The sequence below is a fragment of the Hevea brasiliensis genome, chromosome 10 (genome assembly GCF_030052815.1).
Source record: "Hevea brasiliensis isolate MT/VB/25A 57/8 chromosome 10, ASM3005281v1, whole genome shotgun sequence".
NCBI classification, from domain to species: Eukaryota; Viridiplantae; Streptophyta; class Magnoliopsida; order Malpighiales; family Euphorbiaceae; genus Hevea; species Hevea brasiliensis.
This window is the reverse complement of record NC_079502.1, coordinates 89,287,792-89,359,394: the sequence shown is the minus strand read 5'-3', so window position 1 is coordinate 89,359,394 and position 71,603 is coordinate 89,287,792. Positions and strand designations below refer to the sequence as shown.

The 71,603-nt window shown below is 31.6% G+C and overlaps 5 protein-coding genes, 1 non-coding gene and 1 pseudogene across 17 annotated transcripts; 6 read left to right on the top strand and 1 right to left on the bottom strand.

Moving 5' to 3' along the window:
• Positions 1-3,546: 3,546 nt before the first annotated feature.
• Positions 3,547-12,217, top strand: LOC110666648 (uncharacterized). Of its 6 annotated transcripts, none has more exons than XM_058154343.1 (13): positions 3,549-3,919; positions 3,987-4,065; positions 4,158-4,312; positions 5,253-5,354; positions 6,213-6,284; positions 6,377-6,486; positions 6,598-6,671; positions 8,456-8,574; positions 8,890-8,954; positions 9,366-9,378; positions 9,462-9,542; positions 11,626-11,734; positions 11,815-12,217. In XM_058154343.1, the coding sequence occupies exons 2-13, from the start codon at positions 4,047-4,049 to the stop codon at positions 11,910-11,912; spliced, it is 1,017 nt and encodes a 338-aa protein (XP_058010326.1). In that variant the 5' UTR covers positions 3,549-3,919; positions 3,987-4,046; the 3' UTR covers positions 11,913-12,217. The 6 variants fall into 6 exon arrangements, with proteins under 6 accessions (XP_058010328.1, XP_058010326.1, XP_058010327.1 ...); XM_058154344.1 differs by having other exon boundaries at positions 3,554-3,919; positions 6,590-6,671; positions 8,482-8,574; XM_058154346.1 differs by lacking the exons at positions 3,549-3,919; positions 3,987-4,065 and adding exons at positions 5,639-5,842; positions 5,935-6,048 and having other exon boundaries at positions 4,182-4,316.
• Positions 12,218-20,200: 7,983 nt separating this feature from the next.
• Positions 20,201-28,822, top strand: LOC110666647 (mediator of RNA polymerase II transcription subunit 18). 4 transcript variants are annotated; one of them, XM_058154342.1, is made up of 8 exons: positions 20,207-20,447; positions 23,560-23,691; positions 23,984-24,059; positions 25,618-25,717; positions 27,519-27,576; positions 27,668-28,030; positions 28,354-28,485; positions 28,602-28,822. In XM_058154342.1, the coding sequence occupies exons 3-7, from the start codon at positions 24,024-24,026 to the stop codon at positions 28,454-28,456; spliced, it is 660 nt and encodes a 219-aa protein (XP_058010325.1). In that variant the 5' UTR covers positions 20,207-20,447; positions 23,560-23,691; positions 23,984-24,023; the 3' UTR covers positions 28,457-28,485; positions 28,602-28,822. The 4 variants fall into 4 exon arrangements, with proteins under 4 accessions (XP_021682909.1, XP_058010325.1, XP_021682911.1 ...); XM_021827219.2 differs by lacking the exon at positions 23,560-23,691 and adding an exon at positions 20,529-20,626; XM_021827217.2 differs by lacking the exon at positions 23,560-23,691 and having other exon boundaries at positions 20,201-20,447.
• LOC131170132 (small nucleolar RNA Z103) lies at positions 24,494-24,585 on the top strand. The gene has a single exon (XR_009141074.1). It is a non-coding gene; the product is annotated as a small nucleolar RNA Z103 (small nucleolar RNA).
• A 5,475-nt stretch (positions 28,823-34,297) lies between the features above and the next one.
• Positions 34,298-39,188, top strand: LOC110666646 (haloacid dehalogenase-like hydrolase domain-containing protein At4g39970). 2 transcript variants are annotated; one of them, XR_002497184.2, is made up of 12 exons: positions 34,314-34,775; positions 34,863-34,956; positions 35,104-35,148; positions 35,243-35,293; positions 36,525-36,599; positions 36,700-36,733; positions 37,317-37,372; positions 37,542-37,601; positions 37,841-37,900; positions 38,010-38,056; positions 38,156-38,289; positions 38,456-39,188. XR_002497184.2 is itself a non-coding variant. In XM_021827216.2 (11 exons), exons 1-11 carry the CDS (start codon positions 34,426-34,428, stop codon positions 38,202-38,204), a joined length of 921 nt encoding a protein of 306 aa, XP_021682908.2. In that variant the 5' UTR covers positions 34,298-34,425; the 3' UTR covers positions 38,205-38,437. The 2 variants fall into 2 exon arrangements, 1 of the variants encoding a protein (XP_021682908.2); XM_021827216.2 differs by lacking the exon at positions 38,456-39,188 and having other exon boundaries at positions 34,298-34,775; positions 38,156-38,437.
• A 116-nt stretch (positions 39,189-39,304) lies between these two features.
• Positions 39,305-41,101, top strand: LOC110666644 (linamarin synthase 2). Its single transcript, XM_021827212.2, has 2 exons — positions 39,305-39,933; positions 40,054-41,101. Exons 1-2 carry the CDS (start codon positions 39,420-39,422, stop codon positions 41,001-41,003), a joined length of 1,464 nt encoding a protein of 487 aa, XP_021682904.2. The 5' UTR covers positions 39,305-39,419; the 3' UTR covers positions 41,004-41,101.
• A 751-nt stretch (positions 41,102-41,852) lies between these two features.
• Positions 41,853-44,469, bottom strand: LOC110666645 (cyanate hydratase). 3 transcript variants are annotated; one of them, XM_021827214.2, is made up of 4 exons: positions 44,107-44,466; positions 43,721-43,792; positions 42,894-43,002; positions 41,853-42,121 (listed from the first exon to the last, which is right to left on the bottom strand). In XM_021827214.2, exons 1-4 carry the CDS (start codon positions 44,418-44,420, stop codon positions 42,074-42,076), a joined length of 543 nt encoding a protein of 180 aa, XP_021682906.2. In that variant the 5' UTR covers positions 44,421-44,466; the 3' UTR covers positions 41,853-42,073. The 3 variants fall into 3 exon arrangements, with proteins under 3 accessions (XP_021682906.2, XP_021682905.2, XP_058010324.1); XM_021827213.2 differs by having other exon boundaries at positions 41,853-42,124; positions 44,107-44,464; XM_058154341.1 differs by lacking the exon at positions 43,721-43,792 and having other exon boundaries at positions 44,107-44,469.
• Positions 44,470-69,635: 25,166 nt separating this feature from the next.
• Positions 69,636-71,603, top strand: part of LOC110666643 (multiple organellar RNA editing factor 2, chloroplastic-like) — a 3,154-nt pseudogene continuing 1,186 nt past the window's right edge.

Here is a 71,603-nt window from a genome sequence, read left to right as displayed (position 1 = left end):
TTTTACTTTTTATTATTTTTTTTCTAAAACTCTCAAATCTATATTTATTTAGAACATATATATCCACATTTCTCTTTTTAGATTTATATATATTAGGAATAAATATGAATTTCTCTCCCCAATATTAAGATTCTGTTCTTTCCATTATGAGTTTTGTATTCTTACTTTAGTACAGTTTTTTTTTTCAGTCTTTAAATGGACTATTTGACAGTTCAAAATATAATATAAATCGTCGATTTCTATTGATAGGAGACTATAATCATCTATTAATGAAACTTAGAGTACAACCTATTTCTCCATTGAATTTGATAGTTTAATCTCTTTTGAGGCCACATACATAATAATTTCTTGAAAATATAGAATTGTAGAAGGCTTCTTTAGTTATCCAAAATGGAAAAGGACCGATTAATTGGATTTATTTTATGATTCTTATTAATGAATTGTTAAATTTTAGTTTATATATATATATGTTTTGATTTATATTGGAGATCCTTTGTGGAGTAGACTTTGTTTTTATTAATTGATTTAGAATTTAGTTAAGATATTGACATATAATATATATATATAATCTCACATTGATAAGAGTCCAGGGTCATATGACGCCAAATATACCCACTATTCTCCATACATATATTTTTAAGGATAAAACCGTCAAGGCAAAAGTGCTAAAGCGGATAATATCTTTAACGGTGAATGTTAGTTCTAGCAATCAGTTTGGTACTGGTTAAAGCCGACGATTCTGATTTAGAGAATGACGAATTGAGACTACACCTTTTAGGGTCGATTCCTAACAGTTCTGATTTCAGTTTAGGCTAAAACTAATTTTAATTTTGATTTGGATCAAGACCGGTTTAATTTCCAATTTGTGAACTGATGGCTTGATTCATCTCAATTTTAAACTGAATCGATTAAATTTTAGTTGTTTATTAAAATATAAAAATTTATTTTTAATTGTTAAAAGAAAAAAAAACTAAAATTTATCAATTTTTACAATTAAATTTTAAAATTTATATAATTATTAATTAAAACTTTAAATTTAATTAATGTCTCAAATTGATCTACTGCTAATAAATTATTAGTATTCTTAATAGGAATTTTATATCAGCTGTCATCTCATCATTGGAAAAACACACTAGAAATTATAAATTAGGGTTAATTGTCAAAAAAAACACCATGAAATTTATTAATTTTACAATTAAACCTTGAAGTTTACATAATTGCTAATTAAATCTTTACATTTGATTGATATCTCAAATTGACACAATCATCAATAAAATGTTGATAAGTGGTGCTTGGGAGGTAATTGTAATGGCTTCTCTTTTAATCATTTTGGCTGAGAGTTACAATTTATAAGTTTGTTAATAACTGATACTAATAGATAATTACTTGAGAGAAATAATTATTCTTTCTTTCAATGAATTGATTCACCTTATAATGGTCCGAAGAAGCTACTGATACTTTTGTTTTGATAAAGAAATACTTTTAGGGAGAAAGTTACATAATTAAAAGAGATAAACAATAAAATTACTTAGAAATAAATGCAGCTCAGTAAAAATATGATTAAAATAATACACTGATTAATAATTTATAGAACAAAAATAAAGGGTCGACAAAGACCTAAAAAATATAAAAGATTAAATAGTTTATTTAAAAAAAAAGTTGACTGTATAGAGGAGAAAATTTTGATTTTGTTATATTTTGCTATTTTTTAGGTTGTATTATCTTGTTGTCCACACACACACACATACACACACATATATAATAACAGTGAACAAGCTTTGTTAATGTTGGCTTGAATGTATAGATTAATTAGAATTGGATAAGGTAAATGTATATGCAGAATAAAATTTAACTTATAATTTCTAATTTGTTGAAATATATTAATAATTTATTAACGGTCTGATTAATTTGAGACATCAATCAAATGTGAAAGTTTAATTTATAATTATGTCAACTTTAAAATTTAATTATAAAAATTGACAAATTTAATTGTTTGTTTTGATAATTAACTATAATTTAGAGTTTTTGATGTGATTTCTCTAGAGTGATGATGTGGTAACCGATGTGAAACTCATAGTTTTGCTTTTTATGCGGACTAAATTTTTTACCTCAATTTTTTTAATGAAAATTTTATAATATTATAAAAACTTATTAATAAAAATAACAAAAAAAATAGAAATAAAATAAAAATACAACTTAAAAATATTAAATATTTTAAGATTAATTAAATTATACAATCATTTTCGTTATTTTAAAATATCAATTTTTTTATGTCAACTTAATATATTAAAGAGATAAAACATATTAAATATTATTTTTATTCAATTCTATTAATATTATTCTAAAAAGATAATAATAATTTAAACAGGATAAATATAAAGCAAAAGAAAAAAATTATATGTTTATAAATATATAAAATAAATATATGTTAATATGTATTAATAGTAGGGCCGAGCAAAATTCAGTTCAAACTGAAAAATCGAATCGAATCGAGTCAATTCAGTTCAATCAGTTTGATTTTAAAATTAAATCAGTCCCGTTCGGTTTTACATTATAAAAATTTTGGTTATTTCCGTTCGGTTCGGTTTTGAAGAGAAAAAATTCGGTTAAACCGAACCGAACCGAATAATAATTTATATAGTCAAATCAAACTAAATCGAACCGAATCGATTTTTGAATTGATTTATTTTTATGAAAAATTTATGAATTATATTTAATTTATATATATTAATTGTTTAATTTCATAGATTAATGGTTATTAGGTTCAAACCAAAGTTAAAATTAGACCAAATAACTTGAAAATTAAGTCTAAATTAAAAAATAATAAAAAATCAAACCAATCGGTTTAAACCAAACTGAACCGAAATAGAACGGTTCGGTTCGATTCAATTTTTTACCCATTTCAATTTGGTTCGATTTCTAAAATTTAAAGTTCGATTTTTATAATTTAATTCGGTTCGGTTCGAACCAAATGCTCACCCCTAATTAATAGTATCAAAGAGTTTATTGGCTATATGAAACAAACTATGTAAGATAAATTGCTTTATTCATTAGGGTTGTATTTTTTTAAGAAAAATCACTAAATAGATTTTAGCATGAAAAATGCTATATTTTTGTAAAAATTTAAAATATAAATTATTTTATTACCTTATTAGATTGGATATGCAAATTTTCCTTGAAATTTTATTATCTCATTAATTTTTTTAATCAAGTTAATATTCTTATTTTTAGTTTTCATTGAGAACCTAGTACTCGATTTACCTTTTTTTTATTTATGATTTTTTTAATTGACTTTAAGTCATTAGAATTTTTTTTTCTTTTTTTTTTATATATAAATAAATTAATTATATAAATTATAATATATTTTAATTTTAAGAAAGTGTGTTTTAAAAAAAAGGCTTAAAATGCCAAAAATAACGATTTTGGAATAATATTTTAAATATAACTTAAATAATTTAAAGGAAAAGAGAATAGTATTACAGTAAATTAAATTTTGTTAAAGAGATAAGAGAGGGAGAGAGAAATGATTAAACGACATGAGCTCTTGCGTTCCGGTTTCAAAGTTACACATTTCCACTTCTCTGTTCGCCTCAATTACCAAAGATTCAACTTTAGAGAGTGAGCTGAGGAAAGGAGCGGAGAGCGCCATGGAGGAGCTGAAGAAGCTGGAAGAAGAGCAGAGAATGTTAATATTCATGGAGTCCCACGGCGTCGTTTCCTCTTCTAATGACGACTCTAGCCGCTTCCTCGCTAATCTAATCCTCCTCTTGGTAACTACTCATTTCCCTCCTTGAAAAATCATTCCATTTCATCCACATTTTCCTTCGCTAACACTACCCTCCTCTTGCTTTAGATAAAGCCATGTGGCGATCTTGACGTGAACAAAAAGTGCAGTTTGATTTGTGAACAGATACCTACGGTGAGAGAGAATTTTTCGCTAATCGCTCTGTCAATTTCCCAGTTAACAAGGTCAATTGTTCTCGCAGATTTCTGATTCTTTTCTCGAGCAAGCTTCGCGCTTGTTTAATTCTCAAGATCCGTTGCAAATGGAAGACAAGGTTTCAGGTTCCTTTCTACTAGCCCTTTTGCTTGTTTTCTGCCAGTTCCTTTGGTGTTTGCAATAACTTTAGAATGATATTGAAATTTAATTCTCATAGGGTATCGAAAAAGTTGTGTTGGAAATTTTCTACCACCTGTTAGTGATTGCAAAGGCGATAGAAAAGATAATGGATTGAAGCAAGAGAATTTTGAAGATATGGCTGTTGTTGGCTTGGATGCAATGCAACGAGCGAATTCTACTCTTGAGGATTTTGTAAGTGAGTTAATTGATCATTTATTAAGAAAAAAAAAAAATTGAATAGAAATAGCATGGAGGTAAAAATAACAAAGTAATCTTATATTGCGTTTGGATTCTAGGATTTGGGTTTGAAATGTGGATTACAAATATTGGATTTGGAATTTGAAATTTGAAATTCATAAATCAATTTTTTTTTTGTTTGGCTAATAAAAAGAACTTCCATGGAAGTGACTAGTAATACATTTGATTGTAGAGTTATGGATTTGAAATAACTAGGTAGAAGTAGTTATTTTAAATCTTTAGTTTTTAGTTTTTAAGTGTGTTTGGATCAAATCCAAATTCATTTTCATTTAGAATATTCAAACATTGTATAAATCCTCAGTTTCAAATCCCTCAATCCAAACATAGCATTAAATCCCTCAATCCAAACATAGCATTAAATTTTATGCCAGTCTCTAAAGGAAGATATATTTTCTGTGAATGAAAACTTTAAATCCAAAGCACTAGATCCACATTTCAATGTGCTGATTGATTCATTGAGATGAAATTTTAGTTGAACAGCAGATTTTTGGATGGCACATGTAGGATGATTATGTGAATTCTGAATTGCATAAGATAAAAAAAAAAAAAAGGAAAATTAAGTTGCATCGTTCATCAAATAATTGAAAAGAAAAAGAAATAAGAGAAAAGAATTTGTTGAGCCTTATAATAATTGATTGGGAATTACTTTAAGAGACAGCCAATCAGCCTCCTTCTTTCCAATAATGGTTGCTTAAAATAATGGCAAATTAGTATCTCAATAAATGGTCGCATTCAATAATGTTCTCGATTGTATTGTATTAAAATTTGAACGTATGTATAAAATGCTATGTTAGACAAATTGGAGATGATGAAAATTTTTTCATTGAACAATTTTGACTTGTGATTTTTTTTTTTTTCTTTTATAAATTAACAGTGCAGGTCTTATTTTATGTTTCATGGAATGGACATAAATGCGCCACAATCAATATTCAAATATTTACCTGTGCTTTCATTCACAGAATGTTACATTTATCAGGTGACTAGCTGGAGACTGTCAATCTTCTGTTATCTTCTTCTAAATAAAGGAAAAAAAGAAAAGAGAATATATTATGATCTTTTTTATCAAACTGCTGGTGTCACTTCTGAGATTATTACACCAAAATTTATGTTAGGGTCTTCTTCTCATGAGACATATTGATAGAGTAAAGAGCTTGGAAGAATGAGTATTTGATTTTTATTAACCGTTCAGATACTGTTTACAAAGAAATGAATCTTCTACTTTCTCAAGAACACTCAATCTTACCAATCTTCCTCTAACAGGAATGGGAAAAAAAAACCTGGAAATAAGAAAGTAAGAAAGATAAGAGACAATCCTCTCAGATTACGGGAAAGCAATTAAACCCTGCCCCAAGCAATGCTGCTGAAATCATTCACAAATTTCATGCCTTCCTCCTCCGCTCCCTGCTATTTATAAGTTTATCGCACATGCTTCCTCTGCTCATGCTTCACCATTTGGATCTCCAGGTGGCAATTCCTCCAAGATTCCCACTGACAAACTTGATCTCTTGGTGGCAATTCTTCCTAGATTCCCTCTGACAAACTTGATTATTTTCTAGAGCCTCCTGTCAACTCCCTGCCAACAGAATGCTTTGCGCTTCCAATTCTCCTTTTGGTCTTTGTCTTTTTCATTCGAGCCACTCTTCTCAGCGTGGTCCATATCACATATGGAAGTAAGCAATGAATTTTCCTTTGAAGAGTCATGAATTGTAAGCATGGTTAAATGTTAGTGCAATGGGATAATGCAACATAGGGACCATGAACTTTCATTTTCTGTTGCAATGTCTGTCATGATTGCACTTTTTCTTCTCTCACAGGTATTGTTTTGTTAATGCAGATGGATATTTTGAATGAAAAGATAGTGAATTTGCCAACCAACAAAGTTGCATTTCTAGAAAGAGGATATGAGGTTGAAATACTGTATAACTTTTGGGACACTTGCTGCTTAACATCTTTTGGCTGCTATATTGATTTCTACTTGGCTACATCATTGCACTCTAGATGCCGGAAGGAAATGAAAGCTGGATTGCTAAGCATATAGACGTGTTCAGAACTGATCCATTCAGATCACTAGCAGATCAACTTGAACGTCATGGCCTTCTGACGGAGAGGTACAACTTTCCATTTTTTACTGCCCTTGTCTTCTGGATCAAAGAGGGGATTTTTGATGTTTGAAATAAGGCTTTTTTCTTTGCTTTTTCATATTGGATTAAGGATTATAGAAGAATTCAGATGTGGAGAAGAGTATTGGGCTTTGGAAAGAAAGCTTTGTTCTGCACTTATGAACCAACAAGAGGTACGGAAATTAGCAAGTTTCTTTTTCTTAGATTAATCATGTCCAAATCAGCTTTTCTTTTTCTCCCTTATATATATATATATATATATATATAATTTTAATCTATCATTGTCATTTGCAAAAGCAACTGTTATATTGCCTTTTTTCGTGGTAGTTCAAGGATTCAATAAAGATATTAGTTATCATATAACTTAGAGAAATGTGAATAGTGATATAAACTCAGCTGATTAAATGAGAAAGACGTCATGGAATGGACCAATGAATATGTAGAGAATATAGTAGTTATCTGTGGAATCAAAAGGTGTATTTGGAGGCCTTAATACAAAAATATCTTTTGAAATTCAATGAGTTTGTACTACAATTCAATGGAATATAATATTTACAGAAGGAAAATGCATAAATTTTAATAAAATCTAGAATTACCTTTGTCATTTATGCCATGTCCATGAATCAATGGACAATGGCTCCAGCTACTAATATTTACATGTATTTTATAATAAACCATGTTTTAAAAACTGACCCAACTATCAAACAAAGAAGGGACGGGATTCAAAGGCTGGAGGTTCATTTGGGGTTGAACTGGGGATAAATGTTATTATAATTTTATATGTATTATAAATAGCAAAGCATTTAAGTTGATACATAAATAACAAAAGAAAAGGTTGAATATAATAGTCTCTTTCTTTATCCAAATAGAAATGTATGAGAAATGAGAATTCTCATTAATGTGTAGGATTGTATATAATATTGTGCACTTTTACACACAAGGGTGTGTACACATTATTGCTAAGAAACTTGTCAAGACTGTAAAATTCAAATTTTTGCAATCTGGATAAAACATATATAAAAATAAAACCAAAATATGCTAAGAAATTTTTATTCATATTTTTACAATGTTTATGTTTTGGAATCTTTAAAAGAAAACAGTTCTAGTTTATTTTATATGTGTTTGTATTTCATGTAAAACAAGGAAACATATATGTTAATAATTTAGATGTGGCTTGGTGGTTTCCTGCCTATTTTGACATTCCAAACATCATGAAGCCAAACTTTTTTACCAGAAAAAGAGTTTCATAACATATTTCAGAAATAACCAAGCTGGTGCCAAATATTTTATGAGCAGAACTGAGAAGCCACAAGGAAATTGGGAAACTAAGTTAAGAGTTTAAGAACAGAGTTATGAAAACTGCAGGAAAATTGCTGATTTGAAGTGAAAATCTATTAAGCTTCCATAAAAGAAGTGGCGGTATAAATTTTGCTTAAGTTTAGTATTTAAGTTTGGTTTTGATATTTAGTGCCTGCATAAACATTCCATTTTTTTTCCTTGTTTGCTTTTTATCAATAAATGGGAACTTTATGCCAATTACATTTCAGTAAGAAATGGTAGAGAACAAATAAATCCAATCATTATTTGGTTGCTATCCCCAACCAGCAAAAAAAAACCTTATAGGCGAGTTGGTATCATCATTTAGTTGCATATTGTTTTCTGGTTCACTTGACAACTTGAACAAAATGCCTACTCACCATACAGTAATTTGGTCACAAAGCTCCTCTTTCTCTCCATGTCTACTTGAAAAAACAGAAAAGAAAAGAAAAGAAAAGAGGAAGAATATTGAATGTGATTTATAAGTTGATCCCTTTCTGAGCAATTAAGGATTTTTTAAGCATATTCTTATGTTCCACGCTCTACGAAGCAAATAGGAGTTTAATAATGCTAAATTTGTTTTGTTCTGAATTTTTTTTGGATTGGATTGGCAGTGAAATCTAGGCTTGCTTCTGCTTAGGTTTTGATCATAAACTTGTCTCTCAGATCTCTACTGAAGATGTAATGAAGGCAATCCATCTGAAATCCTTTGATTATCGAGTATTGAATCTTCTTCTGTACCAGTTAAGAGGAGAAAAGGTGCTTCCATTTTAGTGAGTTTAGATATTTGACATTTATATTGCTTTTTTCATGAACTACATAATTGCTTCTTCTCCTGGGATGTAACTTGAAAATACTTTCATTCACTCTTTTGTGCTATGATCAGTAAAGGAAATGCAATGTTGCTGGTTTTTATGTCAAATTCTACTCATTGACATCAGAGTCATCATTTCTGTGTCTTCTGAAGTCCATAAAACAATTTTATGTCACAGCTTGTCATTTACTGCAAATTTTTCCTGAATATGAATTAATATGGTTAGTACTTTCCCCGTTTTCTTTGAAGCTGTTTTGAAGGTGAATGACTTGCATATGGAATTCCTATCGATCTCAGAATTTCTAGTGGAAGTATCTGATGACCTGTAAGTGCTTTTCTTTTGTGTTTTTTGAGCAATTTATTCTCATTCCGTGTGGAAAATTTAAGGGTTTTTTTTTTTTTGGTTGTCTCTCTTTCCAGTTATGCAAGATAAGTAATTTTGCCCCAAAAAAAAGGGTATTAAAATGTACATTGTATCCCTTTTTTTGCAAAAGTACATTAGCTACGTATACTGTATGCCTTTGTAATTTCAAAAGACCTCTGCTTAAGTTCTGGAACCTCTGTCATGTGCTGTCCCTTGCTTGAGTGGTAAAAAATGCAGTTATTGTTTAATCTGTTTGAGCTATTTTTCATTTTTTTTGTTGTCATTGGGTTCTCTAATGATTTCATTATTGAATGTTATTATGTTCCAAGCATTATCAGTTCAACTAATGCTGAGTTGATGCTAACGTTGTAGGTTTGACTATGAGGTGAGTGACTTTTACCTATGAATTATCTGGTTCCATTTAATTTGTCTTTGTCTCATTGCTAAAAACTGTAATAAATTGTCTAGGATGATGTGCTAGAGAATAATTTCAACATCTTGCGCATGTTTGTCAGAATATATGGACCTTCAACAGCCCCAGTTATGCTGGTGAGTAGTCAAAGCAGTTCCTTAAACATTTTTTAATGGATAAATTTCACCCACCATTCCTCAACTTAGGGTGTTGTAACAATATTGTCTCTAAACGTCAATTAGTATAACAAAACTCCTTAGACTTTGATTTGAGCATCACTGTAGTCCTTGCTTGAATCGGTTATTTGTCCAGCAAAATACTGATTTGGACATCCACATCAGCATATTTTATAACAGTTTAATATTTTTAATTTTTATAAATTTAATTCTCTCCTCTCCCACATTTCTCTCTCTATGTCTTCCTGCCATCTCCTCCTCTCTCTCTCTCTCTCTCTCTCTCTCTCTCTCTCTCTTGTCCCCCCATCCTATCTTCATCTTCTTCCCCAATTTTGTTTTTCAAAGAAGTGATGATAAATTCTTTTCTTTTTTGCAACCCATGTAGACCCTCTAATATCTCACCTCTAATAATAATCGGCCATTGAAGAGATCAGTGAGATGCTGTTCTGGCATGCCAATGTCCACTGGGCTTTATATGAATCTAGGGAGTTTCTTCACTTGTGTACAGACCTGTGCCTAAACAAGACCTATTTAAAATCTGGTAGGCGGTGACGGTGGTGGCAGCAGTGGTTGTGCAACGATAGTGGTGAATGGTAGTAGGGAAGGATTTGGGGGGTTCACTACAGAGTTTACGGTGGTGAGAAAACTGGGCTTCCTTTTTTAGGGAATAATTTTGGGCATTGTATTGAGAAAGAGGGAGAAGTGGATAAAGGTGAAAAAAAAAAAAAAATATATATATATATATATATATATAATAAAGGAATTAAGAATGTTTTGATAGAGGGAAAAAATAAAAGGAAAATGAGACTCTAACGTGGGAGAGAGGGAGAGTGAAACCATAGGAATTAGAACTTGCAATAACCGAAAATTTAAAGCAAGAAAGGGAACAGAAAAGGAAAATCCTTGAAATAATTGCTTATTTCTCTCTATTTTGTTGCTTGTTAATCTTATTTTTTTGTGGAAGTCTAGGATAAAATGATGAAATATGAAATTGATATCCTTTTGCTGGGAAATTTTTGAAACCATCGGAGTGCAAATCGGGGCAAAATTTTTCATATATTTTTTTTGAAGGCCAGAGAAAAGGATGTAGGAAGGGGAAGAAGAGCGAGGATACAGGGAGAAGGAGGAAATAGCAGGAGAGAGATGGGAAAGAAGAAAAGTGAGAGGAGAGAGTGAATAAATTAATGAAAATTAAAAAAAAAAACTATAAAATATGCTGAGGTGGATTTCCATGTCTCTGTCTCACCAGAAAAGTAATTGGCGTCAAGCAAGAAGGATTTTAGTGATAATCAAATTGAAGTCCAAGGAGTTTTGTGATAAAAATATGTTTAGACAGTGGGTGAAATTTATGCTATTTTTAATAGAGAATTATATCTCCGTTTGGAACATAAATTTTGCCTAGAGGATTTTATCGCAGTTTGGAACATGAGTTTTGCTGTCATATGACTATCTTTCAAATGCCAATGTGAACAAGTCTTGTAGTAGGGCTGTCCTCACTTTTTATTTGTCTTAGAAAGAGTTCTGCTTTTGCAAGTTTGTATTGAGGCAAATACTTACCGGATAGATACTAGGCTCTGAAGTCTGAACTCATTTTGGAATATGATAAGCCTTGGCAAAGCCATAACATGTCATTGTTATGGCTCAACTTTTTTGGAACTAATGATGGACGAATAATCAATATCTGTTTTCCTAATTTTTGGAAATCATTCAATGTCTATTCAGTTTCACAATGAATTAATTGTGATTGGATTTGTTTAATGTCTGGTTTGAAGTTTGAACCAGAATATCTTTGGGGCCTGAGCTGAGGCCAAATGATAGAGCCTAGCTCATTAACTAGTGCCCGCAGCTGAATAGCATATGTAAATCTCAAGTTCAACCCACTTTGGAGGTAGGTCTAGGTTGGTTCGGATGCGAAGGCAGAACCTCTTACAAGTCTTTTTTCACAGATTGATTCAGACAGGTTGCTAAACTAGCTGTAATGAAACATGAACTCGATTGCCCAGAAATATTCTGTAGAAATAGATTTTCTGTTTGTCCTTTTCAGGCAAAGTACATTGCCGAGGCTGAAGAGAAGTATGACTCTTTGCTGAAAACTTTGGATCCACAACTGTGCTCAAGTTACCAGAGGAGATGCGAGGAAGCTACTAAAGAAGGTAAATTCTTTTTATCAAAGTTTGCATCATAATTTGGACTAATTCTCAGGTTTGATTTGTTTAATGTACTTAAAAAATAGGTGGGAATATCTCTGGACATCCTCTTGGAACATGGAGTATACCACCTCTGATAATAGATGAAGAATTGCATCGATCAAACTATTTAAATTCTAAATGAATAATGGCCACCTCCAGGTTGAGATCAAACCCTAAGCCTTTTTGAAATACAAAATCCAAACCTACTTTACTAATCAGCGAGCATGGGCCCCAGCCCCCACTTAATGGTGTTCCAACTCAAATTCACTGATGTTTTTGAACCAAACATAAAAGGGTTGTGCAGAAACTTTTGTACTTTTCATACGCTTTGTTGCTGAATTTTCTGGCATATCACATGCTTTTTGTGGAATATATTCTTTGTTATTTTCCCCCTTTTTATATTTTCCCCTCATGAAATCTAGCGTAGCTAAAAATTTGGAGGTTATATATTTTTCTGTTGGTGAGCTTGTCCCTATTTTGAGATCTGGTCAGTGCCAGTGGTCAGCTTAGGAAGGATGATAATGGTTATCCAAGATAAGTACTTTATTCAAACTTGTTTCAGATCATATTAAAATTTATTCTTCATTATTTGAGCTTGTTTCAAATGTGATTATTATTATTCGAAAAATATTTGAATCCACTTGATTTTATATATTTTAATTAATAGTCTATATAATAATTATTTTTAATAATAATTTATATTTTAAAAAATTAATAATTTCATAAAATATTTAATTTTTATTTTATTTAAAATAAGATGTATAAATATTTATAAATATAGTTATGAAAATATATATTTTATATTTAATTAAATATTTATATAAACAGAGAGTAATTGATATTTAATATGTAAAATTCAAACTTGATACGAATATTATTCTTTAAACTCAGAATCTATTTCAAATTCAATTATATATTATTCAAATATGTCATATTAAGATTTAATCGGATTGAGTATCTGTAAAAACCTGATCCGAGTTAGCCATTTCTATATTATGGAGAGGTTATACAATGCTTTTAATATATATATATATATCTCTTACAAACCTTAAATTTATTCTTATCAAATTTTATTTTTCAAGAAATATTGTATAAATTTCTCTCATTGGATATGGACTTGTTTGATTTAATTAATTACTGGACATTGTTGATAAGTGATTGATAGTTGTTGATGGTAATTAATAATTGATAGTTGTTGATGGTAATTAATAATTGATAGACAATTATAATTGATATATTTTAAATGCATGTTTAAACTATATTTGGTTATTATGAACATATTTAAAATGAGTAATAAGGATATGTATAATACAATTATTAATATATATATATATATATATATATATATATATATTTATCATATATGAACGAATATTAAATTAATTTAATTATTATTTATAATATTTTTATATTTACCTTTTATTTCTTATGAATTTAAATTATTTATCGATATAAAAAATAATTTAAAGGCAAAAATTGTGTAATTAATAAATTTAAAAAGAGTGATGTAGTCTAAATAAAAAATAAATTCAAACAATTACTGGTTGATGAGAAACAATTAAAAAATAAAATTAATACAAACTGCAGTTGATAATTATAATGTTAATGAGTTTATCAAATAGGTTGATTTACTTATTTATTTTGATGTGTTTACCAAACAAGTTAATTTGTTTATTTAGATGTCTTTCAATTGACCGTTATAATAAACAAGGTAATATAAGTGGTTCTTTGGATAGCATATGGTAGTTAAACAACAAACCTATTTGATAACTCTATCCAAACTATAGTTAGGTCGATTTATCAATTATTAACTATGATTTGTGTCAGTTCTATTTTTAGATATTAATTTATTTACTTTTATTTTTTATTTAAAATATATTATATTTTTAAAATTTATTAATTATAAAATTTTGTTTTTAAACCTTGTTTATTTCACGAAAAATATTTTTAAAAAAAATATTTTTCACATTTTTTAGCGTTTGGAACCTTTAGAAAATGGATTAATGAAAAATATTTTTCTGATAAAAAAAAATTAAGCTATTTTTAAATAAAATGACTTATTATTTTCAAAATAGGAAGTCATTTTCTATTTTTTAAATTTTGATAATCTTATTTAATTGTGAAAATATTTGTACATACATGACAAATAATGATAAATATTTTCATGGAAAATATTTTTTTAGAAAACATTTTTCATAGAAAATAAAATTATTTTCTATGAAATAAATGGAGTCTAAATTAATTTTTCAACTCAACTCAACTCAACTCAACTAAGCTTTTATCCCAAAAATTTAGGGTCGGCTATATGGATTCGCTTTCTCCACTCTGAATGAGTTTGGGTTAAATCCTCAGAAATATGTAACGCTTCTATGTCATATTGTACTACTCTCCTCCAAGTCAATTTAGGTCTACCATTTTTTTTCTTTCTATCCTCTAACCTAATGTGCTCTATTTGTCTAACTGGAGCCTCCGTATGTCTACGCTTCACATGACCAAACCAGCTCAATCTCCCTTCTCTCAACTTATCTTCAATTGGCACCACTCCTACGTTTTCTCTAATACTCTCATTACGGACTTTATCTAGTCTAGTATGGCCACTCATCCACCTTAACATTCTCATCTCTGCAACTCTTATCTTAGATGCATATGACTCTTTCAGTGCCCAATACTCACTACCATATAACATAGCCGGTCGTATGGCTGTACGGTAAAATTTTCCTTTCAATTTATTGGGAATCTTACGATCACATAAAACTCCCGTGGCACGTCTTCACTTCAACCATCCGGCTTTAATCCTATGACTAACATCCTCCTCACATCCCCCATCTACTTGAAGGACTGAGCCTAGATATTTAAAGTGATTACTTTGGGGCAGTATCACTCCATTCAAACTAACTCCTTACCTATCACCAGTTTGGCCTTCACTGAACTTGCAATGCATGTATTCTGTCTTTGTTCTACTTAACTTAAAACCCTTTGACTCTAAAGTACTTCTCCAAAGTTCTAGCTTTCTATTGACTCCTTCTCGTGTCTCATCTATCAGAACAATATCATCCGCAAACATCATGCATCAAGGAATACTCTCTTGTATATGTTTCGTCAGTTCATCTAAAACTAATGTAAAAAGGTAAGGGCTTATGGCTGATCCTTGATGTAATCCAATTGAGATCGGATAATCTCTTGTGTCCCCTCCCACTGTGCGCACAATGGTAGTTGCTCCTTCATATATATCTTTCAATACTTGTATGTACATAATAGATACTCTCTTTTGTTCTAACACATTCCATAAGACCTCTCTTGGAACACTATCATAAGGCTTCTCCAAATCAATAAAAACCATGTGTAGATCTTTCTTCACATCTCTATATTTCTCCATCAAGCTTCTAATGAGAAAGATCGCTTCCATAGTTGAACGACCGGGCATAAAACCAAATTGATTGAGAGAGATAGAAGTATCATGACGTAGTCGATGCTCCACAACTCTCTCCCACAACTACATAGTATGGCTCATGAGTTTAATTCCCCTATAGTTTGAGCAACTCTGTATGTTTCACTTATTTTTAAAAATAGGTATTAAAATAATCTTTCTCCATTCATCAGGCATTTTCTTTGAGTTTAGAATCTTATTAAATAATTTAGTTAACCATGCCACTCCCATATCTCCCAAATACTTCCACACTTCAATTGGCATTTCATCGGGTCCACAGGCTTTACCCACTTTCATTCTCTTAAGTGCTTCTTTTACTTCTAAAGATCTAATCCTTCTAGTATAATTCACATTCTTTTTTATTGTTCTATAATCTATATTCACGCTATTACCATTTTGACTATTATTAAAGAGATCATTAAAATAATTTCTCCATCTTTCTTTAATGTCCTCATCTTTCGCCAACATTTTTCCTTCTTTATTCTTAATGCACCTAACTTGATTGAGATCTTGACATTTCCTTTCTCTCCTCCTTGCTAATCTATAAATATCTTTCTCTCCTTTTTTAGTTCCAAGTTTCTCATATAACTTTTCAAAGGCCTGTGCTCTTGCTTGACTAATTGCCTTTTTTGCCTCTTTCTTTGCTATCTTGTACTGTTCATATGCCTCATTATTATTACATTTAGGTAATTTCTTATACCATTCCCTTTTTCTCTTCACTGCCTTTTGTACTTCCTCATTCCACCACAATCTCTCTTTTGAGGGTTGTCCATGTTCTTTAGACTCTCCAAGTACTTTTCTAGCTACTTCTCCTAATCTTTGATGCCACCTGTATCCACATATCATTGGCCTCCATATCCAGCTTCCATACTTCGGACTCGAGAAGCTCATTTTTGAACTTCACTTGCTTTACTCCTTTGAACTCCCACCATTTTGTTCGAGCTACACTATTTTTTCTGACCTTACTTAAATTGTTCCTAAACTTGACATCCAATACCACCAAGTGATGTTGACTTGTTAAAGCCTCTCCTGGAATGACCTTGCAATCCTTGCATAGAGGTCTATTTGTCTTCCTAGTTAAGAGGAAATCGATTTGGCTTCTATGTTGTCCACTTTTGAAAGTCACTAAATGTGACTCTCTTTTTATAAAGTAGGTATTTGCTAGTATTAAGTCGTATGCCATAGCAAAATCTATGATGCTTTTTCCCTTCTCATTTCGACTGCCAAAACCAAAATCTCAATGAACATTCTCATAACCTTGTTTATCACTTCCTACATGCCCATTCAAATCTCCACCAATGAAAACATTCTCTTCATTTGGTATGCTTTGCATTAAATCATCCATATCTTCCCAAAACCTTTGTTTACTCTCACTGTCTAGTCCTATTTGTGAGGCATAAGCACTAACTATATTTATTGTTTCTCCTTCTAGTACTAACTTTACTAGTATAATTCTATCTCCTATTCTTTTTATATATTATATAATAAATTAATAATTATATATCTATTTTAATAATAAAATAAATAATATATTATATATTCTTATTAATTATTTTAACTATTAACAGTAATGTAACGTTTCCCACAATGATGTTCATCGCATTCTCTTTTCTTGTCAATTTTAAACGCTAAACTCACAACACATGATAAAAGACCCATGACTGAGATAAGAGATAGGACAGCAAAACTTCAGTTTTTAATTAATCTAAATAAATAAATGATGAGTTTTGATCTATTCAAAATGATTTTTCAAATTACATAGTTTTTTACTTTTGAGCTGTAATGTCTCAGAACGAAATTTTATGATATATATATATATATATATATATATATATATATATATATGGTAAAACAATTGAATTGAATCCATTATGATTATAGCTCGTTAAAAGAATCTGCAACCTTCTATTGGATCTCAATAGCAGCTGATGCTGATCATTCATGTTGAGAAGAAAATACATAAGTTCTTTTACAGGATTAGAATAAATTGTATAAAGTTTAAATCAGTACAAATAATGTTGATAAATTCACATCTCTAAAGAATCCATGATTCGAAAGAAAAAGAATCATTTTGATCTTTTTAGATTTTTGTTAAGGATTGTAAAAATGGCCACCACAGTGACACTTCCAACCCAGTGGCTTATAATTTGAGTACCTATTATTACCTGAAGGTGAAGGATATGGGTCCAAGAACTCCAAGCTTTTGGCCAAACCCGGTTGGACTCTGCTGTGACTCGGCATTGTAGGCACTTGAACTGCCATGCATGGGTGGCATCCATTGCACTTGTTGTAGCAACTCGGTGGTGTAGAACCCAGCCTTGTTTTCTCCTCAAATAACAAACCCTAACTCGAAGTAAACATCACCCATACAAACATATCAGAGATAGAGAACCAGAACTAGAGATGGATAGAGAGAGCTTAAGGCTTACCCGAGGGCTTTGGTGTTGATGAAATGAAGAGGCTGGAGGAGGAAGAAGAAGAAGAAGGCATAATAAAGCTGCAATAACTATGCTAGTGGTGCTGAGAAAACAATGGTGATGAGTACTCATCATGGTCATAAAATAAGCCATTCATGTCCCATTTTTAAGTTAGAAAACAAACTATATAGTTCAACAAATTGCAAAAATGGTAGAAACCCACTTGTCAATGCTTATAAGCTCTCCCAGGAAGAACCCATGTGCGAAATCAAGCATTTAAGGCGATAGAGATAGAGATAGCGTTTGGGTAATGGACTTGAGAGTCAAGGTTACAGAGACAGAGAAGTGAAAGGAACAATTCAAAGCAGGAAAACAAATTGGAGAATCCACATCAGAGGGCAACAAGAGCTCAATACTGTCAGTTCATATTAAATAAGATTCTTGGTTATGGTGAGTAAAGCTGGGACTCAGTGGGTGCATGTAATAAAGAAAGCGAAAGGATTGTGCTGTGAACTGTGAAAAAAACAGAAGGTCGCTTTTTCTTTCAGACCTCCAGTTTGACTGCGATGCCCACTCAATAAGCGAGAATTTTATATATTTTTAAGTGCATTGACCGGGAATTCCTCTCCATTTGAATCTTCCCACGTTCAATCTGCAAAGTGAGACCCTCTCTTCTGATTGTCATTGCATTGTCCACGTTGCACCTGCAAAGTGAGACCCTCTTCAGATTTCACTGCACAGATTGAACACTTATTAATCCATCAAATGTAATGCACATCCACTGCAATGTCAGAGTGCTTGAGTTAATATAAATTTTACAAATTAAATCGAATCTATAAATTTTTGTAAAAATAAATTAAAATTGAACTAATTAAATTTGAATTTCTTTTTAATGTTTAAATTTAATATTATTACAAAATTTTAATTAATTATTTGAATCAAAATAATTTATTTATTCTCATATTATAAACAAACCAATTATTATTATTATGATAAACTTCGAATTATTATTTATCATAAAAGATTTATTTAATGTTTTTTTATATTAGATTTACTATTTAAAATTTTAGTGAAATTTGAAGAGTTTTTTTTTTTTTTAATTTGAGTGGAAAAACATTTATCAATAAGATAGAGTACTATTTTTTATATTAGAATATAACTTCTATTGTGGAAAGGTTAAAGGCGATGAGGAGTGACTTTTGCTCATTAAAAAAAGTGACATTTATTTATTCCAGTCCCATGGAGAGACAGAAATTTCGACTAGAGATTTGCAGTCCTATAGAGAAAAAGTGACTTCCATCTAAGGTGAATAAGAGTATAGTCCAAGTAAAATATGCAATTATTCATCGTAGTTAAAGACATCTTTTTTTTAGTGTATGATATATTATTAATAAATAAAATAATAAATATATTATGTTATATTTAGAATTGACTAACTAGTATATTTACTACAAGTAGTTTGATGTAAAAGTTTTGTTAGTTGTAATTGGGTTGATGGGTAATATAGTTTTGAGTTTATAATTGATTTTTATTTATTAATAGCAAAAGATCGCATGCTATGAATATAACTTGTAAAGAGGATGAATCACATAAATATTGATATTTTGTATATATTTTTTTTTAGTTTACACACTTTTGCTATACACAGTACTATTTATTTAAAATAAAATTTAAGTATAATAATTAATAAATGTTTAAAAATAAAAATTAAAAAATTTAAATATCTATTAAAGTAGTGTTATCAATTTAAAATATAAATAAAATAACTATATTTTTTTATATTATAAATACTATAATATTAAAATAAAAAATGTATAATTAATTGATCAAATCTAATTAACCGTTTCATATCTATTTAATTCAGTTAGATTATTATAATTTTTTATTTATTAAAATTAAAATAAAATTAAAAAAATAAAAATATTTATTCCACTATTTTATTTATTATTAAATAAATAAAATTTAAAATTTTAATGGTAAATAGGTATCAATTAATTTCACTGCAAAAAAAATTAAGAATGGGAGAGAGAGAAAAAGAAAAGGGAAAGGGATAAGATGATATTTTTATTGAAAAAAGAGGTAAAATAGTTAATTTTCATATATAACCTTTTATAGCATGTGAGAGTTTTTTTTTTTTTTTTTTTAAATAAAATTAAAGTTGAAAATTTTTACTTTTCTAATCCTTTTGTTTGAAATGTAAAATTTTATAGGAATTTAATTTAATTGAATTTTTTTATTAATTTTTATATTTAAGATTAAAAAAATTTTTATTTAAAAAAATAAAATTTAATTAAATTTTTTTAATAAATAATTTGTTCTAAATAAAATAGAGCAAACAAGTGCATATGGGAGAAAGAAAAGGAAATACCCCTTTCGCATTTTGGTCCAGTGTCATTGAATTTGGACCAAACTGGTGGGTCGACTCGAAAAATTAGTGAATCAAACCTAAAACTGATCCAATGTCATATTTTAACGGAAGATAACCGGAATGAACTGCCTTTGGCCCGCTCGACCCGCTCGAACCGCAATTAACCGGTTCTTTTATGAGGGCGAAAACGGCGTTCAACTGCGGTGTTTTGGTCTCCTGTTTATGAGCTGGTTTCAGAATCCAGAGGGCAGAAATTTCCGTGGAAAAGTCCAGGATATAAATCCCTAACCCATTTCTTCCTTAAATTTGTTGTTGGCAGAGACTCTCCTTCTCGTAGATCATTGACTGTCGAAGCCAAGATTCGGGGTGTTCACTGTGGATTATCGACTGCCAGAAGCTCCATTATCGAAGCAAAGAACTTGATTTCACAGAAGCCAAAGCAGAAGTTCGATTGGTCTTCTCCTGGTATTTCTAATATATTTCTTTCGTCCTTTTTCCATTATCAAATCCTTTTTCCTCATCATAATATTTTTACGAAATCTGAAGAATATAGTGCTCTGTCCAACTCAACTCAACTAAGCCTTTATCGTCGGCTAATATAGTGCTCTGTCCATTGCACCAAATTTGAAGAATCAATTTCGTCGGTAGGTAATGGAGACAGTTCTTTTAATTAAATCACAAACGCATAATTAAGCTTGGCATTAGGTGCTTGTCCTAAAGCTAACACAATTTGAAATGACCAAAAGAAGAGCATATTAAACACTAAATCCTTTTTCATAATAATAAAGCAATGGATTCATATTGTATATGAACCTAATAGGTTTATGTTGTACATTGTTATTTTAGTCATATCAAACTAAAGTAAGCATGTAAAGGAGGTCAATTTTTTTTTGCTAATTTGAATTTTTTACATGCTTTAGATGGTGATATTTGAACTGAACTTGGGTTTTGATATTGGAACTTAGTTATAGTTTAATTTGACTTGTACTTCTATTTAAATACTTTTAATTTTAATTTGGATTATGTTTATAAACCTCTAGCTAAATCGCAATTTATTTGTAATTATTTTAAATTAGTAATATTTAATTAATATACATCTAATTAATATTATCTGACTCGACAGGCCGATTGAACTAGTGACCCATCCACCTAGTCCCTCCTCGGGATCGATGTCTGGTCCAAGTTTAATTACATTGCCTTGGTTGATTTGCCAAACCAAAGTCCCTAAAATTGAAACTTAATTACATTTGCAATGCTCTTGAAGAAAGCTCGCAACTTGTAGCTTGTAGCTTGGATTCTCAAGTAATGCTTTAAATTTACTCGATCCTTAGCACTTGCATTCTCTTTTTGGTTGATAAATGCAAACCTTAATATCACTACTATGGATTTGGGCTTATTGTATATATTACTCAACTCAACTCAACTAAGCCTTTATCCCAAAAATTTGGGATCGGCTATATGGATTTTTTTTTTTTTCGATTTTTTTTTTGGGTTAAATCCTAAATGTGTAATCTTCTAAGTCATGTTGTTGTACTCTCTCTCAAGTCAGTCATTTTCTACCTTTTTTTTTTTCTTCTCTCTAACCTAATGTGCTCTACTTGTCCTCTCGGAGGCGTCGTATGTCTACGCTTCACATGACCAAACCACCTCAATCTCCCTTCTCTCAACTTATTTTCAATTGCTTTTCTCCTACCTTTTCTCTAATACTTCATTACGGACTTTATCTAGTCTAGTATGGCCAATCATCCACCTTAACATTCATCTCTCAACTCTTCTTAGATGCATACCGACTCTTTCAAGGCCCAACACTCACTACCATATAACATAGCTTGGTTATGTGTCATGATAAAAAATTTTTCTTTTAATTTGTTGGGAATCTTACGATCACATAAAACTCCGTGCACGTCTCCACTTCAACCATCGCTTTAATCCTATGACTAACATCCTCCTCACATCCCCATCTACTTGAAGGAGTGAGCCTAGATATTTAAAGTGATTACTTTGGGACAGTACCACTGACTACCTATCAGCCTTTGGCCATTCATACTTCCCTATCACCGCTTGGCCTTCACCGAACTTGCAATGCATGTTTCTTGTCTTCGCTCTACTTAACTTAAAACCTTTGACTCTAGAGTACTTCTCCAAAGTTCTAGCTTCCTATTGACTCCTTCTTGTGTCTCATCTATCAGAACAATATCATCCGCAAACATCATGCACCAAGGAATACTCTCTTGTATATGTTTCGTCAGTTCATCTAAAACTAATGTGAAAAGGTAAGGGCTTATGGCTGATCCTTGGTGTAATCCAATTGAGATCGGAAAATCTCGTGTCCCCTCCCACTATGCGCACAATAGTAGTTGCTCCTTCATACATATCTTTCAATACTTGTATGTACCTAATAGATACCCTCTTTTGTTCTAACACATTCCATAAGACCTCTCTTGGAACACTATCATAAGCCTTCTCCAAATCAATAAAAACCATGTGTAGATCTTTCTTCCCATCTCTATATTTCTCCATCAAGCTTCTAATGAGAAAGATCGCTTCCATAGTTGAGCCCAGGGCATGAAACCAACTCGGCATGAAACCAAATTGATTGAGAGAGATAGAAGTATCATGACGTAGTCGATGCTCCACAACTCTCTCCCACAACTTCATAGTATGGCTCATGAGTTTAATCCCCCTATAGTTTGAGCAACTCTGTATGTCTCCCTTATTTTTAAAAATAGGTACTAAAATACTCTTCCTCCATTTATCAGGCATTTTCTTTGAGTTTAGAATCTTATTAAATAATTTAGTTAACCATGCCACTCCCATATTTCCCAAATACTTCCACACTTCAATTGGTATTTCATCGGGTCCACAGGCTTTACCCACTTTCATTCTCTTAAGTGCTTCCTTTACTTCTAAAGATCTAATCCTTCTAGTATAATTTACATTCTTTTCTATTGTTCTATGATCTATATTCACGAGCTTATTGTATATATTATAGTTATTAAAAACTTAAGTCGTGCTAAGGGGTCTTAGAGCTTTGGCGCAAGGCGCAAGCGGGCACTTGAGCGAGGTGAGTCGTAAAAAAAAATATATATATAAAGTCAAATAAATATGAATATTTCATCAAACTTCAAATAATAATAATAATAATAATAATAATACGTATTCAACTACTAATATATTAAAACTTGAATAGTCTTTTAATGTCTCAAAACTAAAGTCAAGCAATTATAAAATAATCACTCTTCAATCTTTATGAAGAGTAGCATCATAATCTTCATTATCTTCTTCTACACCTTCATCCTCTTAATACTCAGTTTTAAAATTAATATCTTCATCATCTTCCTCATCTTTAAGAACTAAAGGGGTATTATTTAGTTCTTAAGTTAGTGGATAATGTTTTTCCTTTTTCTTTTGGCATAGATCTTAAAATAGGTATAGATGCAATTTTTTTTTGAAAAGATAATAAGAGTAGTAGTGTTGAAAATGGAAATATGGAAGGTTTGCAATCCTGGGTGTGGTGGTTTGATGAGATTTTGACGACTAGTTATCACCAGTGATACTAATTTCGAAAACTTCCTAGAGCGTCAATGTAGGATTCTGGTCGATCAACAAATTTTGAGTTGAGTGGAAGTGCTAACCAAATGCGGAAATAAAGAGGCGTGTCTTTCTAGAGCCTTGCGCTTGAAATAAGGCTCACGCCTAGTCGCATAAGGTAAGGATCTGGAGAATGTTGCTTGCCTTGCTCTTGTAGAAGTGATAGGGTTAGAGCCTAGTGAGTGGTGTGTGTGTGTGTACACGCACACATTGGAAAGAATCTTTGTGATGATGAAAATAAGTAGATGACGAGTCTGATCTCTAAAGTCTGATCCTTCTTTTCTCCTTGATGATGCATTCTAGGAATTTTTCTGACAGTACCCCTTTTTCTTTGATTTTTTTTTTTGAGAATTTTAATCTGTGCTAATTTGATTATGAAGTATATTTATTGAAACTTGTTTATCATACAGGAATGCTTGGAAAATTGGGCATGAGATAGAGTGAACTGCAATGGAGTGCGTGGTACAGGGGATTATTGAGACACAGGTTGGTTATATGTTGATGAAGGGGAACCCATTTTTTCCTAGTTTCACTTGCTGTGGAAATTCATATTTTTGGCTTTCAATGGGTTTTTAATGTATCTGAGAATTGTAGCAATATCGTGACTGATTTGAATTTGTTAGTTTGTAAGAATGTGGCGAAGTTTTCAATGAGAAATCAAGTTGGTTATATGTCTTGCTTCAGGCATGTTCATTCTTTGTGCATCTATGTATATTCATGCATTTGTGTAATCTTTTACACATGGGCAGGTTTTGTTTGAACAATATATTTCCCTCAGTTTTCTCTTTGGCTCATTTATTAATTTACCATTTTTACTCTATTGGTTCTGCTCCCAATTTTTTTCCGTTTTAAACTTGTGATTATTCTGTCATCATAAAGTGAGGGTTGCTGATTTACAGTAATGATGTGGATTGGATTTGTTGCAGATAATGATTATTTCCCCAAATGATTGATACTAAATTAATTGAGCTGTCTTTCTTTTCTAAGAATTCAAGCCAGGAATCTGATCCATTATTCTTTACTAATATGTGTTTATCAATTTTCTTATGTGTTTTTCTCAAAATTTTGATTTGAAAGGTTGCATCTGCTAAACATAACTTTATCTTTGTTTAACTATTTTGACTTCAGAATTGTCGTACACTTTTCATAGGCCGAAATGCATAGCCTTTGGTAGTTGCTATTGCTGAAGAGTTCTGCATATTTGGCTTGCCCTGGCTAAGATTACTAGCTACTGTATTTTGAGTCTTTGATGTCATTTTGCTATTATGTCAGAATTGATTGAGGTCATTTGAACTTGTAGATTTAGTATATGCTTATTGTTGCCCCTTGCAAAAATGTAAATGTAGAAGCTGACTATCTAGTTTCTGCTCAGTGCAGCATGTTTGGTATAGTTTAGTAATGGGTAGTTTTCTTTCATTTCAATTCTAACCTTTTGTACTTAGTCGTTTTCTTTAGATTTATTGTATAAATAAGATTTCCATTTGCTGAGAATGCATTTCTTAATACAAGTGAATCATGTTCAGCAATCAAAGCATTACTCTTATCTCTCTTCAAAGAGAAATTTGAATGTGTGCATTGGTATGGTAGCTTACTTTTCCATTGCATTCTTCCTGGATTATTTAATACTTTTATTGTGATTTGAAGGCTTTTGTTTTTATGGGTTAAAGAAAGAGAGGGATTGGGGGACTATTAGGTTATAGGTGAATGTTATTGAGATATGACAATTTGAAAGATGGATTATTTCCTTGGTTTTTCTCTTAAATTCTTTTTCTCTGAGTTGGTGATCATCATCTTCTTGATTTCTGGTTTGTAGCTCATCAGCTAAAACAGCTTGGTTGCCTTACTGTATTGTGGTTGATGTATTATGTGTGTTTTAGACTTTTAGCTGCATGACATCATGACATGAACATTCATGCGTTGCTGTGAAATAGTTGATAATTATATTCATTTCTTGTCTTCTACTGAAATAAAGAACTTAAAAGAAGCATTTTTGATATAATTTTTTCATGTTATTTTACCTATTTAATATGTGTTATTCTTGCAGCATGTTGAGGCCCTTGAGATTCTTCTTCAGGGTCTTTGTGGTGTTCATAGAGAAGATTTCAGGATCCATGAATTATGTCTGAAAAGTGGTCCAAACCTTGGTAAGTAGACAAACTGTTGGCACAGTATTATCGTACAAGTTTTTGTAGTTTAAATTCATGCCAAGCTGATATTCTTGTCTCATTTTTATCGACCTGTGTCAAAATGATTGTGACATTACTTCTATTGTTATGATACACCTATTTGGATCATATTGGTTATGTGCTCTTTATTTTTGTGACTTTTTTTTCCTTAATTGGAATATAACAAAAGCAGAACAAAAACTACCTGCTAAATCCCACCCTAATCCTGTTAATATCAATAAAAACATGTATAGACTCTGGTGGAGTTTCAAACAAAACCAATCCATGAGCAAAAGTATGACCAAATGAACCATATGGTCAATACATTGGTAAAATTCATTCTTTTGCCTTTGTCTCAATCCTGCCCTTTGTCCCTCTTTATCTCTCCCTTCTTAGCTTCTAGCGAACAGAATGTCTTGAATCTGTTTACTGTTCATGCATCTGACTGTTATACTTAGTGTTACAGTACAAAGATATAGTGAAAGGGAAAATCGCCAAAAAAAACTCAAACCTTTACCAATTTTTGCAATTCTACCCTCTCTCTCTCTCTCTCTCTCCCCTTTTTTTTTTAAACAGTTGCACCCTAACCTCCGGGGAATGAATTATTTGCACCCTGCCATTAACTGCCATTAATGGGGCCGTTAACGGCAGGGTGCAATTAATTCAATGTCAAAAGGTTAGGTGTAATTGTTGAAAAAAAGGATGGTTGTAAAAATTATGAAAGGTTTTCTCTTCTTTCCTAAATAACAAAAAAAATGTATATCCCTCTTTATTTTTCTCAAGTTATTTTCCCTCTTATTTTGTAAGTATAGGACTGGTAAAATTTAAATTATGCAAAAAACATATGCTTGCCTTTGTATCAAATGGGCAATGGCCCTAAAATAATTAAGACTTTTATTTTATTTTATTTCAATTCTAATGTCAATAATTTTTTATATTATTAATGTTTTCAAAATATTTCTTATTAGTGAAATATAATAATTTTTATCAATTTTAATTTAATTTTTTGATATTTATTTTATAATTTCCCATTAAAAGAAATTATTTTCATATTATTTATTTACCATTAATAAGTGTCACATCCATCATTATAATAAGACATTAGTTTTTATTATTATGTTAACAAGTTTTCATTTAGATACGTCATGGTATTTACAATATTTAATTATCATTATATTTTGTATTAAATAAAATTTTCAAGAAAGAAATCTGTTAAATTTCAATTAATTCTAGTCTCAACCTGTATGAAATTATATAATAGGAAATTTTTAAATTTTTTTAAAATAATTTTTCAATTTCAATTTTTTTTTTACAATTGCACACTATCATTTTTTTTTAACAATTGCACCCTGACCTTTTTTGTTTCTATGACTGTACCTTATCCCTTTTTTTTTTTTTTTTATAACAATTTCACCCTGACCTTTTGGGAACGAATTAATTACGCCCTGCCATTAACTTGCTTAACATGGAAGTTAACAACAGGGTGCAATTAATTTGGTCTCCATAGGTTGGGGTGAAATTGTTAAAAAAAAAAAAGGATAGGTAGAATTGTAAAAACTGGCAAAGGTTTGGGTTTTTTTTGGCGATTTTCCCATTGTAAAAGCTATATTAGTAATGGTATCTCATTTTCCCAGTTCTCTACAACATTATATGGGCATGTCATATTTTTCTATATTATTATTAATTTTTGTACAATCAACAAAAGCTCCAGTGATGTAATTGTTTTATGTGCATTGGAATCTGTCTGGCTGATATGGAATTACATGCTTTTCTTTCCCAGGACTTGTTAATTCAGAGGTTCGACTTTTGTTCGATCTTTACCAGGCTGAACCTACTTGGTAAGATAAGGTGTTGGTCTTGTCATGCTTTGAATTTTGTATATCCATGTGTTACTTTTCTATGTACTCATGGAAACCTTTTGTCCTGTAGGACTGTTAAACATGTTGGAGGTGCAATGAGAGGTGCTGGTGCTGAGCAAATCTCAGTCCTGGTGAGGACTATGGTGGAAAGCAAAGCAAGCAAGAATGTGCTTCGCTTATTTTATGCGCTTGGCTATAAATTGGATCATGAGTTGCTTAGAGTGGGATTTGCCTTCCATTTCCAAAGGGGTGCTCGGATAACTGTGTCTGTGTCATCTGTTAATAAGATGCTAAAACTACATGCAACAGATGGTGATGAGGCTGTGCCAGTTACCCCTGGCATACAACTGGTTGAAGTAACAGCCCCTGCAACACCTGAAAATTATTCTGAAGTTGTTGCTGCAGTATCCTCCTTTTGTGAATATCTTGCACCGTAAGCTTCATTCTTCATTCTCTTGGCCTTGCATACACAGTTGCAAATTGCATAACTGACCATACAAACTTCACTATACTCCAATGGTGGACTGTTCGGTGCATGCTTAAACTTGCCAGACCATTACTCTTTTGAGCCGACTATTCAATTTATGGATATTGGAGGGTTCAAATTGCTGCTAGGAGAAAAGGAGAAATGCTGTTCCCTTGAACATAAATTCAAAATGATGAAATTAAATTGCTAGAAGACAATAAGAGTTGTACTCTTACAAATGTTGATAATTAGGTATCTGATTAGTTGAAGTTTGTGGCATTATGTTGCAGGCTCCTGCATTTGTCAAAACCAGGTGTTTCAACAGGAGTTGTTCCTACTGCTGCTGCTGCTGCTGCATCTCTTATGTCTGATGGCGGGGGCACAACCTTGTAGGAGCAATTGAGAGTTCCTTGTCGTTAAAGGTACGAAGATGTCTTTAAGAATTCATACTAGTTTAGGTGCCTGTGCAATGGCATGATGGCCCTTCATCCTTTGTTTGCTTCTTGTGGGTGGATGAATTTAAATTTAGGAACTGCAGGTGATCACCAAGAAAATTGCTCATGGAGGTGTCTCCAATGCATTTTTGCTTGATGGAGGCAAGGCATGAGAGATGGTGTGGCCTCATTTTGAGTTTGTGGTGTAAAATTTGTATTTTATATCCTTTTTTATGCACTAGTTTAAAGATGAGCTTTGAATTGCCAGAATTATTACCATGGAGAATGAACAAAAGATTGAACTAAATAATTTTTATTGTCTTAATTTTGGAAGTTACAAGGTAGCCTATTTATATAATAATTCTAAAATAAGAATATTCTAAATTAAGAAATAAAAATATATAAAAATGTAAATATCTATTCTATAATCTTAATTACAACCTTAATTAGGAACTCTAATTATAGCCCTAGCAGGGGAAAAAAAAAATCTAAATAGGATGAATGTTCTTGAATATATATTTCACATGTCCATCTTGTAAATAAAGTCATGGAATTATTTGCTATTAGTTTCTTTAGTGAAAAATATTAGCTAACTGATTTTTAGAATTCTCATGAGTGATATATTTAGATTTTTATAATTTATTTTATCCTTAATGAAATGTCAATCGATTCTAGTATGCTTTGTTTGATCATGCTGAATTAGATTGTGAGTGATACTAATGGCAATCTTATTATCACAATATAAGAATTTTTTTTCTCTTGATATGATAACTTTTTAATCTTGCATCAATTTTTGAATGCACAAAAATTTACAAGCACTTTGAGCCAGGGCTCTGTATTTAGTCTCTGCATTTACTATTACAATTTGTTTTTTTTCTTTTCCAAATGACTAGATTTCCATCAACAGATGTACAATAACCTAATGAAAACCCCTGATCATGAAGGGATCTAGCTAATCTGTATATTTGTAACCTTATATTTTTAAGTGACTATGTTTAGAAAACATCTATCCTTTTCCAACACAAGATTTCAAATACCTTAAAACATGAAGGACAGCATTTAAATGTGAATTTCGAAGATCATGCATAAAAGACTAATCATACTTACTGCATAGGTTATCTAGTCTAGTGTGAGAACAGTAAATTAACCTTCCAACAATCTTTGACAGGGGCCGATATCTGCATGTTTCCCAATGCCATCTTGTAATTTATGATTGGCCTCCATTGGAGATTTAGCTGGTTTACATGTCAACATACTTGTTTCCTTAAAAAGATTTAAGACAGTTTCATTGAGAGAAATATTTCCTTATTAGATCTAGTAACTTTTATCCCAATAAAATATCGGAGCTTACCAAGGTCTTTGATTTCAAATTCTTGAGCCACATATCTTTTCAACTTATTTATTTCCTTAGTTAAACAATGAGTATTATGAGCTTACAAGCATAGTGCTTGATAAATAAAGTATGATTAGCATTGCTTTGTTAATAACCAAAGGAAATTATGGCCTTACTAAACCTATTAAACCATGCTTTAAGTGACTACTCAAGTTACATAATGCCTTCTCTTAACTACAAAATTTTCCTTGAGTTCTCTCATTAGCAAAGCTTGGAAGAATAGTTCTCTCATTAGCAAAGCTTGGAAGAATTTCCATATAAACTTCTAGATTTCCATGCAAGAATGCATTCTTGACATCAAATTGTAAATCCCAACTAAGATTAGATGCATATAACAGGAGAATTCTAGTAGAGTTCATCTTTGTTACGGGAAAAATGTCTTCTGGTAGTCCACACCATAGGTATGTGTGAACTCGTTTGACACCAATCGGCCTTCATATGTTTCAATAGACCCATCCACTTTTTGCTTTATAGCAAATACCCATTTGCATTATATTGATTTTCTCCCAATAGAAGAGTAACAAGCTCACAAGTTTCATTTTTTTATAAAGGCCCTCAGCTTCTTTTTAGTTTGGATTATCAATAGCTTCCTGCCAGTCTTGTGGAACGGAAACAGAAGATAAATAAGCTTTATAGAAAGGAGACAATGAATCATATGAAACAAAGTTAGAGATGGAATGTTTGCTGCAAGTTCTAACTTCTTTCCGAATAGTAATATGAACATAAATATTATTTGTAAGAGGAGTAGAACTAAAAGAAATAGAATTAGAAATAGAGCATAAAGGATACTTATTACTTTGCTCAATCAAGATTGAGTTCAGATTTAATGGTATTATCCATTGCATTATCTTTACGCTAAGTACCTTTTTAAATTTGGCCTTTCTAGTCTCCCAATTTAATGAATTGAGATCAACCTCTAGCTCATTTTTCTTTCGATGTTTCTCACCATCATCAACCTTATTTTCACTCTCCTCCCTCTCACTAGGAATTAGACTAAAATCATGAATTGTTGCAAAGTTTGATGGTGTCACCTCTTCTACACGTTTCTTTCCCTGAAGAGGTGACATGGATGGAGAAAAATGGGGCTCTAGTTCTCAAAATGTAACATTCATACTCACAAAAAGTTTTCTAGAATGTGAATAACGCTCATAGCCCTTTTGAGTTGCAAAGTTCCATCAAGCAAACATTTAAATTTTCCTTCTATGGATAAAACATGCATATCCAAATACTTTAGGTGAAACAATATAAGAATTAGTACATTATATGATCTCCAAAGGGCTTTTAAAGTTTAAAGTTTTTAAAGGCAATGGTAATCTGCGGCTCTGTCAATTTTGAGCAAAGAATCAATTTGCCCCTTGAACTTCAATTTGAACTAATTGCCACTTCATTTCAAAAGTTTACACCAATTGAAAACAAATTGAGGCAGTTAGCACACCAGCGTGCAACACACGCAAGGAGCAAAATTGGTGTTTTGTTTAAATTGAAGTGGCAAATAAGTATTTTGTTCAAATTGAAGTGGCAAATTGACTCAAACTGAAATTTTGGGTGCAAATTGAATTTTTGTGCAAAGTTCCAGGGGTTATGGATGCATTTAGCCCCTTAATAGGCTTTTGGAAAATTCATGTTGAACATGAAGGATTAGGTAATTTCTAGAAAATGTCAAATTTTCCTTTCAAGACTCCATTTTGAGAAGTTGTATTCACATAAACAATTTGATGCAAAATCCCATAAAAAATTTAGAGTCAAGAAAGGCACTTTCCATATACTTGGTGCAATTATCAATTCTTAAAATTCACACTTTAATATTGAACTAGGTATATATCATTTTATAAAATAACTTAAAACAGTGAAAACTTCATTTTTTGCATGCATTAGATACACCTAATTAAGTCATCCTACAACAACAATCAATAAAAGAAAGCTAGACAATGATATGTGCCTCATACATCAGAATGAATAGTCATGAGAGGACCAAAACTTTTATTATTCATAGAAGGATAAAAAAATTCTAGTATGGTTTGCAAACTCACAAGTATAAAATTCTATAGAATCCAATTTGTACTGCTTAATTAAATTAGGATACAATCTTTCTAAAAAGATGGGTGGCTTAATCATTTATGCCACTGAATTAATTATTCATTACCAAACATAGAGTCAGTCTCCTAACAAAGCTCTATTTTTAGATGGGGATAGAGAGGTACAACCTTTCTTCTAGCAAATATATGACCATAGCCAATTGTTTTCCATGTGCTCAGATCCTAAAAAATATAATGGGAAGGATACACTTCAACTTTAAAATTATAATCTTTTATGAGTACACTAACAAGTAAAATATAATCTAGAAAAACAGGAATATGAATTGTTGATAGCAAATTTATTGAACGAGCACAATTGATAGAACCTTTTCATTAACTTTATCTTTGCTTTAGCAAGTATAATATATTAGAAAACAATTAGATAAGCCAATCACATGTTTCGTTGCTCCAAAATCTATGATCTAGGAATTATTATGGGGAGAAGAAATGGCTGTTTATACTTGAGTTAGCAAAATTGGAGGAACCCATGGTTGAAGAAGAATCAAGCTGGGACATAAGTTGTCTTAAGGTTTGCAACTCCTCATTGGAAAGTCCTCTTCTATCAATGCGTTCTCTTCCCTTTACAGTCTTTGACACATGTGTTTGTGATCTTGGAGAGCCTATTAGCTTACCACCACAACCCTAGTTGGTCGACTATGAAGTTTCTAGCTGCTCTCTTTAGCATGACGTATGAGTTCTTACCATAAGCCACTCAATTCAGCAAAATATTGCAATATAGTCATCTCAACTTTCTTCGTTTCATGGACCTTCTCTCGAAGCTCGTATATTTAAGCAGCATTGCCAAGCTGAAAAATTTTTGAGCAGCAAGATTTCAATTTTTCTGAGCCCTATATATTAAGCAAAAGATATCCTCAAGCAATTTGAAATTGCTTTGAGTTGATCAATTACAACATAGATAATTTTCAGGTTTCCATTGGCTAAAAGTTGAATCAGCAGGGTTTATCCCCTGAGATATCACTCTTAAAACCTCTAAGCTTGAATGAACAATAAATAAGATCTCAACCGAGCATGGTAATTAGCTCCATCGAGTTTCAGAATACTAATTTCAAGAAAATGGTTGTCACCTGAGTTTCCCATTCTAATTTCTCCAATCTAAATGCTTGACTTTGAATATTCTCTTTTTCGAAATGTTCAGCCATAAATAGTACCTGTGAACCATATCCACGTCCTAATAAATCAAGGGCTCTAATATCATGTTGACAAATAAGATGGGATTTAACTAAATAATTTCTATTGACAAGAGAATGAATTAAATAATTTTTATTGTCTTAATTTTTAAAGTTACAAGACAATCAATTTATACAATAATTTTAAAATAAAAATATTCTAAATTATAATTTTAAAATAAAAATATTCTAAATTAAAAATTAAAGTATATAAAAAATATAAATACTTAATTGTACAATTTAATGAAAAATTCTAATAATAGCTTTAATTAAAAAGTATACAATAAAAAAGTTGTAAATAAGAATATTATCAATTCATTACCTTTTGCATTTTTCAATCAAGTTTTTCAACTTTGGTTTTCATAGTGGTTAAGATACGTGAGATTTGACATTTATTTTTTAGGGTATTTTTTTATTTAATTATTGAGCGCTGCGCTGCGGATAGCAATGGATAGACTACTCATAAAAATCGGCTACCCACAAAAATTAACCTATCCGAACTCAATTAATATTATCAAAATTCGAATTCGTCCCAAATTCAATTAAAATTTATTCTCAACTATCCGAATCTATTCAAAACCTGATTATATAATACTCAAACTAGTCTTATTAGGATTCGATCGAATCAGATATCCATAAAAATTCGATTCAATGTCATCCCTAGATACAGCTAATAGTGAACGTTAATAGTTGATTATAACTAATATGTTATATGTGGTTGGTAAAACTATATGTAATTATTTTCATTAATATATAAAATTACTAATAAAGATTTATATCTTATTATTTATTTTATTATTTTAATAGATATATAATTCTTAATTTATTATACATATATAACAATTAAAAATATAATTTTTTAAAAATATATTTTTTCATGTGTTTACATATTTTTTTGTTATCATATATGAATGAATATTATACCCAATTTAATTATTATTGATAATATTTTTATATTTATTAATATTTTATAATTTTAAATAATTTATTAATATAAAAAATTAATTTAATGACATCCAAATCTAATAATTAATAATTTTTAAAAATAATATAATTTAAATAAAAAAATAAAATCAAATAAGTTAAATAAATATAAATATATAATTTTAAATAATAGTTTGTGCCAAAAAGTAAAAATCCATTGTAAGGCAGAGCGAGTGGCGAGAGCCACACGAACAAAACCCGCCAAATTTCACATCGCAAAAAGGGAAACTCCGAAACGCTCACAGGTTCACATTTCGCAAACAACTGATAAAATCCCCAAAGCCAAGTCATGGCGTCTATGCTCTCATCTCACTCCAATCTCTCTCTGTCTTCTTCTCCTCCTCCATTTTCGCTTTCTCGCAATCTCAACTTCCTCTCTAAATCCCATTCTTTCTGGTTCAGAACCAGAAAGCAAAGGCTGCAATCTCCATCTGTCTTCGCTTCTTCTGCCTCTCTTGAAGCTCTAGTATTCGACTGCGATGGAGTCATTTTGGAATCAGAGCACCTCCACCGCCAAGCTTACAACGATGCTTTTGCTCATTTCAATGTCTGTTGCTCTTCCCGGCCTCTCAATTGGGATCTTGAGTTCTACGATCAGCTCCAGAATCAAATCGGAGGCGGCAAACCCAAAATGAGATGGTCTTTTGCCTCTCTTTCTCTCTAATTCTCTGCTGTTTTATTTTATTTTTCTCTTTTTCTGATTTTTTGTAGTTAATTGATGTATAGGTACTTTAAGGAGCATGGTTGGCCTTCTTCCACTATCTTTGAGACGCCTCCGGAGCATGATGAGAGCCGCGCCAAGTTAATCGATACTCTTCAGGTTTATGTCTTCTGATTTCTTTTCTGGTGAGGGTGGAGAGCTGAGGACTAAATTAAGGAACTTTTGGTGTTGAGTTTAGGATTACTGAATTGTTCTTGTTGTGCAGCTTTTAAATCTGTAAATTCTTTTCCATTTTTGTTGTTGTAGGACTGGAAAACTGAAAGGTACAAAGAAATAATCAAATCTGGAACTGTAAGGACTAAGGAGGCATTTATATTTGTACACTCTGATTTTCATGACTGACTAGTTTCTAGGAATGTTTATTGGTTGATAACTTTTTTATCAGGTGCAACCTCGACCTGGAGTCTTGCGATTGATGGATGAGGTCAAGGCTGCTGTAAGATAATAATTTACCAATTTTGAAAAATAAAACTAATTTTGTCATTGTACATTGTCCATTATATTTGCTAGTGTTTGGTTATTATCTCTTATCACTTTTTTTGAATTTATATATATATATATATATATATATATATATATATATATATATATATATATTATATGTTGGGGGAGGGGGAATGGAACCTAGGTCTCCCAGGTTCAACATATATGCAGTTATTATTAGGCTGTGCCTACCACTGCATATCTCATCACTTGATTTAATGATTGAGCCAAAATTTTTTTGAAGGGGGCCATACAACTCACACAGGCATTGACACACACACACACACACACACACACACACGTGTGTATGTTAATTTTTATATATTTAAATACATTTGTAGAATATTAGTGTAATATTAATCATATACAATAAAATGAAAAGCATGAATTTTTTTATCATATTATTAATTGCAATAAATTTATTTATCTAACCTTATATCAATATATGTGTAAAAGTATCTATTTTTATATCATGTAATCTTTGGTATGATTTTTTTTTTAAATAACATTAATTTTAAAGAATAATTTATTGAGCTAATTCAACTAAATTTCTTATTAATCGAAATATAGTTTATTAATTTGATATTAAATTTGACATTAATAATATCAAATCAACAATTAATGATGTGTGAAAGTTGTTAAAATATCCTTTAAAAGTTTCAAAATTTTATATTTATAACTTTTCCGAACTTTTTAGTGCACTCCTAAAAAATTTTTTACATTAAGAGAAAAGTAAACTGTTAGTTAATACAAAATAATAAAAATTTATACAATTAGACATCAAAATGAAATATAATTTATTAAATCCAACACAAAAAATAATATAAAAAAATAAAAATAAAAGAAACTATCTTCATTTAGGAGTTAGGCTCATTAAACTAAATATTAATTAAGTGAATTTTTTGGCATAAAAGTCAAAAGCTATAATTTAATTTATTAAGCACTACACAAGTGCAAAATTTTTGAAATTAGGGGGCATGGCCACCCCCAGCCTTTTCCTCCCTCTTACTGACTTGATTTTAACTACTGATATTATGGGTTCTGAGAACATCTCTTTGCATTTTGTGATTATTGGCTTTTCTTTTTCCTTGCATTTTCCTGTTATACTATGGTTATTGGAAACTTCTTCTTTGATGGTCTCATATGCTTATGATTGTCATTGGGTTGTCAACTTGCTATTGTAGGGAAAAAAGCTAGCGGTTTGCTCTGCTGCAACTAAAAGTTCAGTCATACTCTGTCTTGAGAACCTTATAGGACTTGTAGGTCCATTGTCTATAACCATAGAATTATAACAATTATCCTCATTTTTATGTTTTACAACATCTGTTGATTTCTTCTTTTGTTTTTTCCTTGTTATAGGAGCGGTTTCAAGGTCTTGACTGCTTCCTTGCAGGTATGTTGATGGCTTTTAAAATGTAGTATGAATAGTAATTTTTGGTTATAGTATATATAATATGCTACTACATGATGGCACCATTTTGGCTTTGTGTTTATTCTCATCTGATCGTGGATTTGCATATGAACATGCGTTTATGCATTTCAGAGACATTAAAATGTTAATTTACGTTCATCTTAAAATTGATGCTTGAGGAGAATTTGTTCTAATTTTTTACTTTAAACTTCAGTAAAGATTCCATCCATTTTTATTTGGGTTATATGCCCATTGCCTGGTCCATTCTGGTCAAATAGGCTTCTGTTATGAACTCTCTGCATTTTTATTATGGCTTCGTTTGGAATAAATCATTTGCAAGAAAAAAATTCAAATGAATTCTCACACAATCATGTTTGATTTCTATTGCTTTGAAAGTGAAATTGTTTTTAAGTTAAAAGGAATTGCATTCTTTCATTGCAAACACGAAAATTGACCAAAAAGCAATATACTAAATTAAATTCTTGTAAAATTCTAGATTCCAAAGAAGGGGTATGAGTTCTTTTTCTTTTTTAATGACTTTGACAGTTATGCTTTTCATTTGCAGGTGATGATGTTAAGGAAAAGAAGCCTGATCCATCGATTTATCTGACAGCTGTTAAGGTAGTTAACATGATAAAATGAAATGATAATTTAGACATGTGAAGCACGAGACAGAGGAAAACAAAAGGAAGAAATGAAGAAGTTTATCTTATGACTGTATACATAAGCACAAGTTCTTTATGTTTTTGGAATTATCAGGATCTGATCCATAAAATTTTATTCCATGCAGAGGCTAGGTGTGTCTAAGAGAGATTGTTTAGTGGTGGAGGATAGTGTCATTGGTCTACAGGTAGATATCATGTTTCTTGACAGTCAGAGAACTATATTTTTTATTTTTATCTTCGAAGAAATCATATTCTGTTCCTCAATGGTCAAAATTCTAGTAACAGTCACTCATTCTAAAGATAGACATGTTTCATTTTAAGTCCATTCCACATTTAGAGATTAAAGATTTGTTCAAAGAAGTGAATAATGAATTATCAAGTTCTTAAAAGAGAAGGAAGAAAAACCAAACATTCTTGTATGCAGGCAGCAAAAAGTGCTGGGATGTCATGTGTGATTACTTATACATCTTCAACAGCTGACCAAGTCAGTACTTTCAATCTTTAGCTATCCTAAACAAGACATTTTCTGCACATTATAGAACCTGATAGCCAGATATATTAATTCATCTAATGTTAACTTCTAATCAATTCAGGATTTTAAAGATGCCATTGCAATTTACCCTGATCTAAGTAATGCGAGGTGAGCTGTCTATTTTATTTTTTGGTGTTATATACACATAATTCCACCCTTTATTTCTGCAGCTGATATTCATTCATCTTGTTCTTACCATTCATACAGATTAAAAGACTTAGAGTTATTGCTTCAAAGTGTTGTCGCTGCCAGCTAGGAAATTCAGCATATTGCTTGGAATTAATATCTTCATTTTTGCAGCTTTATGAAATTGTCCTTTGCCATAAAACATTCATTTGAAGGTATCATATTCAAAATTTCCTTTCAAAGAATTCTTCTTTGTTTATCCCTGAGAAAAATTAAATTATAATCAAGAAAACATTCATGAATCCTATATTTTTTTGGTTTTTATCTGTAAGATGTTACTCTTATAGGGCTCATACTTTCTTACTCTCTCTGTTTGTATAGTTTACATCCATAATCACAAGTTGTATGTTCTAGTGCCAGAAGCTTGACTTCTATACCTGATCTTCACTTGCAACAGTTATAACATAACAAAGAGGTAGGATATTTCATTTGTTTTGGAAATTTGATTAATGTTTAGCACACCCATAACCGTGTATTAATGTTTATGTAACTTAATCATTTATCAAATAAAAAAATATTTTTTTTTCCTTAAGTGACAATTGTCATAGCACTTGACATATACTACCTAACATATAGGTTTGTGCCAGCGTAGTGTTAAAATAACCGCTGGATTTATCCAGACTTCTAGGATGGTTGTACCTTTCCACTACATGAAAACGCCACTGGCTAGGGATAAACTGAGTTTTATGCGCATAATTATTTATTCAAGCCTATTGCATGATGAGCTGAGCACATCCCATACGTGGCCTTGACTGAATTTAGGAAATCCAATTCAATTTGAAGATCTCTTTCAATAGCTTAGTGTGACAAAAGAACAACAAAGTGGCGAGCAAGTGAAGATAGAAGAAATAAGTAAATTCTAATCATTCACTGTGTTTATAAATTATTGATCAACAACGGTAAAGGGCGGAGCTATGGCTCCACCAGTAAAGCCAATTGACTGCAATGAAATACCAATAGATTATTGATAAATAATTTTTTTTTATAAGCATGTAATGAATGATATAATTAAATATTATATATTTCTTTCAAAACAAAATTTAATAAATTGAAATTTTGGCATATTTTATTAATATATATTTATTTATTTTCTAATGAAATAATATTTTTTAAAATATTTTTTAAAAAAAAATATTTTATAAATACATGAAAATAAAATTATTTACCCACTTATAAAAAATTATGGCTTTGCGACTGACAACAGTCATGAGGGTCCACATCACACATCCTAGTATAGGAGCCACAAAAGCTTGGAAAGCTTTCAGAGTCATCTCTTAGCTAAAAAATGGGTTCAGCTGGAGGCCGTAAACCCCATGCTGTATGCATACCATATCCATCTCAAGGCCATGTTACTCCGGTGATGCAACTAGCCAAGCTTCTGCACTCAACAGGCTTCCACATAACCTTTGTTAACACCGAGTTCAACCATCGACGACTAATTCAGTCTAGAGGACCAGACTCCGTTAAGGGCCTGCCGGATTTCCGATTTGAGACTATAACAGATGGGATGCCACCATCTGATCATCTTGATGCGACGCAGGATGTTCCATCCTTGTGTGATTCAACCAGGAAGTACTGTTTGGCTCCATTTAGAGAGCTACTAAACAAGTTAAATTCATCATCCTCTGGGGTGCCCCCTGTTTCCTGCATAATTTCAGATGGAGTCATGAGCTTTGGTATAAAGGCTGCAGAAGAATTAAGCATACCCCAGGTTCAATTATGGACTGCCTCAGCTTGTAGCTTCATGTGTTATTTGCACTTCAGTGAACTCAAACGAAGAGGCATCGTCCCACACACAGGTACATGTACTTTCTTGATCTTTCTTGAGTTAATTCTAAACAATAGCATCAGTCAATCTTTGGATCTCTCACATCCCAAGTACTGCGATGAATGAAACTTTTGTTCTTTCATTGTTTCAGTGAAAAATTTCCTAAATGACAGCATAAGCGAAAACCCAATTGATTGGATCCCTGGAATGACTAACATCCGTCTAAAGGATATGCCAACTTTTGTCAGAACTACCAATGATGAAATAATGTTTGATTTCATGGGATCAGAAGCAGAGAACTGCTTGAACTCTTCTGCAATTGTCTTCAACACCTTCGACGAGTTCGATCATGAAGTTTTAGAAGCAATAATTGCTTGTAAGTTTCCTCGCATTTACACAATAGGTCCACTATCTTTGCTTGAAAGACAAATGCCTGAAAGTGAATTTAAGTCAATTGCTTCAAGTTTATGGAAAGAAGATTCAAACTGCCTTGAATGGCTAGATAAAAGAAAACATAACTCTGTTGTATATGTAAATTATGGTAGCGTAGCAATGATAACAGAGAGACACTTGAAAGAGCTTGCATGGGGACTTGCAAATAGTAAACACCCATTTCTATGGATAATTAGACAAGATGTAGTAATGGGTGATTCTGCAATTTTGCCTGAAGAATTTCTTGAGCACATCAATGATAGAGGACTGCTAGCAAGTTGGTGTCCACAAGATCAAGTGCTTGCACATCCTGCAGTTGGTGTTTTCCTAACGCATTGCGGATGGAATTCTATGATGGAAACTGTTAGTCACGGCGTGCCAATAGTCTGTTGGCCTTTCTTCGCCGATCAACATACAAATTGCCGATATGCATGCTCTAAATGGGGGATTGGCATGGAGGTCAATCACAATATAAATAGGAATGAAATTGAAGGTATAGTTAAGGAAATGATAGAAGGGCACAAGGGAAAGCAACTGAGGGAGAAGGCACTAGAATGGAAAAGGAAAGCAGAAGCAGCTACAGATATTGGAGGATCATCTTACAATAACTTCAGTAGACTCATTAAGGAAGCTCTCAATTGCGGTGGCCATGCAAAGCAGGAGTATTGAAATGAGGGACAATATTTCAGTTTCAGCTTCAAGTTTCTTTGTGAATAAATGTTCTTAGTTTCAATTTCAGTATAAAAGCATCATTTCATTCATGTTCATTAACTTCTCTCTCGAGTCTTAACTACAATTTATAATAAAATTTTAAAATTTATATTTTAATAAAATCATAAAGACATTAAATTAATAATTCAATGTTTGAATTCTTACATCATAATGCAATAAATCAAACTTTAACAAGCCTGGCCTTTCAAATATTTCATGTAAGAGAAAAAGGAATAATAATCAGATCAGTATTAATACTAGATCTTAGATCTTCATAAAATTTCAGGTAGATTTTATACCACAGAGGTTCCATGCTTACATTGTCCATACGAACAATTTTGATTACAAAAAAAAAATCTATTTCCTTCATTCAGCAATCCTAAAATAGTTTCAGTCAGTTGTGTTTCCTGCAACTGATTACAATAGGATGGATATGAGGACATCTTGGAGAATAGTTGACAAGGCCAGATAATGAAGACAGTAACCACAGTATCATTATGATGATGAAATGTCAGTGCAACTGCAAATGACAATAATAATAGAAATATGGATTTTGCGTGATGATAGCAGCAGCCATGACACTGTCATGGTTTTCGATGGTCAAATGCAGCAAGGCCGGTTCAAGATGGGAATGATAGATATCATGTCAAAAAAAACTAAGGGGAAAGCCTACATGAATGATGAATGCCATGTAAAGAAATAGTGGCATTGTAGGGAATGAGATTACTACATTTCATGGACATAATAACACCATCTACTCCCTGAAAATTTTCATGAGTCTGCTTTAATCATGTGGTGCCAGTGTAATTTATTCAAAGTTCTGCAACCTTTTATTCCTTCCTAAGCCCATAGTATGAACAACTACGGATACAATTTTATATTGGCCATCACTAGTAGCCCAATCCAAGTACAACAAGTTGATACCTACATATCATTTAACAAATTAAGATAAGACTTACTACAGTAAGTTCATACACACATTAAAGAAGAGAAGGGATTGTTTGCATATTCATCAACATCAGGATTCATTAACTTCCATTCGCCTCAGTCTTGACTCTTGAAGCCATGTGCTCTGACTTCTACAAGAAAAAACAAAATAATCAACTGGATGACTTTCTAATCAGCCAAATGAAAACATAGGCCCAATTTAGTTTATAGAAAGAACTGTAGCAGAATTCCAGAAAACACTACATATAGCATGTGCATATACAGTCGAAAATTTGTTCAATATCTTGACTGGTTAAGGAAAGTATCCATTTCTTTTCCTACTAGCTAGCTGTTCTTTATTTTTTATATATAGTGAGGGGATGATTGAATGCTGTTGCAGGACAATATCAAAAATTTAACTCACACCCTATTCAATGCATATGAAAATATGCTGAAAACTGCAAAACATATATATTTCTTTTATCTACTTTTCACAAAAAGTAGGACAACCTATCATCAACCATATAAGCCATACTTCCTTCTGAGCAGTTATTCAGTACTCCCAGTGTACAACAAAATAGCACACCATGCACTCATATACATGTGGAACCACTAGACAATTGTGGAAGGTGAATCCCACATTCATATGACAGAGGATTCATTATTTTCTGATACACCTGGAAAAATGAATAACATTCCTTCCAGGAAATGTTCAGTCACAGAACTGCTTTAATTATAAAAGCATAATGCAAGTAGTGCTGGGGACAGATACTTCTCACAAAGATCAGTTTGACCTTTGGTTGCTGAACACAAGATTTGCATGCTGCTACTATAATTCAGTGTTATTTTGTCAACAAAATTGAGTCCAGATACATGAATCTATGTTTCCTTTCTAGTCATACAGTATTAAAGTCAACAAACCTGCTCAGTATATGGCAAATACTTCCCATTAAATGTCAAAACAACACGATCGTTTCCATCCAGACCTTTCACTTTATCAACAGAGCAGTAGAAATCTATGGCCGACATGCTGACTCAAAAGAAAAGTAGATAACAAAATTAATGAGTAAATTAAGTTGATAGCAAATAACTTTATGCTTAGATGCATAAAATGGCAGAAATCTAGCTGCACATGTCACATAATAATTTATGTAATCATGATTACCTTTTTTTTTTACTTTATTACTGATTTTTACTTCCAACACCACCATTATTCCCATTGTTGCCACCACCACCGACAAATAAACTACTGAATATAGGGGAAAAATTTGTAGTATGATTACATTAACTTTTATTTTCGCAGCCAAGCATAGGATTAGAATTGCCATGACACTAGATTCTCATTCCATTTCTTTCTAGTTATACTACATTATATTACATCCTACCAAACATAACCTAAGCATATCATCAATGCATATGCAATAACACAAAGAACTGTAACACACAAGAGGCAGATACAAGGGAATCTTGGAATGCTCTGCTAGCTTCAAAAATAAAACAAGGAAGTTAATTTAGCCTGCATGAACCATGCTAAAAGCCAAGTGTAGAATCTTCTATCCTCTAAATCATATCTTGATATTTGGGGCCTGAATTTCAAAGGGTAAGGCCGACTAAACAAGAAATTACAATCACATAGTTGCCCTCAGCAAGGAATCTTAAGATTTCCAACTCCTATTTTAAAATCCAAGTTAGAATTATAAAAAAATAATAAAAAAAGAAGAAAAAAAAATCATGACAATAAAACTTACATGCCATCACCAAACTCCTCATTGATAATTTCCTTTATGCTTTCACCAAAATGCATAACTGCTTCATTCAACCTATCCAAAAAAAAAAAAAAAACCTCAAATATTAAATGAAAAACACTAGATAAATGAACAAACAAATGTTTCCAGCATCAAGATTTATGAAAAACAAATTCCTTGATCCATGTGCTTGAATTACTAATAAGCAATTCTACAATCTTTATAAAATGAACGCTACAAGTATAACAACGAAACAATAACAAAAGAGGTAGAAACTAGGAGCCGCAATTTGAGTATCACCCACCCATGAAATCTCTACTTCCTAATCACAAAAAAGAAAGTGAAACAAGCAAGCGAATTGAAATAGTGAGATAAGGATGAAAACCCACCTGTAAACAGTTGGTTCTTGGATCAAGTTAGGGTCGTAGGACCTCAGGGGTGGTTTAGTCATCTCCTGAAGCAGATCATCAGTGAGTTCAGGCAGTGCAGCTCGTAGATTTGGGGCGGTATCGGGCTTGAGTTGGGCCTGGCGTCTCAATAACTGAGCAACGTAGACGTTGGTGAGGCCAGTCTCCTCCGCAATCTGAGTGTAGGTCTTGCAGGATCTCCGTTTCACAGCCAGCAGGCGGCTGCATATGTTGGCTTTGGTCTGTCCCATTTCAGAAGGAGTCAACACGGTCGACATTTTTCTGTTTCTGTCCATACTCTGGAAGTGATAGAATCCCAAAGATAAAAGCGAAACATCGAAATTTTATTAGTTGAAATTTTTTTGCTTTATTAATTTTAATTTAAATCTGCACACGTAGCCTTTCCTTTTTCTTTTTCTTTTCTTCTTATCAAAATTTTCACTTTTACATTTTAATTAAATTATTATTATTATTATTATTGAACAATTTTTTATTTTAATTATTGACCATCTAAATAATTTTCTCATAATTGAGACCACCTAGCAGGACTATCTAGTCCAACCTTCAATACCTCTTCCTTTTTTTTTTTTATCAGAGACCACCTAGCATCCCACAGCTTTTGATTACAGACAACTCTAGGCTCGAGCCGGGTAGGACCACAAGGGCGGCATGGCTCTCCCTCCTGAGTTTTAACGCTGATGCATACCCAGGGACTCGAACTCAAGACCAATAGACTCTTCATTCAACAATAGTGGAATAACAAGTTACTTTTGAAATCCTACCAGCCTTTATTCCCTAATGAAAAATATAAAAATATACTCACCTTCATTTTATTATTGGCACCCTCAAATTTAACTATACTTTATTATTATATTTTTTAATGTATAACATTGATTTTTTCAAAATATAGAAATAATTATTATAATTAATTTTTTAAATTAATTTTATATTTGACATTAACCTCTAAAAATTTTATTTAGTGAATTATTTATTTAATTAGCCGATTTTAAGTAAAAAAATAATATGTGTATATATATATTAAATAAAATTTGAAAGAAATAAATAAATTAAAAACAATTTCAAAAAATAAATTTTAATAATTAAGACATTTTACAATTATATTAATACATTAAAAATGATGATTATAAATTAAGGATATTTTTATTTTTATTTATGCTACCTAATAAAATTGAAACATAAAAATATTTATATATATATATATTTCAAACTTTTATATATAATTTAAAATATTCAAAAAAAATTTTAATTAGTTACATAGCTTTTTTTTTAAATAAATTACATAATTACTTGAATTCTTTATATATATATTAATTTAAAATATAAAATTGACTCAATTTTATTTTTTAATAATTTTAATAAAAATTTATTGAAAATTATCAAAAATTTTATATATTATATATATTTTAAAAGCTTTTATAAAATTTAATGCATTAACTTATAATATTTAAAAGCATTTAATTTCATTATTATATTAGTCCCTTAAAAAAATTTTTCTAGCTCAACCCTTGATTAAATTGATTATGCACACTAAATAGTAATTTGAATAGATAAAGTAAATTAAATGCATCTAATGGAATGAATAAATTTTTTATTTTAAATCGAAATTTTTAAATGAGTGCATACAATTATTATAAATTTGTTATTATATAATAATAGATATAATAATTTTTAATTAAATATCTGCTATAAAATTTATGTAAAAAATTAATATTTTTATTATTTCAATTATGTTATATTTTAATTAATTAATTAATTATATATAAATTTTATAATAAATATTTAGAATTTTTAAATTAGTAAATTGATAAAATGGGTAATAACTGCATCTATAAAAATATAATAATTTTAATCTTTTTAGTTTGTAAGGGTAATTGCCAACATCTAATTATTGATTGTCTATATGATTAACATGTGGTTTGTAATTGAATGCAATCATTGAATTAAAAACTAAAATTTAGATACTAATAATATATCATTAATCAATCAAAACAATTAAAAACATTTTTCCTGACTAAAAAAAATTAAAAACAAATTGTTATAATTAAAAATATTAAATTTAGTTTGAATTCGTACATAAATTCCAAAAATTATATATATGTGTGTGGGATAAATTAATATTTTGAATTCCTTAGATCTTTCTATTATTTGTGTCAGGACTCGATTCCATGAGCCAGATAGTAAGCCTTATTGTTCCCAATCCCACAATTTAGGTCAATAATTTAGGCCCAACATGTATATAAAATAATTTAAATTAAACTATTATAATTTTATCTTAGACTAACTTAACTCAATAATTATCGAAAATTAAAATTATAATAGTTTAATTTAAATTATTTTATATGCATGTTGGGCCTAAATTGTGGGTCTGATGGGTTTGGGAACAGTAAGACATATTATTGATTTCGGGAGCTTTATACTGACCCAAATCTTAATGTTGGTCCAAATCTTAATGTTGATCCGACCCATGGAATCGAGTCGTGACAATTTGGTAGTTGGTTTTGGGAATTTATCAATTATATTAGTTATTTATCTATCATGCACGAAAAGATTAATATATTCTCACGGTTAATTAATTCACCCCATGCCTTTTCCTGATCGCTCTCCCTCTCCCTTACAACCCTACAGTCTCCATCAACCATCACCACCGTCACCTGGCCTCTCTCTCCTTCTCCCAATCCCATTGTCCCTCTCACCCCACCCTCATGGCCTACCTCAAAACCTAGAAACAAGGAGCCTTTGCCTCTCCTCCTTCTTATCCGTGACCACCATGCTGCCTTTGACACCCTTTCTGCACGAGCCATCCTCTCTCATGGTTGATGAAGAAAGCACTTCTGAAAGAAAACAAAATGAGGACAAGTGGAAATGTGATAATTGTTCGAAGAAAATTTTAAATTTCAATAACAGAGTGCCACATGTCTTTTTAGCTTGTAAACTTTATTTAGTGATTTTTAAATTAAATTAATTGCACTAAATCAATCCATTTAAATAGGTTATTGCTAAAACATTCTAATATTTACATTTATTGCTAATTTTATTTAAAACTTTCAATTTTGACCGATTTAATTGTAATGAAATGAAATTTTATCCAAAATCTAAATTCTAATTTAGGGGTTTTGACTTTTGATACCTAGGTAGCCGAATGTTTCCTTTTCTTACTCATTTTATCAAAACTTTTTAATTTTAGACAATTAAACTAAATTTTTTAAAATTAAAGAAATTTCATCCAACACCCAAATGAAAATTTGGTAACTTACAATTAATTTAGTATCTGAGATTTGAAAAAACTTTTAGTTCTTATATTTTCAAAACCAAGTAATTTAGTATTTGAGATTTGATAAAACATATAATTTAGTCCTTTAAGTTAAACATTATGGTTAAATAGCAAAATAAATATATTATTCTTCTTAAAATTAATTCTTCTTCATATCAAAAATTTTCTAAAATTGTTTTGGAATTTTTCTTAAGTTTTCCAATATATGTTTTTTAGATTTTAATCAATGAAATTTTAATTTATTGAAATAAAATGAAAAAAAAACTCTCACCTTGGAAAAACAAAGATCTAGTTAGGTTGGGTTTACGAGTTGTGACTCGATCTGCGATCTCTCCTTGTAACTTTGATTTTCATGTTTTTAGCGGTTATGGGTTTGTCTAGGGATGGGCTGGTGGATGGAGGGACTTAGTTATAGGTTTTGCCAAATCTCAGGAACTAAATTGCTTGGTTTTGAAAATATAGGGACCAAGTTATAAGTTTTGCGAAACCTCAGGGATTAAATTGTAATTTACCTATTAAAATCGGGTGATAAAATTGGGTGTTTGATAAAATTTCTTCAATTTTGAAAGATTTGATTTACTTGTCCAAAATTAAAAAGTTTAGATAAAATGAACAACAAATATAAAGGTTTGGATTTTTTCAGCCAATTGAATTAAGTGATGAGCTGGATTAATTTATTAAAAAATGTTGCATGGCATGTGCACGCGGCTATCCAAGTAATAAAAGTTAAAATTCTCAAATTAGATTATGAGTTTTGGATAAAATTTTTTTAATTTTGAAAGTCAAGTTTAAATTATCTAAAATTAAAAGTTTTGGATAAAATGAGCAAAATACGTAAAGGTTTGGATTTATTCTGCTAATTGGCAATTTAAATATTGTCATATATAATATAAGCGGCCAAATAAGACATGCCATGTTACTTATTAAAAAGGGAACAAGTTGACTAATAAAATTGTGACATTTGTAAATGACAAGTGGGGCATCTCCTCTCAAATTCACTATAAATAGCGGTGCCCTACTCTTTGAAAAGATCATAGAAAAAGATTAGAAGATCAAGCCTCAAGCCAGCGAAAAAGATCAGAAGATCAAGCCTCAAGCCAGCGAAATTCTATTCAAGGCAGATCTTTTATTCAAGCAATAAGACTATCCAAATACTATAAGTCCTTCTCCAAATCAAAGAGGTCTTCCCCATTGATTCAAGAACAAGCTCTCCAAACCCTTGAATCATACACTTTAAAGGAAAGAATCAAAGGATTGAATTTCTTTGTTTAAAAAATTCTCCATTAGAGGTTGTATCCCGCTCTTTTATTAAGTTCATACAAATTGATATTTGTTCACCTTTTTCTTGTGTTTAGATTCTTGACATGAAATTTATGTGTACACTTAATTGAAGATTTAAGGAACATAAGAGTATAAATGCAATTGTGGAACTCTGCTTTCAAGGTTTCCATTCAATCTTGTGTTTGATTTCTAATTTTTCAAGTGAGTTTGTGTATTTGAAGGTGATTTCTTTATTGTTTAGGAGGGATAACTTCATCATGAATAAATCCTTTTGTGATGCTTTAGTAAAGGAGAGCGTTAGAACTCAAATCTTTTGTTGGACTTTTGCAATTTATTGATTGAAATTCTGCAATTTGTTAGGAAACTGAAATTCTTTTGTTGCAATTCGTTAGAGAATTGAAATTCTTTTCTTGGATTTATGCAATTTGCTGAATTTATTTTATGCAATTTGTTCAGTTTCGATTTGCTTTGTAGAAAGAAAAATGGAGAAGATATAAATGAGGAGAGTGAGGGAAAGAGAGTTACGGAGACAAAAATGGGAGGAGAGAGAGGGAAGGATAAAGATAAAAAAAAGGAAAATTATGAAGTGCCATAAAAGGGAAGGGTAAAGTTGGAATTTAAAATTTTTCTCTTACCTTAGACCACCTTGCATAGAATTGACTAGTAGCAAAAATATAGGTAAATTATATAAATAGTATCTCAATTTAGAGGTATGTAATAGTAAGATATTTAAATTTTAATTTGTAATATAAAACCTCATTATCTTTAATTTTGAGTAATATAAAACTCTTGTGATTTTCAGTGGCTAGTTACCAGATTATTTATGCTGACATGTCATTATAAAATTAAAAAAAAAAAACATTTTCATGGATTGATAGTTTCTTGTAAATAGATTTTAGATTGTTGAAGTGTCGATCTGTACAAATTGAATCTTTAAAATTATGAGTAGAGAGAGAACAACTATTTTGTTTCTTGATAAGTGTCAAATTAATAGAGAAAAAATGTAATTCTTTTATTCTAACAAGTGCCACGTTAGCAAAAATAACTTAGAAGCCAGATATTGAAGGTCACGAGCAGTTTTATATTACTTAAATCAAAGATCGTGAAATTTTATATTATAAATTAAAATTTAAATATCTTGTTATTATATATTCTTAAATTGAGATATATAATTCATCAGTAAAAATATGAAAATTTAGATAGAGGAAAAAGTTAGACTAACTAATGTAATGATCAAAATTCATGGACAACTATCACATAATTGAAAAAGCTAGGGATCAGAGTGATATATCTAAATATAAAAATTAATTTGACAAAAAAGGTGGTTCTTAGTATTTGCCATATTACTTATGTATTTTGACATTTACAATAAAAACTTCATAGTTTTAATTTTGTCTATTAAATTAGATGGTCTTTTCCTCTAATTTTTCTCTTATTTAACCATTGATAATAACCGAAAAGACCAAAATACCCTCCCTAGTAATACAATCATCCCTCCCTATGAAGGAACGGAAGCGCGAAAAGCACAAGTTTATACCATTGAATTCAAAAATTTTCACCCAGGGTCACATGTATCATGCAAGATTTATTTTTTTATCTATTTGATTTCAATGATAAACAACATATTAAAACTCTTTTAATATGTTTTTGGATCTGTATTTGCCATTTAAGATTTTAAAATTAATCAGATTAATTTTAGAACCCTAGATTAAATCAAGAATGACTACACTAACCTCTTGATACATTGCAGCGTGTCTGCGCCTTTGAGATTCGTCTTCAGGACACCAGATGTTGTCCCTCTAGCTTGTCCACACCAAGAACACCTATGGTAGCCCTTGAACAGCTTCTAAAGCTTTTTCTATTAATTAGAAATTCAAGTTCTGCCTTTTAAGAGATTAGAGATGTAAACAAAACACTAGAAACAATTTCTAGTGTTCTTAATTCAAGAGATTGATGGCTAATCTCTTTGAATTGATGAGAGATGAAGAAGAATAAATGAAAAGCGTCAAAGTGGCGTGACAAAGGAGAGGAGTGGCTGCTGGTTGCTTTTCTTTTCATAACAACACTTAAATAGCTAGGTTAACACATTAAACCCTTGCCACATGTCACCCTTTGATTAGCTCTAGGTTTAAGTGACCCAATCACATTGTGCCAAGTGTCAAACCTATATTTAATCTTGATTTTAATCATCTTACATGATTAAAAAAACATTTGGCAAGCTTATGTGTAATCCCATGTGTCACCATCTCATGGTGCCACGTGTCACACTGTGAAATGACCAAAATGCCCCTGTGTCTTAATTTTGAGTTCTCAACCTAAAATAATTATTTCTCTTCTTCTAATTAATTTATATCAAATATAAATTAATTAATTAATCTCTATTAATTAATTTCTCATTAATTAAATTCATATTTAAACACTTTAAAAATAAATTTAACTTATATTATACATCCAATAATCTAGATTTGGTTTCAAGTCATGCTAGGGACTTTGCAATTTAATTACAAACCAAACCTATTTAATTAATCAATTAAACTCTTTAATTAATTAATTAAATCATATTTAAATAGGTGATAACTTGTGTATGTGTGTGACTTACTAGGCTCATCACTAATTGGCAATGAGACATGATATCAACTCTTAATATCATCAGAACTCTTTCTTACCATAAATGATTTCTCTAAATCATTTTATGAACCTCATAGACCATGGTTAACACCTAGCATAGCATGCCATGGCCACCCAATTAGTAATAAGATTTACCTTAAATGAACCTATAATCATATGTTACCATGCACTAGAATCTCTCTGTTACAAAATCCCAACTCAAGCTGGAGTCATGGTTTATGTCAAACTCCATTTGCTATGAATATTATGTTCTCTTTTAATTCCAGTTCTTGATTAAAAAGATTTTCTCGTCAGAAACTCTTTTCTGAATAAATCTATCTGTCCTGGCCAGGAACTTGAAACATCAAGAACAATTAAATGAACATAGGATTTTATCTCTATTTACTTAGAGGAACAGATTCCATCTTGATCAACACCTACCTCCATATATAACTAGTAGGAGCCAACACATGCCCATATACCCATACATAGTACAAGTATGAAAGCAATATCAAACTTAAACTACCTATATACAAGATAACTGTGCTATCTCAGGTCTAAAGATTATATGCACTGATATGATTTATGACAAAATATTGATAAGAGTAAACTCCATGTGCTTGTCATAAGTGTCACTGGTTCGGCCTACTTATCATTTATAAGTGCCTATCATGTTTGTCATATGGCATGAGACTCACCATTCCATCTTATTTATATCTCATATAAATAACTTGGTAACAAACATGAATATAATCTTTCTGGATAAGTCATGTCCTTATTATGAAGTATCCTCGATTGTGAACCTATTTATGATACTTTGTGCTAGAAATATTGTCACTCATATTTTTAACAACTTAAGAATAATATTTCTAACAAAATATCAATGGACCTTTTCTATTACACATAAATATATTATGTAAATGGAAAAGTGGAAATGCCTTTTATTAATAAAAATATGTACAAGATACATACTAAATGATATGCTCTAGGGCATACTACTAACACCCTATCCCCAACCCTCTCCCCCTTTTTCAACCTCTATCCTCTCCTCTCTCTCTCAGTCCCTTTCCATGTTCCTCTCCTCATTCATGAAACCAGTGGCTTGATTTGTTGATGCACCCAACTATCTTGAGAAAATAACGATCACATACTCCCTAAGGCAAGGAGGCGCTGCCACTTTTGCCTCATTGTTGGTAAGTTGATTTTCATCTTTAACTATGCCAGCACTAGTCGTTATTGTCTCTTTCCTTATTCCTCTTGCCAAGACAAATTCATCCCATTTATTTATATTTTGCATTCATTTTGCTTGCATTATCTGTTTTCACTTATAACTGTTGATTCTTCTGAAATTTCTTGTAAGTGGTACAATTTATTGAAGGAACGGAATCGTGAAAAACACAAGATTATACCATTGAATTCAAAAAAATTTCGCCTAGGGTCACATGCACCATGCAAGATTTATTTTTATCTATTTGATTTCAATGATAAACAACATATTAAAACTCTTTTAATATGTTTTTTGGATCTGTATTTGCCATTTAAGATTTTAAAATTAATCAGATTAATTTTAGAACCCTAGATTAAATCAAGAACGATTACACTAACCTCTTGATGCACTGCAGCGTGTCTGTGCCTTTGAGATTTGTCTTCAGGACACCAAATGTTGTCCCTCTAGCTTGTCCACACCAAGAACACCTATGGCAGCCCTTGAACAGCCTCTAAAGCTTTTTCTATTAATTAGAAATTCAAGTTCTGCCTTTTAAGAGATTAGAGATGTAAACAGGACACTAGAAACAATTTCTAGTGTTCTTAATTCAAGAGATTGATGGCTAATCTCTTTGAATTGATGAGAGATGAAGAGAAATAGCTGGAGAGGCTCAAAGTGGCGTGACAAATGAGAGGAGAGGCTGCTGGTTATTTTTTCTTTTCATAACCACACTTAAATAGCTAGGTTAACACATTAAACCCTAGCCACATGTCACCTTTTGATTAGCTCTAGGTTTAAGTGACCCAATCACATTGTGCCAAGTGTCAAACCTATATTTAATCTTGATTTTAATCATCTTACATGATTAAAAAATATTTGGCAAGCTTATGTGTAATTCCATGTGTCACCATCTCATGGTGCCACGTGTCACACTGTGAAATGACCAAAATGCCCCTGTGTCTTAATTTTGAGTTCTTAACCCAAAATAATTATTTTCTTCTTCTAATTAATTTATATCAAATATAAATTAATTAATTAATCTCTATTAATTAATTTCTCATTAATTAAATTCTTATTTAAACACTTTAAATATAAATTTAATTTATACTACACATCCAATAATCTAGATTTGGTTTCAAGTCATGCTAGGGACTTTGCAATTTAATTGCAAACCAAATCTATTTAATTAATCAATTAAACTCTTTAATTAATTAATTAAATCATATTTAAATAGGTGATAACTTGTGTATGTGTGTGACTTACTAGGCTCATCACTAATTGGCAATGAGACATGATATCAACTCTTAATATCATCAGAACTCTTTCTTACCATAAATGATTTCTCTAAATCATTTTATGAACCTCATAGACCATGGTTAACACCTAGCATAGCATGCCATGGTCACCCAATTAGTAATAAGATTTACCTTAAATGAACCTATAATCATATGTTACCATGCACTAGAATCTCTCTGTTACAAAATCCCAACTCAAGCTGGAGTCATGGTTTATGTCAAACTCCATTTACTATGAATATTATGTTCTCTTTTAATTCCAGTTCTTGATTAAAAGATTTTTCTCATCAGAAACTCTTTTCTGAATAAATCTATCTGTCCTGGCCAGGAACTTTAAACATCAAGAATAATTAAATGAACATAGGATTTTATCTCTATTTACTTAGAGGAACAGATTCCATCTTGATCAACACCTACCTCCATATATAACTAGCAGGAGCCAACACATGCTCATATACCCATACATAGTACAAGTATGAAAGCAGTATCAAATTCAAACTACCTATATACAAGATAACTGTGGTATCTCAGGTCTAAAGATTATATGCACTGATATGATTTATGACAAAACATTGACAAGAGTAAACTCCATGTGCTTGTCATAAGTGTCACTGGTTCGGCCTACTTATCATTTATAAGTGCCTATCATGTTTGTTATATGGCATGAGACTCACCATTCCATCTTATTTATATCTCATATAAATAACTTGGGAACAAACATGAATACAATCTTTCTGGATAAGTCATGTCCTTATTATGAAGTATCCTCGATTGTGAACCTATTTATGATACTTTGTGCTAGAAATATTGTCACTCATATTCTTAACAACTTAAGAATAATATTTCTAACAAAATATCAATGGACCTTTTCTATTACACATAAATATATTATGTAAATGGAAAAGTGGAAATGCCTTTTATTAATAAAATTATGTACAAGATACATACTAAATGATATGCTCTAGGGCATACTACTAACAATCTCCCACTAGCACTAGAGCCATTAATTACAATATCTTAGACCTATCTTCTTAAGATGTCGGTCTAACTGAGTCTGTGACATAGGCTTAGTGAATGGATCAGCTGGATTTTCAGCTGATGTTATTTTCTGCATGGCTACATCGCCATGCCCAACTATTTCTCTGATAATGTGGTAGCGCCTTTCTATGTGTTTGGATTTCTGGTGAGACCTTGGTTCCTTAGCCTGTATGACTGCTCCATTATTGTCACAGTGTAGTGGAACTGCTGACTCAATGGAAGGAACTACTGTAAGTTCTGTCATGAACTTCTTTATCCAACGACTTCTTTGCGGCATCGATACAAAGAATATACTCGGCCTCGATGAGTGGAATCTGCAGTCGTGCTCTGTTTGGAACTCTTCTAACTGACTGCACCTCCATTACAAATGAACACATATCTAGAGGTAGACTTTCTATCATCGATATCTGATTGAAAATCAGAATCAATATAACCATCCAATTGCAAGTCTCCACCTCCATAAATCAAGAATAAATCCTTAGTTCTTCTCAAGTACTTAAGAATATTCTTGTGATTATCGATGTTCCAAACCTGGATTGGATTGATACCTGCTAGTCAAACTAACAGCATATGCGATATCCGGCCTAGTACACAACATTGCATACATTAAACTTCCAATAGCCGAAGCATATGGAATCCTAGCCATCTTATCTCTTTTTTCAAGTGTCTTTGGAGACATCTCTTTAGAAAGATGGATACCATGTCTCACTGGTAACAATCCTCTCTTGGAATCAAGCATGTTAAACCTCTTTAACACCTTTTCCAAGTATAGACTTTGGGATAAACCTATTATTCTTTTCACTCTATCTCTATAGATGCGAATCCCAAGAATATAGGTTGCCTCCCCTAAGTCTTTCATGGAGAATGTATTTGACAACCATACCTTTATAGTTGTCAACATACCTGTGTCATTACCTATCAACAGTATGTCATCCACATATAAGACAAGGAAAGTGATAGCACTATCACTAACCTTCTTATATACACATGGCTCATCCTCATTTTTGATAAAACCAAAGGATTTAATGGCTTCATCAAAACGGATGTTCCAACTCCTCGAAGCTTGTTTCAACCCATAAATGGATCGCTTTAGCTTGCATACCTTAGAACCATCTTGGGATTCAAATCCCCTAGGTTGTTCCATGAAAATGTTTTCTTCAATGTATCCATTGAGAAAAGTTGTTTTGACATCCATCTGCCAAATCTCATAATCATAGTATGCAGCTATTGCTAATAAAATCCTAATTGATTTAAGCATGGAAACAGGCGAGAAAGTCTCCTCATAGTCTATTCCTTGCCTTTGGCGAAACCCTTTCGCTACTAGCCTTGCCTTATAGGTCTCTACCTTTCCATCAGAACCAATTTTCTTCTTGAAAACCCATTTGTTCCCTATAGGTACAATACCTTCAGGTGGGTCAATAAGATCCCAAACTTGATTCTTATACATGGAATCAATCTCGGATTTCATAGCATCAATCCATTTTGAAGAGTCTATATCTGATATAGCTTCTTCATAGGTAAGTGGATCATCTCCATGATCTACTTCTTCATGAGTAGACAACTCTTGTTCTTCTTCATGAAGAAAACCATATCTCACCGGTGGGTGAGATACCACGGTTGTTCTACGAGGAACAGTGTAGATGTTTCATCAATGGGTATAGGTTGACTAGATGGATTTATATCCATCGATGCATTGGTTGGTCGAATTCTCCAATTCTAACTCTATTTGCCTTCCTTTGCCTCCTTCTTGAACAAACCGTTGTTCAAGAAATGTGGCATCTCTACTTATCACAACCTTTTGTGAAGTAGGCAAATAAAAATAATATCCAAAACTATCTTTTGGATATCCAACAAATCGACCTTTTACGATCGGTCTCCAATTTATCGGTGTTGACTTTTTGATATGTCGGACAACCCCAAATCTTAACATGCTTTAGACTTGGTTTTCTTCCATGCCATATCTCATAAGGTGTGGAAGAAAGCGATTTTGATGGAATCCTATTCAGAATATACAAAGTGATTCTAATGCAAATCCCCAAAGAAGATTGGCATATCGGTATAGCTCATCATACTACGTACCATATCCAATAGTACGATTTCTCCTTCGGATACACCATTCAGTTGTGGCGTTCCTGGAGGAGTCAGCTGAGAAACAATGCCATGCTCTCTCAAGTATTCATCAAATTCAATACTCAAATATTCACCTCCACGATCTGATCGAAGAGCTTTAATACTCTTTCCTGTTTGATTTTCTACTTCAGATTTAAATTCTTTGAACTTTTCAAAAGATTCATGTTTGTATTTCATCAAATACAAATACCCAAACCTTGATTTATCATCAGTAAAGGTAATAAAATAATGAAAGCCCTCTCTAGCCATTTCTTTAAACGGACCACATACATCACTATGTATTAATTCCAAAATATTTTCAACTCTTAGCCCTTGTCCAACAAAGGGTGATCTAGTCATTTTGCCTTGAAGGCAAGATTCATAAGTTGGAGTAGGCTCAGAGCCCAATGAGGATAGAATCCCCATTTTCTCCAATTTTGCAATCCTATCTTCTGCAACATGACATAACCTTAAGTGCCAAATATATTTTGAACTTGAGTTGGTTTTCACCACGGCATTGCATTCATTTAGATTGCTATACTCTGGCCAGTGGAAACACTTTCTTACTGGCAATGGAAACACTTTCCTGTTGGCAGTGGAAACACTTTCCTTTGCCTTCATCAACTTTAGTCTTCCTTTTCTGTTTAGCTATTTTCTTAGAAGGACCAGGAATCTGAGGTTTCTTTTTCTTATTGCCCTTCTTCTTGTTGGACTTTCCAGCAGAAGAAGATGCAACCAAAGCTACCTCTTTTCCTTTATTGCCTGGCATATTCTTTTGGGCAATAACCAGCATGTTGAGTAAACCAGCTAAGGTGCATTCCTGTTGAGTCATATGAAAATTTGTCACAAAATTCCCAAAAGACTCAGGAAGGGACTGAAGGATCAAATCCGTTTGTAGTTGGAAATCCATGTTGAAGTCAAGATGTTCCAACTGCTCAATCAGCCGAATCATCTTATGGACATGATCCCCAACATTCTGTCCCTCAGACATCCTCATACGGAATAGCTGTCTAGATATCTCATACCTAGCATTCCTGCTGTGCTCACCATACAACTCTTGTAGGTGAAGGAGGATCTCACTCGCACTCTGCATGTTCTAATGTTGCTTCTGTAACTCATTACTCATGGAAGCAAGCATGTAACACTTAGCTCTCATATCATGCTCCTTCCACTTGTCCAAAGTTTCATGTTCCTCTTGTGTGGCCTCTGGAGGTAAGGGACCAGGAACATTTGAATCTAGAACATATCCTATATGTTCAAGGTTTAGGACAAGTTTCAAATTTCTTAGCCAATCAGACAGATTAGGTCCTGTCAACCTGTTGTGATCAAGTATTCTTGCAAGGATATTGGATGGTGGTGGTTGTTTTGTGCTCATTTTTATCAGAAAATTAACTGCAGAAAATAACCAGATTAATTAGTAAATGTATCATGTAATTAACCAAAATGATTATGGTCTTTTAATCAAATTGGTCCTCCCACTAACTTAGCGAATCCTACACTTCCAGAGTAGAAAACGGAAATCCTAGTTGGATGGATTTCTAGTGGGTGATTGAATTCTTATAATTCTATTGATCATCCTCAGGTACATCCATTATTGCAATTACAATAAACTATAAGTGAGCAACTCCTTGCCCATCATATCTCATGTGAGGTTCAATCCTTTACCTAGCCCCTAATGCTTAAAATCTCAGGTACATCCATTATTGACTTATCTTGCATTAGTTAAGTTGATCCCATTGAGCCAGTAATTATGTAAATAATTTTAATGTCCTCAGGTACATCCAATATTGGCCACTAAACAATTTACATATTTACAACATCTCATGCTTAACAATTATTCTTAAGAAAATCTCTTAAATTAATTGCATCTCATGCAACTATTTAAAATTTCTTAAAATAATTGCCCCAATGGAGGGCTTATGTTATAATTACTTTAATTATAGCATTTCCAACTTAATCATTTGTTTGGAAGATTTTATAGCCATCCTTATTACTATTAAGGTCTCACTTTGCACATTATCCATTTAGCATGCATATATCATATAATTGCATACATTCCCATACATCTCATGCATTCATGAATAAGCAGTAAATATGGTATGATCATGGACTTTCTAAGGGATTCAATTCTGAGCCACCAAGAATTGAATCAGGGCATTCCTAGGTGCATTTCATTCATTCATTTTACAAGAGTTGCTAAAGGAGTACATAATCAACACTTGATATTGAATTCCTCCCACTGGTCCCACCAATGCTCTTGACCTCCTTGAACTTCTTGCAATCCAATATTACATAGTAATCCTTGGCATACCAAGGCGAATTTGCAAGAACTTAAATAAATGAAATTACAACCCAAAAATATTACAAACTTAATAATACATGCCCAAAATAAATTAAAATAAATTAATTAATTTACAATCCCAAAGAAACATAAAAGAAATAAATCCAATCACATTGGTCTTTTATAGTCCATGATCATCCATCATGCATATCACTATTTAACAATTAAATAAAACATACATACTTAAATTAAATTGAATATCTCATATTCAACTTAAAAATCCAGATTTGAATATGATTCAAATAAATTTAAAAATTCAGATTTGAATCACATTCAAACAACTTTTAAAATTCAGATTTAAATCACATTCAAACAATTTTTAAAATTCTGATTTGAATCATAATTTAATTCTGTGATTAAAACTACTAATTAAACACTTTAATTAGTCAAAGAATAGGCCTTAGATCATACAACAATTACAGAATTAAAAGCCAAACCTTGAACCACCCATGGAACCAATGTTGCCGCCACCAATGGTGGCTTCACCATGTGTGCCGCCACACCTCTTGATCCAACCAGCAATGAATCAATCATCTCATGATCAAATCACACAATTAAATCATATAATCAACAATCTAAATGGCAAATATAGTGGCTCTGATACCAATTGAAGGCAGGCGTGAAAAACACAAGATTATACCATTGAATTCAAAAAAATTTCGCCTAGGGTCACATGCACCATGCAAGATTTATTTTTATCTATTTGATTTCAATGATAAACAACATATTAAAACTCTTTTAATATGTTTTTTGGATCTGTATTTGCCATTTAAGATTTTAAAATTAATCAGATTAATTTTAGAACCCTAGATTAAATCAAGAATGATTACACTAACCTCTTGATGCACTGCAGCGTGTCTGCGCCTTTGAGATTCGTCTTCAGGACACCAAATGTTGTCCCTCTAGCTTGTCCACACCAAGAACACCTATGGCAGCCTTTGAACAGCCTCTAAAGCTTTTTCTATTAATTAGAAATTCAAGTTCTGCCTTTTAAGAGATTAGAGATGTAAACAGGACACTAGAAACAATTTCTAGTGTTCTTAATTCAAGAGATTGATGGCTAATCTCTTTGAATTGATGAGAGATGAAGAGAAATAGCTGGAGAGGCTCAAAGTGGCGTGACAAATGAGAGGAGAGGCTGCTGGTTATTTTTTCTTTTCATAACCACACTTAAATAGCTAGGTTAACACATTAAACCCTAGCCACATGTCACCTTTTGATTAGCTCTAGGTTTAAGTGACCCAATCACATTGTGCCAAGTGTCAAACCTATATTTAATCTTGATTTTAATCATCTTACATGATTAAAAAACATTTGGCAAGCTTATGTGTAATCCCATGTGTCACCATCTCATGGTGCCACGTGTCACACTGTGAAATGATCAAAATGCCCCCGTGTCTTAATTTTGAGTTCTTAACCCAAAATAATTATTTTCTTCTTCTAATTAATTTATATCAAATATAAATTAATTAATTAATCTCTATTAATTAATTTCTCATCAATTAAATTCATATTTAAACACTTTAAATATAAATTTAATTTATACTACACATCCAATAATCTAGATTTGGTTTCAAGTCATGCTAGGGACTTTGCAATTTAATTGCAAACTAAATCTATTTAATTAATCAATTAAACTCTTTAATTAATTAATTAAATCATATTTAAATATGTGATAACTTGTGTATGTGTGTGACTTACTAGGCTCATCACTAATTGGCAATGAGACATGATATCAACTCTTAATATCATCAGAATTCTTTCTTACCATAAATGATTTCTCTAAATCATTTTATGAACCTCATAGACCATGGTTAACACCTAGCATAGCATGCCATGGTCACCCAATTAGTAATAAGATTTACCTTAAATGAACCTATAATCATATGTTACCATGCACTAGAATCTCTCTGTTACAAAATCCCAACTCAAGCTGGAGTCATGGTTTATGTCAAACTCCATTTGCTATGAATATTATGTTCTCTTTTAATTCCAGTTCTTGATTAAAAAGATTTTTCTCATCAGAAACTCTTTTCTGAATAAATCTATCTGTCCTGGCCAGGAACTTGAAACATCAAGAACAATTAAATGAACATAGGATTTTATCTCTATTTACTTAGAGGAACAGATTCCATCTTGATCAACACCTACCTCCATATATAACTAGCAGGAGCCAACACATGCCCATATACCCATACATAGTACAAGTATGAAAGCAGTATCAAACTCAAACTACCTATATACAAGATAACTGTGGTATCTCAGGTCTAAAGATTATATGCACTGATATGATTTATGACAAAATATTGACAAGAGTAAATTCCATGTGCTTGTCATAAGTGTCACTGGTTCGGCCTACTTATCATTTATAAGTGCCTATCATGTTTGTTATATGGCATGAGACTCACCATTCCATCTTATTTATATCTCATATAAATAACTTGGGAACAAACATGAATACAATCTTTCTGGATAAGTCATGTCCTTATTATGAAGTATCCTCGATTGTGAACCTATTTATGATACTTTGTGCTAGAAATATTGTCACTCATATTCTTAACAACTTAAGAATAATATTTCTAACAAAATATCAATGGACCTTTTCTATTACACATAAATATATTATGTAAACGGAAAAGTGAAAATGCCTTTTATTAATAAAATTATGTACAAGATACATACTAAATGATATGCTCTAGGGCATACTACTAACATTTATACCCTAAGTTAGTTAGGAAATTATTGATGGAGATGATTTGTATGGTGGTTCTGATAGATTGGTCTTAAGTAAGGATAAATTCAATGCTTGGCCTTGAACTTAGGGCGTTGTAACAACTCAATTCTTAAATTTCAATTTATAACATAAAATCCTCTAAATTTTAATATAAATAATTTAAAACTCCTTTTGACCTCCTACGATTAGTTTTCAAGTCATAACATCATAAAATGACTTAAACACTATTAAAATTATAAATATCTCTAAATAATCAACTTTCTTCCTCATCCCTCTTCTCTCACTATATCTGTCTCCTCTCTGTTGCATACTCTCTCCTTAAGTCTCTCTCTGTCTCTCTCTCTTTCTCTCTCTCTAATATATACACTTAATTCTCTCTATCTCTTTCCATAACATTGTCACTTTGTCTCTCTCTTAATCTTATCTCAATGGCTCTCTCTATGCCATGAAATTTCTACAATTCCATTTTATTTCTCACTCTATTTAATCCAGCATGAATTGACAAGGACGTATCATAAATTAAATACCAATCCAATCCAAAACAATTAAGAAAACAACAAATAATCCATGGAAAATAAAATTCTCATAATTCCATAATCAAATTCAAGTACAAACCCAGATAAATAAAAAAGATAAATCAATTTACACATAATCAAAATCAAAAGGAGGAAGTGAAAATTGAATAAATTGAATATGCTGATTCAAAACCCAAAAGAAACCAAGACAACTAAAACAATGGTGACTCTGTAGCCAACAATCTTATTTCCTTGCTAAACTTGGTCCTTGGTTTCATCTCCCTCTGTCCTTGGGATCCTCTGTCTCCCTGATTCCTAGCCTAAAATAGATCGATTCTCCATTAATTGTGGTGGGTCATTTGCAAAGAGTAGTTTGAGGAGGAGACGTGTAGGGAGTGGGCGAGGGTTGGTGTGTTGAATGCAGAGCCAAACATGGCTGCAATTGCTTCGAAAAATGGTGTTAACTTCCATGGTTTTTGAGGGATGTGAAAGGGCTAAAGTTTTGTTGTTGTTGATAGCTAATTCAGAGGAGGTAGAATCTTGGTCTTCATCTTGATTGTAGGATTCTTGGCTGGTTGTAGGTTAGGAAGATTATTGCAAATGGAGGTACTAATGCATTAAACTATAAAAAAGAGAATCAAAATTAATTCATTGGAGATCTAGAGAAAATAATTCATTAACATATGCAAAATCCAAAAAAAAGGGGAAAGAAAATAAAACCTTACAGGGACGATTTTTGATGGGAAAGAAGGGATGAACCATCTTTCAATGGGCAGGAACCATCTTTGCTCTGCAGATTTAAAGAGAAAAGAGAGGTACAGTTAGTGGGTTAGAGATGGCATTATCAGAAAGAAGAGAGGGATGATGGGTGGACAGTTAATGGTGTTCTCATAGAGAAAGGAAAAAATAAAAATAAAAAAAATTAAATTAAAAATTTAAAATTTTTCCAGGAATGAATCTGGACAACATGTCTGTCCAAGTTCATTCCCAGAATTTCAAAAAAAAAAACAGCTAGTAGACTCCCCCCCCCCTCCCCCTAAATCTCTTCTCTCCCTTTTCTCTGTACTTTCCGACCGGTGAGAGTTCAACCATCACTGGCCGGTGACCAAGCGGCTTCAGGTGACGCCAGCCGGCAGCATCGCCAGACGTGGCAGTAAGAGAGGGAGAAGAGAGAGAAACGCACAGTGGGCAGTGGCTTCTCGTCGCGATTTTGGCTTCATCCGACGTCTGATCGAGTCGATTCAAGTGGCGTTGGAAAGCTTGTTCCGAGAGCTTTCTTTTGATACCCATTTTGCAACATTTGGTGGTTGGATGAGCGAGATATGGATAAGAGAAATTTCAGGTTTTTTAAACTTTTTCGTCAGATCTAGGACGATCCGACCGTTGGATCGACGATCAGAGATCACTTATGGACTTAGGAAGAGAAGAGAAACATTATGGTATGATCGGATCCGACAAATGTCGCCGATGACCGATGGCCGGCCACCGTGCTTGGTGGTTCCCGCGGTAGCTCCGGCAAGCTTTAGGGATGATTCAACTTCCAGGGGCTTCCTCATAAATTTTTGAAATTTTTGAGACATATAAGCTTTGGGTAAGACTATTTTCATTATTTTTCAGTCTGTGGTGCTTAAATGCAGTGTTTCTTAAACAGAAAAAATTGAAGAAAAATTCTAAGAAAAATATATGATGAAAGTAAAATTATTTGGAGATATTCTATGGTTTTTGTTGAATTTTTGAGTGATTGTAGAATATTTTTGAAAAATATAGATGGATTTTAGTTAGATTTTTAGCATATGGGCATATAAGATTATATGAAATTATGATATTTAAATTTTATATGATTGGTTGAATCTTGAGAATAGAGATTTAAATATGTGAATATTGAATTGGGTTGAATTAAGAATATGTTAGCTGTTGAAAACTTATGGAATTGAGTAATATTCTTGAATAAAATATTTATGGGTGATTATAAAATTGCAATTTCTTTTGTGATAACTTTATAACTTTATTAAGGACCGCGGAGTAAAATTTTAGAATTTTTAGAGCTTGTTTGAGTAGATTTTTACAAAATATTAATTATAGGGACTAAAACATAAATTTTCAAGTTTATGACTATTGTCTGATTTGGAGGGCCCAGGATAGGCCATATAATGTTGATGAGATGTGATTGTGGAAATTGAGATTTAAAAGTGTTATTTGAATCTTTTTGCAGGTTGGGTAGGTCCTAGATATAGGGAAAACTTTGCCGAATTTTCGGCATAAATTAGGATGTGTTGCCTCTTTAAATTTATTTTTATTTGAATTAGCACTAATAAATCCACAATAAAATTATTTAGGTGATCAGGGTCAACCGTCTTCCTTCACCCAATCTCTACAGTCGTCTTTGGTGTACTATGAGTAAAATATTAATTTTAATTATAATTTCAATATTATTATATGTTCAGGTATGCCCATGCATCACTTATAAATATGTATCTATGTAGTTAAACACTAGGCACGTTTTATATTGCATTCTTAATTGATGAATTACTATGGATGTTTTTTGTTATCAGTGTGCGTGCATTGGCGTGCGCGTAGTATGGTATTAGATATGGACAGAACGGGTAGACACAGCTTGAGAGACACTCGCTAGGACTCCGCATTTGGTTTATTAAGCGAAAGTCCGGCTTGAGAGACACTCGCTGGCAGAGATTGGATGAAGAGAGCTGTATAGGGGATCAACTCTCATATATGTACTGTTTGAACAGTGTTGGGTGTGTGAGTGCTCCAAATTGTCTTTTTGCTGTTATGATGTGATGTGTATGAATATTATGATGATGTTGCATTTCACTCCACATGATGCATTAGCTTTAGATAGCTATAGAGATTATGGTTAAAATTGGTCTTTAATTCTTTGAGTCGAACGATCACTCCTGTTCACCTTATTTTTCCAGGCTACAGGAGGAGAACTGTTTTAGAATAACCTGCTTCTTTCCTCGTAGATTATCAATAATTACTTAATTATATTATTATTCTCTAAATTTATAATTTAGAACTCCGCATGTACTAGTAATAGCATTAATCCTGTCAGGGACTGTATGAATTTAAGTTTATGTATTAATAAATGAAATTTTTTTTATGAGTTTTAAATAGTTTATAAATGATGTAACAGGATTGAGCTGGGCTCCTCTAATTTAGATTCGGATAATTATTGGTTAAGTTGGCTCGAAATAAAATTATAATAGTTTAATTTAAATTATTTTATATGCATATTGGGCCTAAATTATGGGCCTGATAATGGGTTTGGGAACAGTAAGGCTACGGGCCTCAGGAGCTTTAGGCTGGCTCAGGTCCTAGTGCCGATACAGCCCATAGGTTGGATCGTGACACTATGAATGAATTATTTAAGGGGCAATAAAGTCATTAAATTTTCTTTTTTGATTTTCTAACTAGTATAACATCAACAAATTAAATGGAAAACGGTTATTTTAGGTAAAGAGGACTTCTATGTTTAATAAATTAAAGCTAAGGGAGTTTTATTTTACAAATTGAAGTTGAGGAATGATACTATTATAATATCTTAAGTTTAAGGACAATCAATGAAATTTATCCTCTTAAGTAACCCTAAAATCTAGAATTGTGTTCAAGTCTCCAGTTTTTGTCATTTGATTTTCTTGCAATTAAATTCTAAAATATTTGTGCTCAACAATATGAAGACGAGTAAATACTAGCAATTTTGATGAAGTTGCATTGGCAATGAGTTCGTTGCTTTTACATCTCCTTTGTAAATGATCTCTTGCATGTCAGGGTTGAATTTTGTAAAATTGAAAGTGGTATTTTCAATGAACGTAGTGGTTGTGAAAGGAGAGATAAACAAAAATAAAAAGCTTATGCTATGCGGAAAGGTTTTGCTGGGAGCTTTTGTTATGATTCACCCTCATTCAGTATGAGGGTTAGTGGTCTTTAGAGACATTGGTTTATCGTAAAATAAGTATTCTCTCATTACACCTGTCTTTTGTAGCATTGGTTAACAGTAAAAAAAAAAAAAAACTTTAAAAATGGATAGAAGAACCATTTTGATAGATAAAAATAAAATATAAGAATTTTTTTCATTAAATATAAAAAATATATATGAAAGAATGCCATGGGCTCCTAAGAAGACAGTTCGCCGAATATCTCTGCCAAATCAACAGCTATGAATTGTACATCACTAAAATCCTACAATTTCAAGCTGCAGATGGCCCAAGATTTATGAAAAGAAGTCAATCACTAATGGCTCCTAAAAGCCCAGTCAAAAATAAGAAGATATCTTTTATATTTTATAAAAGCCTAAGTTTTGGGGTATTTCATTTTCGTCTCTCATTTTTCATCTTGTTATTATAAAATCTTAAAATTTTAGAAATATTATATTAAAATTCGACATGCTAGAATCCAGCCAATTTTTGGCAAGATGCTTATATGGCAATGCTATACTGTTAAATAAATAAATAAAAAATTATCATCACAGTTCCTCTACCATGATTTCTTCTCATAAATGAAACTTTATTTTCCTTATCTTTACTCATCTCTTACAACATCTATCATGGGCTATTTCCTACGCATGTGTGTGTATATATATATTTATACTTTTTGATATATGATATTGCTAGATAAGCGTATTTTTTAAAATTTAACCTAATTATGAAAAAAAAAATAGTGTAACATTTTTAAAATTTAAGTATTTTAATAAAATTAGACATTACCCATGTATATGAGATATTTATTATTTTTTGTTGAAGATAGACAATGACAGTTGGATAAAAGAAAAATTATTATTTAGTTTTTTTATTTTAATAAAATTAATTATTTGGTTTTTATATCTTTAAAAAATATGTTATTTAGTCTTTATATTTTACTTCTGTTAAATTATTTAGTCTCCATCAAATTTTTTTATTATTTATAGTATTTAACCTACTATTTAGTCTCTCTATTTTAAGAAAACTAATTAGTTGATCCATATATTTTGAAAACACTACTATTTAATCACTTTATTTTAGTAAAATCAATTAATTGGTTCATGTATTTTAAAAAATATATTATTAGATAAAAATAGAAATTTTACTATATGAAGAGTAAATATGAATTTACAATTTTTTGAATATTATTTTTATATTTTTTCTACTGAAAAATAATTTTCTTTGATTCTTAGAAATTTAAGAAAATTGATTAATTTTTTTTTGTGTTAATAGTTTATACCATTTTTATCAACAAATAAAAATAAAGAAAAAATAAAGAGGAGAAAGGTGCAGGTATATAGGAAAAGAAACATAGAGAAAGAGAAATAAGAGGTTAATGGCACTATGATTTTATTTTCGTCCTTGAACTTTAACTTATTATAATAAAATCCCTTAATTTCGATTTATTTTTATAAAAATCCCTATAACTTGTAATAGCAAATTTACATGAAAAAATAATAAAATTACCTTTTTACCCTTCCCTTCACTTTTCATTTCCCTTGGTTACATGTGAGTAAATTGAAATGATAGCTAAGCTCTGTCAATTTTAATCCAGCATACCAATTCACAAACCAATATCCCAATTCACAATATGAAAATAGCACAACAGTTATACAAATTGACATTTTGAAATAAATTATTCCTAAAATCTGCATGTCTAAACTAGTATCCCCATAATTCTCAATTCACTGCTTCAAAATTGCTTGCAAATTTAAATAAATTCCAACAATACAACCTATAAACAATCCAAAGCCTAAAATATGAAAGAACTAGAAAGGAGGAGGTAGAAATCAACTCGTAGAATCTACGATCAAGAAGAGTGTCATGGATCAACAAGAACAGAGCGTGAGTCGCCCTTTGTCCAAAAACCCATTTTTCCCTTTCTTGTCACTTTATGTCTTCCGGCAACATGGGACTGTGAATCTAGTTGGGAAAGTTTTCCTAGGTTGTTACGAGCTAAATGGAAATTTGAGGAGGCAAGAAGGTGGTCGGAAATAGCAATTTCCATTCGTGTTTTCTCTCATGGGTTCATGAGTTGATCCATCACTTGTTGCTCAATTTCTCTACCAGCGTCGACATTTCAAGAGTTGCTGGAGTTACTTGAGGATGTTGAGGTCATTGCCATCATTGGTGGCTATTGATCTTGGCCAGAAGAAAACGAATGGAAGGGGAAGGGACTGCCGATGCTAAATGAGATGGGGGCTTAAAACACAATTCGTGTTTTTGGAAGAATCATCATCATCATCATCATCATCATCATCTTACCTACCAAAAAAATAAAATAACAATAAAATGTATAATCAATTATTAGTGTATAATTAATAATTTTATTAATGCATAATTATCAATTAATTTAATTATAAAGATGAGAGAGAAAAAAATAAAAGAAATAAAGAGACAAAATAGTGATTTTATTTTTGGGAGAGAGGCCAAAAATTTCATTTCACTCTTTTTAACTTGTAAACCTGCCACTGCAGGTTACAAGGATTTTTACGAGAAATAAATTGAAGTTAAAGGATTTTATTATAATAAATTAAAATTTATAGACAAAAATGAAATTATCTCCTAAGTTCAGGGATGATTGGTAAAATTAACCCAGAAATAAGTGAAGATAAGAGAGAAATAAGGAAGATAAAAGAGAAATAAGGGGAAGAAGATTAAGGCAGTTTAGGTATAAAAAATAATTATGAGACTAAATAATCAATAGAGTCAAATTATAGAAACCAACTAATGTGTTTTTCTAAAATATAATGACTAACTAATTAGTTTCACTAAAATAGATAGACTAAATAATAATTTAATTAGTACTGACTAATGAAAAAAATTGATATAAAAATTAAATAGTTTAAAGAAAATAAAATATAAAGACTAAATAATAAATTTTTTAAAATATAAAAATAAAATAATTAATTTTATTAAAATATAGTCTACCTTAGTTAAATACCCCTTGAACCCTCATTGCTCACTCTTCAGGAAATGAATCGAACCCTAGCTCACTCTTTCACCTATGCAACCGCTTGATAAAAATGAAATGTAAAAATTAAATAGTATATTTTTTAAAATATAAAAATAAAATAATTAATTTTGTTACAATAGAAGTGCTAGATAGTAATTCACCTTAATTAAATACCCCTTGAGCCCTCGTTGCTCGTTCTTCACGAAATGGCTCAAGCCCTAGCTCGGTCTTTCACTTGTACAACCGCTCGCCGCCTCACTTCCTTCTTCCTTCGCCCCAAACGCCTTCTCTCCTCCACAACTACCATCACTCATCCTCCTTCTCCTTCAACTTTGCTTGTCTGCCGCCGATCATTACTTCCACTCTCTCATGCTGTCCTGTTAATCAAACCTGCTGGTCTCGCCCAATGTACGTCGATTCGATGCCGGGTAAACCGTTCTGGCAACTAGGCGCCTTTGAACTCCACCTCCAACTTCAGTGACCGCCCGCCCAATGAGATGGCCCCGCCTTTTCCGGGGTGTGATTACTAGCACTGGCTTATTGTTATGGACAAGCCTGGTGGAGAAGGGGCCACCGAGCAGCAAATAATTGATTGTTATATTCAAACCCTAGCCAAAGTTCTTGGCAGGTAAAATTTTTTTTTTTTTTTTTCTCCTCTATGTTAAGTGATTATGAATTTTGGATGTTTGATTATTGTTATCGAGTTGGGTTTAGGAGCTGATTGGAAATTTGGTTTTCTTTGTTCCAGTAGTTGGTTATTTTTGTTAATTATGCATGAGCTCTGTTTGTTATTATGTCTCAGTGAGGAGGAAGCTAAAAAGAAGATTTATAATGTTTCATGTGGGAGGTATTTTGGATTCGGCTGCGAGATTGATGAGGAGACCGTAGACAAGCTTGAAGGTTTGTTTGTTTGTTTGTTTTTTTTTTTTTTTTTTTAATTTTTTATTTTGTAATAAGTTACTCCAATTATTACTTTTATTTTTCTTCTGAAAATTGAATTTTTCTTTTGTTGGTTAACAGACGTGCCTGGTGTTCTGTTTGTGCTACCCTGAATATAAGGATTATGGCGGTATGTTGTTGTACTTCTAGATTGATAGTGCAAATCATCTCTCTCTCTCTCTCTCTATAATCCTTCTTCCATTCTTTGTGTCTCGTTGTTTGAGTGTGTTGATGAATGATGCAATTAATGTTAATTTCAGAGCCATAAAAGTTGATCAATGTTGATTTTGATTAAAATGAGTTGAAGTGTTTCTACTTTTATGGTATATGGTTAGGAAATGATGTAATTGTATAATTGGGTTTTTCTTTGATATGCAGTCCATCTTGGCAAAGCTAAATGAGTCTTCAGGCAATGATTAGTTTTGAATGCTAATGGACTTACATCAAGCGTTCTCTCTAAACTGTTTTGTGCTTCATATATTTTGTGAAGCTGCAGATCAGTGGGGATGAGACATGATTATAACAGCATTCAACTGTGTTTATAGATGAATGATTCAATATGATTAATATTGATTGCAGACCATAAAAGATAATTAATGTTGATTTTGACAAAAGGAAGTGCATTGTTTCTACTTTCATGCGAAATCGAAAATGATGTGTTTTTATAATTGAATTTTCCTTTATTGTGCAGTCCATCTTGGCAAAGCTAAACGTGTCTTGCAGATGTTTATCTTTGAATGCTAATGGACTTACATAAAATGTTCTCTCTTAACTATTCTGTTCTTTGTATATTCTATGAAGCTGCAGACCAGTGGGGATCAAACATGATTATCACAACATTTGTTTGCGTGTTTATAGATGAATGAAGCAATTATTTCCTTGTCCGGAGCAGAATTAGCTGTGTTGAATAAGCTAAATACTTTTCTAATTGCCTTCCTATATAACTTGATCCATGGTGAATGGGTGTGGTATTCCTCTTTTTGTAATATTTGTGATACGTTGATGGGAGCTGCCCATGATGTCATGTTTTGGTGGGGATCCAATTACAGCCATGGACACCCCTCTTTCTGTGGTGACACCCCTCTTTCTGTGGTTCTTTTCCTACTTCATTTTTTATTTGTGTTTTGGGAAGTTTTTTTGGCCTCCATTTGCAATCTATCTGGCATAGATGATGGCCTTGAAGGGCAGTAT

Excerpts from the sequence above, each read along its gene's own strand:
- LOC110666648 (XM_058154343.1), top strand. Across the intron at positions 4,313-5,252 it reads ATTCTACTCTTGAGGATTTT|TGCAGGTCTTATTTTATGTT; the intron begins GTAAGTGAGTTA and ends ATAAATTAACAG. Across the intron at positions 5,355-6,212 it reads CAGAATGTTACATTTATCAG|ATGGATATTTTGAATGAAAA; the intron begins GTGACTAGCTGG and ends TTGTTAATGCAG.
- LOC110666647 (XM_021827217.2), top strand. The coding sequence starts at position 24,024 with ATGGAGTGCGTGGTACAGGGGATTATTGAGACACAG. Across the intron at positions 24,060-25,617 it reads AGGGGATTATTGAGACACAG|CATGTTGAGGCCCTTGAGAT; the intron begins GTTGGTTATATG and ends TTATTCTTGCAG. Across the intron at positions 25,718-27,518 it reads GAAAAGTGGTCCAAACCTTG|GACTTGTTAATTCAGAGGTT; the intron begins GTAAGTAGACAA and ends TTTCTTTCCCAG.
- LOC110666646 (XM_021827216.2), top strand. The coding sequence starts at position 34,426 with ATGGCGTCTATGCTCTCATCTCACTCCAATCTCTCTCTGTCTTCTTCT. Across the intron at positions 35,294-36,524 it reads TGGATGAGGTCAAGGCTGCT|GGAAAAAAGCTAGCGGTTTG; the intron begins GTAAGATAATAA and ends TTGCTATTGTAG. Across the intron at positions 38,057-38,155 it reads CCTGATCTAAGTAATGCGAG|ATTAAAAGACTTAGAGTTAT; the intron begins GTGAGCTGTCTA and ends CCATTCATACAG.
- LOC110666644 (XM_021827212.2), top strand. The coding sequence starts at position 39,420 with ATGGGTTCAGCTGGAGGCCGTAAACCCCATGCTGTATGCATACCATAT. Across the intron at positions 39,934-40,053 it reads AGGCATCGTCCCACACACAG|TGAAAAATTTCCTAAATGAC; the intron begins GTACATGTACTT and ends TCATTGTTTCAG.
- LOC110666645 (XM_021827213.2), bottom strand. The coding sequence starts at position 44,420 with ATGGACAGAAACAGAAAAATGTCGACCGTGTTGACTCCTTCTGAAATG. Across the intron at positions 43,003-43,720 it reads GAGGAGTTTGGTGATGGCAT|CATGTCGGCCATAGATTTCT; the intron begins GTAAGTTTTATT and ends CTTTTGAGTCAG. Across the intron at positions 42,125-42,893 it reads ATTTGCCATATACTGAGCAG|AAGTCAGAGCACATGGCTTC; the intron begins GTTTGTTGACTT and ends TTTTTCTTGTAG.